This window comes from Alosa pseudoharengus, unplaced genomic scaffold (genome assembly GCF_046254945.1).
Source record: "Alosa pseudoharengus isolate Yale_2024_CS ecotype anadromous, Long Island Sound unplaced genomic scaffold, YU_APseudo_1.1 YU_APseudo_1.1_scf_3, whole genome shotgun sequence".
Lineage (NCBI taxonomy): Eukaryota > Metazoa > Chordata > Actinopteri > Clupeiformes > Clupeidae > Alosa > Alosa pseudoharengus.
In genome coordinates this window covers 24,167,972-24,240,060 of record NW_027468718.1, presented here as the reverse complement: position 1 = coordinate 24,240,060, position 72,089 = coordinate 24,167,972, and the positions used below count along the sequence as shown (strand labels likewise).

Genomic DNA, 72,089 nt, shown 5'->3' with positions numbered 1-72,089 from the left:
CGGCTTACAACAGCCTCATTATCCCCCTCGCCTCACATCAAATCCTAGCAGCAGTTTGTCACGGGCAGACTCCTCTCCTCACCGCCAGCAGGCATCAGACCAACACTCCTGCAATACTACTGTACATAATTGCCATATGGACAGCATTTTGAGCCAGACTGAAGTCTAAAAAGCCCGTCAGGCAGATTCCCCAGATAACTAAATGAATATTTTATCTCATTTCCATCTAATTTGCACCAAATTATTATAAAGAACTGAAAATTGTAATTAATTTATAGAACAGATCAAACACAGGTTCATACTTTGATTTTTGGGGGGTTTGTTATTTTGATAACTCTTTGTGTCTGTTTCCCGTATCTCCCCCCCCCCCCCCCCCCCCAATCTCCCTGTGCTTACCACATGCAGTAGCATGCCCAAAATAACCCCATACAGTAGCACATCATTACCTGTCACTGTATGTGCAGCACAAAGCTTGTCTGTGTCACTCACTGTCTGTGTGTTCCCACTGAGAAATCTCTTTACCTGCCACCCTGCTAGTTAATTAATTTCACACTGTTTAATTAAATCCAGAGGCAGGGGAGACTCATTGGTACCAAGGGACGTGATATCTAGGTCTTATCTGCTCAGAGATTACTTTGAGGCAAGTGTTAGTCTCTCTCTCTCTCTCTCTCTCTCTCTTTCTCTCTCTCTCTCTATCTCTTGTTTAAAGATGACATGAATATCACACCATTTGCTATTCAAGATTATGTTTGCTTGAGAGAAGGATTTTTTAGGCAATTGGGATTGCTGTTTCCCACATGAAAATGAGAGAAAACACACGTGAAGATTCTTGAGAAATACATGCATTGCTTTGGTGGAGGAAAATAATGCTGGTAAGATAGCAGTTTCAACACAGAAGAAATAAAAACAACCATTTGGCAGACTTATCATTTTTTCGTCCTTATGAAAAAAAAATACTAAAGGGTAACATTCAGTGACAGTTTTGCAGCCAAAATGTTTAAGACCTCAAAGGCATTTTGCAACAGAATAATCTGATTAAATCTCAGCCCAGACATGATCCCAAGACCAATCACCTCTGCTAGATTGAGGCCAAGTAGGCTTCAAGCTCAGTCATGCACTTCAGTTCAACTTAAAGAAGAAATTATTCCCGCTCATGCACTACAGTTCAACCTAAAAAAGAAAAATCAGAAATATTTTTTTTATTTTGCCCATATCATTTGCATTCACGCATCAACTAATGTGACATGGATAGAAACCTGGACAGCCACAGTGGGTATGTGAAGTAAAACACAGACATTGGTACAGAACCTATATGGCCATTTTACACTATTTACACATACACTATTAAATTGGTTGAAAAACAACTTGCTTGAATGCTTAATTTACTGAGATAGCTTTTCATATCCAGCTTGTGAAAAAAAAAAGTCACATGTCAATGTCAAACATATCACATTCATAAGCACACAGCTGCATTTCTCAATAGACTTGAACCAGGGTTGTGCTGATGTGGAGTTACCTGTGGCTTACAGGTCACTCACTGAATGAGTAAATGAAAGGATGAGTGAAAGGAAGAATGAATACATGGATGAGGGTACAAATGACTGCATATTTTGAAAGTAACCATAACAACCCTAGAATTTTCTGTGACATTTTTTTATCTATTTAAGTTAAATCTTATTTTCTGTCATAATACAAATTAACCACATACATAAAACTCACCAAGGCCAATCAAACACACATCAGGTTCAGTGTAAAAAAAACAGCAGCTGTACGCACAACAATAAATGAAAAGAACCTCTGAAAAACACTCGGTGAAAAGTTGGACAGATTGATCAGAGCTGCTGCAAAAGAGGCTCAGGCAAAATACCACGATTTTGAAACCTTCCAATCTATGCAGGGCCTTGTCCTGTGACAGGCCTATCAGGTGTTCAAGTATTCCCCCTTCCCTCCTCCTCCCCCGCCTCCTTCTGACCTCATTCTGTCATCCCACTTCTCCTGCTTTTCCCACTCTCAAGTCTTCCATAAAGTGTCCCAATGCACAACACATGTAACAATGCATTATAAATAGGCCGTCATCAATCAGTCATTCAGCGCTGAGGAGAAATCCACTGACGTCTTCCAATTTAATACATTTCCCTTTGTGGTGTTGACTGGTGGTGCACACACATAAAGTGAGCACTCTCTCCCAGCTCGTCTCGGTATTTGGGGGAAAGCGAGCTGTGTCCTAATCATTTTCTCTCATTTGCACAGTTCTGACATCAATATGACAAAGGAACAAGTTTTTTTTTTTTTGAGAGAGAGAGAGAGAGAGAGAGAGAGAGAGAAACATGAAGTTTCTTGTTTGTACACAGGCTTGTGACTGCTATCCTGCTAGCAATCTTCCACACACCTGGCAAATCTGTTTGATATGATGAATAGCTGTGTCTGTTTGAACAACCCCACAGGCCCTCTCAGATGTTGAATTCAGAGTCGAGCAATCCGTTAACATGCACATGATTCAGACAGTGCCACCCAGGCATAGGTCCATAATATACATTTGTAAGTAGTACATGACGTAAGGCTCAGATCAAGTCAGTGCCTGAGGTAAGAGCACCACGCACCTGCATGGTTCATGCCAAGACCAGATGTTCTGCTGACGAGATCCGACAATGCTTGAAGCTTTGCCATAAAATCACTGCTACTTTATTCACACCTGTCAGTGATGACACGTCTGGAGGATTCACTCTGCCATCACCACTTGTTGACAAGAAAGTATGGAAACAGATAACCCTAAAACAAAATAACATAGTCTCTGGACATGGAGCACAGAAAGAGAACTGTTCTTGATGGCCCTACATTACACCCACTGAAAGAAACTCGTTTTTAGCTTTCATAATAATTATAATTGTGTTCTTTTCCCAAAATCTATCAAAAGAGAGAAGTTGTGGAAGAGCAGCACTGTAATATTCTGCACTGCATGTGGAGGTAGGCTAAAAGTAAATAGCCAATAACCCAGAAGAAATCCCCCAGCACACACACATAAAAAAACCTTTTTGCTGTTCTATAGGAGCAGTGACATATAAATGTATGATGACTCATCAAACATTACCACATAAGATTACCCCTGGAAGACAAGATTACCCCTGGTCGACCTATGCATATTTCAACAGATCCACTACTTGTTGAGACGTTAAAAGCAGTGTTACAGAGGGCATTACACACTGTGGGACTCATCAAAGTCAGTGGAAAAAAATTCTTCATTTTTGGTCTATTATACTGTAAAATCAACATAAGCTATATTTTGTGTATTGCTATACAGATGTGCAAATGTGCTGTGATATGTCAAATAAAATTACAATAAAACAAAGACTAGACCCATTGTCTCACTTGATGTTTAAATATCACTTTTATTTGAGTTTTTTTTTAATTCATGATATATGTCATTCAAGGACACAACATAATGTTACGGTTGCACGTCAAATAAAAGTCAGACAGGGTGCACGGAGTAGTACTGAGAAGCGACACATAAATGCAACATGAAAGCATCTGCATCAGACATCATTCCTCATGAAAGCTTCATGCAGCTGTCATGTTCTGATTGTGTACGCTTTACATACTTCATAAACACTGTCACATCCCAATTTTCAAAGTCAACACACAAAAAGAATTTCAAGCGTGACATAAATATTTAACAAATCTGTCAAAATACGAATGAAAACTTCAACGTAATTTGATTTTACATTCAAATACAAAATGTGTAAAAAAAAACAACAACAACAACAAAAAACACTAAATTGCAGTGACAGTAACATGTTCAAATGAGGCAGCAACATCTTTCATGTGTCAGGACTTGCTTTGCTCTGGGGCTTGTCCGTTGACCTTCGTCTTCTCCAAGGTCTGCTTCTCATCTGGTGTTACAGTCTGGGAAGATGTGTTCCAACAAAAGAGACAGGCCTGTAGAAAGACAAGGTCATGAAGTCTTTGTGCCTATACATAGCTAACACAAAGTGCAACAATGTTCTACATTTAAGTGAAAGCCTGTATTACAATAGCAAGTCCCATCTTTCACTGAATCCCATATAACTGGATCTCATCCTATGTGTTGTCAGCCAGTTTGCACCTGAATATTGTCATCCCAAAGAAGACAACACTTGTGAGTGCGTAGTTCTTCAAGGTCAATGAGGCAGAATGGGATCTGGCTGGGGATCAAACAGCATTCTATAATACCACCTCTCTCTCTCTCTCTCTCTCTCTACAAAGAGCGTTGTGTTGCTTGGACAGTAATAACTAATACGAGTACATCAAAGCACAAAGATTATAAACACGTTCAGTGTTACCTTGAAATGTGCCTTGAATCTCTTGCTCACAACGTACAAAGCAATTGGGTTCATGCAAGAATTTGCAGAGGCCATGTTGATGCCAATGTAATCCAGGACAAGGAAGGCACTATTAAAAAAAAGAAAGAAAAAAACTGAAAAAAATATAATATTAAATGCATACTAGAGAAGTATCTGCTCAGAAATAAATATATTTTAAACACTTCCTTACCTCAATAAATCACATCGATGGGGATCCTTTTGATTATAAATAGTTAGTTTCAAGATTCTGCTGAGATGTAATGGCAGCCAACAAACCGCAAATACCAGCACCAAACTGAAAACAGTCTTGGCCACCTCTCTTCTCTGTAAGAGACCAGTAGATGTTTGAAATGCATCATGTGGCTTCTTACAGTTGGAGGCTGAGTATATCTAGGTAGAAAAAAAGCACCTCTCCTACCTGTTTGATATGGTCATTAAAACCAATCTGTGTCCTACTTTTCTTCAGCATCTCACAGGTCATGAGAGTATAAAACAGTGCAGTGCAAGCCAGCGGCATACAGAAATAGATTCCAAAGAGCCACCAATCCTTTGCGCTCTTATAAAACTAGAGGAAGGGGAAAAACATCATGTGTGCACACACTGTATAATTGACTTTGTGGAAATGGTGGAAGATGGGCACACTCAGTAGAACTCTTGACACAGACACTTTGAAATTGGGGCAGGGTTGCAGTGGGCTTCCAGCAATTGCACTCGGCTCGAATTTATATCATGGCAGCAGTCCTATATCGACTTTGTTCATGGCTATAAAAATTTTTCCACCCGGGTGTGTTGGAGCAGTTTAAAAAAAGGCAATGTTGCCAGGTTGGTTTCTGAAGACAAGCCAAGTCGTAAAATCACACACTGTTCGGTACATTGATGGACAGGGAAGCATAGCAAAAACACAAGTCCCCAGTATAATAACTGAAACTCATTTTACTTAAATAAGCAGAAGGGACACATTTTAAGGGCAAATTGTTTACAGACAATTGTTGCCATCACTGGTGTGTTTAATGGCTTCCGACTATACATTGTATGAATAGCACAATACCTGCATGAACTGAGATGACTGTATTGGATGAAGGAGGCATATCCGAAGATGCTTCCCTTTATAGTCCATTGCCATCATATTAAATCCCACGGCCTCAGGCACAGCAAGAAATGTGGATATGATCCATATTAAAATCAGTTTCACTGCTGTCCACTTCGGAACACCAAGGCCTTTGATATGATTTCGAGAGGCCACAACACGGTATCTGACAGTAAAAATGTGCATTGATTACTACTTTTTACAGAGATTCATGTAAGATGATGGTTAGTGCTGTTGATGCATAATAAAAACGGCAATATGTTATCAAGGAGACAATTTGTTAGAGTAAAACAAAACATATTTCAATTGAGATTTTACTAATGGCATACAGTATACTAAAACAGAGGTTTCTCCACAGAAAGCGGATATTCCATACCTGTCTATGCTCAGTGCGCATAAACTCAAGACTGTTATTCCAACAGATGTTTTTTGAATGAAAGGCACTAATTTACAAATTGCCACATCAAATGGCCAATCCTCAGCCAGAAGCTGAAAGAAGGAAAATAATAGTTTGCTACCTGCATTATTATAAAACAATGCATTCCTGTTTTGGGTAGGCTATACTGTAATGCATACACAATACATGGAATCTGACCACACAAGACAAATAACAGGTGATTTAACAATTAGCTAATAATTATTATTTAACATTTGTACTTACCTTGTAAGCATTGACAGGTATGGCAATCACAATATGTATGAGATCTCCCAGAGCAAGACTGGCGATTAGAATGTTAGGTCCACTTCTCATGCCCTTGTTCTTATAAATAATTCTGAGGAGTGCCAGATTGCCTGTCATTCCGGTGATGAAAACAAAACAAGACACCAGCGTGTTGATGTATTTGAACACCACTTTGATCCTTGTTGGCCCTGAGCACATTGGATGAGGATGGGGGCGCTGCCCAGGGGCCTTCAGAGTGAAGTTTGGTGTGCTCAATGTGTTATTCACTTCCTCTTTCTGATACGTCCGAGAGATTGTTTCATTGATGTCGGTGAAAGTCTCTTGATATGTGGTCTTGTCTACAGTTTCAGCTGAAATGACTTGGACGAGCAGGAAAAAGATGAAAACATTTGTTCTCTCCATGATGTGTTGGAGCTATTGATTAAAAAAATTATTGGATTTATCTAGAGACAAATGTCAAAGGAGAAAGAAAGAACAGAAAAGTTTAAATCTTGAAATAATATCAAAGGCTACTATGTCCTAAAACACAAACAATACAAATCCAACATGATAATAAGTGACTTACTGTACTCACCAAACAACTCTTGAGATACTAAAAATCACTCCTGTATGGCTAAATTCCTCATAACCATATTCTTTGTTGTTGATACAAATCTGACGCTACACACAAAGGTGGTGTGAAACCTTTATAGGGAAAGAAAGGTAGTGCTGAGTCATAAAGCTGTCATCTCTTCTACCCCATCCTGTCGGGTTTAATACACACTGCAGGGGCGACGGGGCAGGCAGCATACTATATCAAATGTTCTGCCCTGTTACTCAAGCATATGTCGTAGCCATTATGGAATGGACAACTTATGGTCTTATGCATATTTCACAAATAGCCTATTACATTCAGTTCAAATCCTTGCAAATTAAATATGATGAGGACGGGCCTCTTCACATTGGAACAACAGAGCCACTGTTTGTTTCCTATTTAGTCACAGTGTGTACGAACACCGTGTTTCAGAGTGGATAGATAGCAACGGGACCATGAGGATTAACTCGCTGAACTTGACAAATCAAGTGTAGTTGATTACAGGGTGTATAGCCTACTCCATTAGCACTTGCGATGCCTGTTATCACAAATGTGTTTAGTTGCCTGTCAGAGAATGTTCTAATTCTAGCGTTTTATTTCCAAAACTATGCTCTATTTTAATTGCACAACGGGGGTAGCCTACGTAATAATGCATATTTGTAAGCCATCCAGTTGTTGCCAAGTACTTTCTCCAAACATCGCATCAGTGTAAAATCTGTAGAAAAAGTAACCAGTCAATCCCGTGGAAAAAGTAACCAGTCAATGCCTAAGATGCGACTTCAAAGCGCAATAGCCTAGTTGCCGAATTAAGTGAATTGATGCTGAAGTAGTAAAAATGTTCAATTTGAACGCTGTACCTTGCGTTTAATCTTAATGTAGGCTACGTTTAGACCAGTGTCTTAGACCAAATGAGCAAACCTACTGGGTCTCCGGGGGTGGAAAGTGGATCTGAACTCTCCACCACTCTGTCCTCGACACGGGGAGGGCAACACGAGTCATCCCCTCAGATGACAGCTGATAGTGAGCAAATGCCAAAAAGAGACCGTCCGTGTGACACAGCAGGTACAATTTGTCATGGCAAAATTTGTCAAGGCTTAATATTCAAGAAACTAATTAAAACGTCCTCTTCCGCAAACATTTGAAAGTGTTTAAAGCTGGACAAAACCTTTACACGTCTATCTAAAATGTATTTGATTCAGTTGTCTTGGAAAGTTATGTAGGTTAAAACAACTGCTATTTAGATTTCTATTTTGTCATGAAGAAGATTGTTATAGTTCAAATCTTTGTATTTTGTCCATTTAAATACTCGCACATGCAAATCAACAATGTCTTTTGTGACTTACAGGTGAAACAACAACCAGTTTAACAAAGACACCAGCATCTGATCAGCATATGACGGGGTAAGACAATGTTTGCATAGCTTTGGAAATACATATATTGGACAAAACAGAACAATAAACCTCTGTCAGACCTCAGCCACACGTATCTCCTGCTCAAACTCCTTAGAGCGCCAGGCCACAACTGCTCTGACTCACCTGAGGTAATAGAGGTCCAGACAGTGGATGGCAGAGTCATCACCGTTGCCAACACTGTGACTCAAACAGACTGGGACTGGGTGGTACACAGGCAGCAAAAAGACAGCTCCTCAGGTAGTCTTACATACAAACACATCAGACATGAATCTACAGTAGCTCCAGGCCATATAGACCTCAGTCTGTCAGCCCTTACTGATTACCCTTAATCTCTCTGCAGTGCATATGGTGGTTGAGGACCTTGTGGAAACACCAGCTGAAGAGTTAACAGCTGACCTTGGAGGACTAGTTATTGCTCCAGACATTGAGGTGTTATGATGGTTGTGCTGCAAATTAGATATTGAGTCCACATTGTAAGCAAATATGTTTGTGTGTGCTCCGACATTGAGAAGTTTCCTAAACCAGCTGCTTCCTTCCTCACTGACAGAATGTGGAGGAAAAGGAAAGGGAGCAGGAGAATGATCTGTATGGAATACCTGATGTGGGGCCACCCTCACTCCTGGCCTACAGACCTGAGTCCAAACAGCCTCCAGTCCTCTACAAGGTACAGGTCAGAACTCAAGTGACTCTAGTCTCTTGTCAACTTAGATCAATCTAGATAGGAACAGAATGTAAAGACATTGTTGCTGTTCTCTCAGAGCCCTGCTGTATTGCGTCTGAAACAGCCTGCGATGAACACAGAGAGCATTCTGTGTGACTACTGCCACCAGACAAGCAAGCCCTTCATCAGTCGAGCGCAATTAGAGAACGCTCCTGAATCAGAACTGGTGAGCACATTCACATGAAATGCCAAGAAAAGTGTGCACATTTAAAGTGTAGCTAGCCGCTAGCGCCACAGTAATATACTGTATATGCCAACATAATAATACACAGTATACCAAAGATGACCACAAATATGAACAAACTGAATACATTTATCTGAGTGTTTGTTCTCTTACGGTGTGTCCAGCGTTTCTGCTGTGAGAAAGCCCAGTCAGTGAGGATGCTGATCCTGGAGGAGGAGAGGGCTCTGGCTGATTTGGAAGTGGATAAGAAAATTGATGTTCGCCCTCATGCACCATTCATGAGTAAACACCAGAAAAGGGCTGCCAAAGAACGAGCAGAGCAAAGGTCTGGTGAAGACTTAGTTTATGTGACAAATCAGTTATTGAAAACAAAAACAGGCACCCCATTTTCATCGGCAATCTCTTTAACTGTTGGTCTCGCCCCCACCCACTATCTCTTTCTCTTCTTGCACATTTTAGGTTGAAAGAATTTGAGTTCCAAAGAGTGCAAACTCTTGGCAATCAGAAATCTGTTTTCTCAGGTCAGTTCAGGTATTAGTTGAATTATTACTCATTTAGGTACACTAGTAGTTATTATTTGATGCCCTGTGGCCATATTGTCATATTTTTTGTGCCTGTGGCTGAAGGTTACATTACATTTAGCAGACACTTCTTGACCAAAGTGACTTACATACAGTATGTCATATATATAACAAGGGATTGCATTGTCCCCAGAGCAACTTGGGGTTAAGTGCCTTGCTCAAGGGCACAATGGTGGAAGCTGGGAATTGAACCGACAACTTTCAGGCTACTGCACGCTAGCCCAGCTCCTTAACCACTACACTACCACCGCCCACAGGTGGCCAGCAGATCAAAACAATCTCCTACAGACGGTCTAATGGAGACTGGACCATCCGTGAGGAGCCTGAGGTTCACCAGGTTGATCCAGAGACGGGTGACTTTTTCAGAGTGCAGGGAGTCACACCTGTGACATACACAGTATGCTTCATCACTGTTTTTCATGTGTGGGATTTATGTCTGCAAAGATAGTTCTGCCAACATATAGGCTAAATAATGAATGTCTTTTTCTTGCATTTAACAGCAGAAGAAAGTGCTTGTGAGGTCCTATCCAGATGCTGGCCCTTTCCTTACTGTATTCCCAGATGGAACTGGCAATGTCTTGTATCCTTTACACATGAAGCAAAGCAATAGCTCATGTTACATTTGAACCACCCATAAATGAAGCAGAAGGCACATTTAGTCTTGTCCTTAACACATCTAGTTACCCCTCTGGTTGCATTGCTATCTCAATTTCTTCTGTCGGGGGAGGTGATTTTACATATACAGTCTTGGAGGACAATCCATCCCAACCTAATATACAGGCCATCTTCACATCCAGAGGCCACTCAACATGCTACCATCCAAATGGACTCATTTGGTATACATCTGAATCTGTTTGTGCTATTCCTGTTTCTTTTAGTTTCCTGTTTGCATAGTTAACTGTAGGCCTACTGCTACAAGTAAAATGCACTTGATATATGATGTGGTGCTGATGACAGGAGTGAGCTGAATCATGTGTTCTGGCCTCTCTTCTGAAGGGTGAATCTGACCCAGCTTGAGGGGATCCAGTGCAGTGAGACTGGTGCTTTGAGACAGCGCTGGAGCTGGCATGACCTTGAGCCACACATTCATCCTCTCCCATTCCAGCCTCTCTATCTCTCCCTCAATCCCTTTATCAGCCTCCGCATACTAACACAGGAGCGCATATACCTCACCTTTAGCCACTGCACATGCCGGGTGCGCTTCAATGTGGGTGCCAAGCTCAAGGTGAGTTATATGCTATCTTGATACTATCCACAGAGTATTTACAGTTGGGAAGGAAATGCAGTTTAGTTGCAATATATAAATATGCAGTTTCCTGTTTGAACAGCTTACGTACCCAGAAGGCCTAGTACTGCCAGGACCAGACACCCTGCAGAAGCATCTCCAAATTAAATGTCTGGAGATTTACACTCTCTTGGACAGAATCCAGACACACATCGCCTATCAGCACATGCCCAGTCACCAGAACATAAAGCCCCTCTATGGACTCATCGCCCAAATGGAGAGACTAAAAAGACAGGTGGACCGGCAGACTCCACGAAGGAAGTTAAAAACGCCAGTGCCCCCGAAATAAGCATAATCCTATTGATGATTATATATTCATACGTTGTAATAAATACATTTGAATACATCTTAAAAAAAACAGTAAAAAAAAAATCAAGAACATCTCAATACTCTCATTGTTCTGTGTTCAAACATATCGAATATTCCTGACAAAACAATGCGTAAAATACACATAATAGCATTAATCATGGGATTATTCTATAGTCTACGGACTCTAAAATATGTTTAATTCTCATCAATCCATGTATAAGTATAAGTATAGTATAAGTATGTATATATACTCTTTTGATCCCGTGAGGGAAATTTGGTCTCTGCATTTATCCCAATCTGTGATTTAGTGAAACACTCAGCACACAGTGAAATGTGTGCCAGTATAAGGCCAGACACCAATACACCCCTATGGGACTATTTTCCCCCTTTACGTCTATCAAAATAAAACTTTATACAATGAAAGTATCCATGAAAAGTAAACTTTTTGTATTACAAGTTTCTTTGAAAATGAATTTGAATATGCAAATGAGCTATACACTAATCGAATATAGGCTACCCAAAATATACCCGCATAGGCTTAATTTTTTCCTCTACTCCTACCACAATTGACATTCCCCCACAGATAACATCAGAAGAAAGTCAGAATAGCCATCTTAGTCATTACAAACTCACAGTTGCCTGATTTATCAGATGAATATGACCCAGAGGGGAAGAAGCAAAGAACAAACCAGGAACTGAGGGGGTGCCAGAACCAAGAGCCACAGAGAAGGGGTCCAGGATCCAGGCTGGATTTTCTTTAAAGAAAAACATTTAAAAAACTCTTTAAAAAGAAAAAAAAAAAAAAAAAAACTGAAAACTCCCCTGTTGTTGCTACCTTGTCGTGGTGGGGAGGCTAAAGGATAAAGATTGGGCCTATGTATTAGTCATAGATATGAATGGTGTTTCTGCCTATGCAAATTAAGACATATTCAATAAGTGTGGAGCCATGTGCATATTCAAATTCATTTAAAAAGAAACTTGTGATACAAAAACAGTTACTTTTCATATATACTTTTACTAAGTAAAGTGTTATTGTGGTAAGAGTAAAGGAAAAATTAAGTCTATTTGGGTGTATTTTGGGCATATTCGATTAGTGTATAGCTCATTTGCATATTAAAATTAGTTTTCAAAGAAACTTGTAATACATTTGTTTTACTTTTCATGGGTATTTTCATTGTGTAAAGTTTAATTTTGATAGGAGTAAATGAAAAAATAGCCCTATTGGGGGTGCATTGTTGCCTGGGCTTCTTGGCACACATCTCGGATTGATGAGAATTTAACATATTTCCTCAACTAGGATTTCTTAGGACTTTTAGTGTGTTGTTCTGGACACCTCATAGAAATGATCTAAGCTGCAAAAAGATCTTTCTGTCCAACGCTACTTTGCCTGGACTATGATAGATCATTGTTACATACCATGGGAACGTGTCATTTCGAATTCTTGAACAGATGCATTTCTGTTGTTATGCGTGACGTTTAGCTAACACGCTGAACATGACATTGGAGGCAAACTTGGTTGTTCGGCGTAAAACAGTGTAAGCTTATGTCTAGCGCGAATAAGTTTAACTGAACAAATGAGTAACAAATCGGGAAGCGAGAATGACAAACCGTCAGGGACCAGTCCGAGGAGAGTGGAGAATCCATCGCTTGAACTCACCGTTGCAAACGTGCAGAGACTGGAAAAGGAGTTGAAGGGACTGGACAGGTTGTATGGTTCAAGTCAGTCCATCGAGGGGTACGTGAAAACAACAGAATATTTTGGTTGGACACCGCAAATAAGCAGGAAAGGTAGGAATATGGTGGGGGTGACATTTTTTCCATTGTAAAGAATTTATATTATTATTATTGATATTATTATTATTATTAGTAGTAGTAGTAGCCTAGTAATAGGCCTAACAGCAGTGATAGTGGTACAAGTAGCCTAGTAGTAGTAGACTTAGCCTAGTGTTGGTGTTGGTGGTAGGCCTAATAATGTTTGTTGTATTGTTGTTGTTCCTAATTAGTTTTGATGAGCCTTCTGTAGTCAGTAAACCAGAAGTGTGCCATGTGGCCTCTGATGCCAGCTGTCTGTAAATCTGGTCTCTGATCAGAAGTCAGCTCCTCGCTGCGTATGAGAGTTTACTTGGTTTGACTATTCGACTGCATCAAATTATCATTCAGAGTCTGCTTATTTTCAGCTACTCGTGAGGGACACAGAAGCCTCTCAAGAAATTCCTCGTGAGTTGAATTATTTAGCCATTGTAGAATGAAAAGTGAATCCTGCAGGTATAACTGCATCATTGTGTGAACAAAGTCAAGGCAGTGCATGGACTTAGTCAAATGGACATATTTATTAGGCCTACTGTGACAAATGGACATACCTATTACTGTAGGCCGACTGTGACACACACACACACACACACACACACACACACACACACACACACCCCAACACACAACCTGTGGCATGCCATAGCCTACTTGGTGTGTTCTGTTATCAGATTAGGTTAGCTGGTTGTAGATGTGTTTAGTGATGTTATGGCACCTGAAGAAACAAAGCATGCAATAACATGTAAGAAATGTAGCCTATATATTGTGTAGTTTTTCCATTTAAAGTACTTCATTGCCTACTACTTTGAGGAAAACAAATGTTTTTTGTCCAAACTCTCAACTATCAAACTTCACAGCCCTTGCACCTCTCCCGAATGTGTAGACATCCTTGGACTGGATGGAACAGTCATCACTAGAATAAGCAGATCAACTCAGACTGAATGGAACTGGGTCTCACAGAAGCACAAGAATAGTCGTAAATATGTTCAGTATCTTCAAAAAGCGTCCAAAGACTCTTACCCTGTATCTAACTAATTCATTGTTACAGTCACAGTTTGTACATGTTTTTGGTTGTTATTATTCTGTAAACATTCTATTAGTCTATTATCGGTACTAATATTGGTATTTTTTATATAGGTTATATTACATTATTTTAAGCTAAGTATTAATTGTAATTTTAATGTAGTATTTATTGATGTCATTGTATGTCGCTTTGTAGAACTGTATCTGTTAAACATAACCATGAACATGAACACAAATAACTGGTTTGTGTGATCTACATTTACAGTTTTTCTCGATCGTTTTGATGCTTGTGTAAACTCTGACATCACATTCTCAAAACAGTTAACACCCGTGTCTGAACAAAAGCACTCTGGCCAAAATGACACATTTTGCTTGCAAAAAGCTTTTACTCTCTCAAAACACTTAAAACATGCAGCAAAAACAAATCTTGCCTTCAAACAACACATCCTGTCATCAAGTCACTGTGTGATTTCAATCAATCATTACACACTGGACAACAAAATGCAAAATCTAGTTCTCAAAATGAGCATTTTTGCTATGTCTGTTCCATTTCTTTCACATTTTTCTGGTATCAGAAACAACTGTGAAAAGACAAAATGTACTGAATAAAAAATATTTTATTCATTCCTCCCAAGATGCAACCGTCATTGACATGTGAGACCTTCAGTAAACACCTAGGCAAGACAAATTTTGAACTAATTGAACTACAACTTGTAATTTTTCATAGACCTACAGTAAACACCTTTTGTACTGTAAATGTGCATTAGATCCATACTTGCAAATAGCAACACAGAACACACATGGCATCTCTTATGGATAATGAATGATTGCTGATTGAAGAATTGTGCAAAGGAGTTTTACACAGGTGTATCAGAGACTCAGACTTATGCAAGGAATCTATACCACCTGTGAAAAGATGTTTTCCTTTTGTTTAGCAGTGGAAAACCAATAGAGTTTGGGGTTTTTGAATGACATCTGTTAACTGTTTTGCAAAAGGGTGTGAGAAATGTGTGAACCCAATGAAAATGTGTGAACACATTATCAAGAGATGACTTCTGCTGTGCAAAGAAAGTGTTCATGAAGTGGATCCCAGTTTCCTTTAGCAGGTCAAAGCAATCGAGAAAAACTGTAATTGTAGGGGCCTACTGTTGTCATTCTATGGACTTACATAATGTGAAAACAACACTGCAATGTGTGTTACTTTTACCCAGTGTGCAGTCAGACTGAAGAATATGTGGTGAATCATGAAAAGAAACCTGTCGAGGACCATAAAGGCCCTGACTCTGAGGTAGAAGCCCTGAAGAGAGTGTAACATGAATCCTTCTACTGGACAGTGGTGTCATATTGCCATTTCTCCTTCGTTTCTGAATTTCATGCATGTTTTAAAAATGTATGCATCGGGCTATTCAGTAGAAATACATTGCACCGTGACTTTAAAATTATCAGATTTCAGGACAGCATAGTTATATATTAATATTTTATAAATGTTAACCCACATTCACACAAAACTCCATGGCTATTCATTGTTCTTAATGAATAAGTAAGTGTTTTTTATCTGGCTGTCACAAAAAAGGAGATGGCTGAGATGGAAATCATGGACGATAATGAGGAGACTGTAACAAAGAGCCGAGATTCACAAGTCCCTCCTCAAGTGGAGCATTTGACAGGGGAGTTTGACAAGGTTAGGATTTATTCAAGCTCATGATAGTTGCAACAATAAGTTAAGTTTGACACATACTTCAAATGCTCTGTGCATAAATGGCTTTCACAGATCACAGTCCTGACATCCAGTTCAGATTCATCTGTGAAGTTACCCGAGTGTGAGTTGGCATCTCTTCTGTGTGAGTACTGCCGACGAGGGAAGAAACCCCCAGTGACTCGCGAGCAGCTGGAGAAAATGACCGACCCAGAGGAGGTGGGTCCCAACCATGTCTAGCTTTCATGTCTTACATTTGAATTCCCTTTTGTCCCAGTCAACCTAATTCCGCTGTCAGTTGTTTTGTTGTGAGGTTGCTTGGAGGATGGCCGATCTCGAGGAGCGGGAGGAGGAAGAGACTGAAAAGGCTTCTAAATCTGTACAGGAGAACAGAAAGATCAATGATGTCGACCCTTGTCCCCTTTTGACCGAAAGCAAAGAGAGGCTAGCGCACATGTTAAGTGATGTCATAAGAGGTCGCTTCTCAGGAGGGGATAGCATGCATCTTATATTTCACATTTATGAAGGGCTGTCTTCCACTTACATACAATGTGCTCACCATCATTCTGTGTCTTTCAGGCTGAGAGAATGGGTGTCTATAAGATCCCAAGACTCACACTACCCCTCTGGGTTTTACACCAGAGAACGTTCATGTAAATATGATATACATAAATATCCTTAAATATTCTTTTTGGGGGATATTAGTTTTAATAGTAAAATAGCTGGCTCCTAATGAAATGTAAATTATTTCTATTAAAGTTTCACATTAATGGATGCTCTCAAGAACACTTCAAATATTTGACTGAAATCAGCATATCTGTATATCAGCACTGATGTCATTGATTTTGAATGTAGCAGGAGATAAAATGGTTCCAAAGAATACCATCTGCTATCGACTTTCAAATGACTTATGGAACATCCAAGAGGAGTCTCAACTTCCGGAAATGGAAATCATTACCCCTCCTGAGACATTGAACCTTCCAGATAGGGAACCAGGGGTCAAGGTGTCTAACTACTTCCCTTTTCATGATTTGCTAATCTGATTTGGATCAGCAGTTTACTGTAAAAGTCCTTTCCAAATGCTTTGTTGCTTCACATCATTTTATTTGTCATTTACAGAGGACAAACATTCTTGTAAGATACTACAGGAATGGCAAAACATTTGTCCTTATATTTCCAGACGGAACAGGACATGTTTTGTATCCTTTTCATTCACTTTTTTGGTTTGACTTTGAAACTTGGAAATGTATGAAGCAAATGTTTTTTACCTTAATGACTCATTAGCTATCCATCAGGTCGGATTGCAGTCCTTATATCTTCAGTCCATCCTGGTCATTTTATTTATATCATACTGGAGGACGCTCCACTCTTGCCGCGGATTCAGGCCATTTTCACATCCAGGGGCCAGGCCACGTGCTATCACCCCAATGGTCTTGTTTGGTACGTTGCTGATGTGTTTTTTAAAACCACTTCTATATGTCAGTACGTTGGGAAAGCTCTCCTGCTAAAGATCTAATCCCACCTGATCTATCTACTTAACGTGCTGTTTGATTATCTTTGTTCTAAGGGTCAATCTGACCCGTGTGGGAGGTACCTGGTGCAGTGAGAGTGGGGTGCTGAAGAGATGCTGGAGCTGGCTGGACCTCAGTACTCATGTCCACGCCCCGCCCTTCCAGCCCATCAACATGATGCTGAGCCCCCGCATCAGCATCCGCATCTGCACCCAGGACAACATCTACCTCACCTTCACCGCTGGCAAGAATAGTGTGCGCTTCAACATGGGGACCAAACTCAAGGTTAGCTTGTACGACTTCGTAAGATGAAAATATCACGTCAGCTCCTGCCTAAAAAAAAATAACATATCTTCAGCAGTAGGGCTGCACAATGAATCATTTTGAATCAAAATTGCAATTTGCACTAATGGAATAAGCTAATCACAAAGGCTGCAATTAATTGCAGTCAAAAAAATGTGCAGCTTGCAACTCTCAGATCAGAAGTGGACCAGATTAAAGTGAAATCTGGAATATTGGAATAACTTTATATAACAAAAACAAGCAGCCCTATTCAGGAGGTAGCCTGTCGACAGTATTGTTTGTTTTTTTTAGCTGAACCTCCATAATTCTACTTCACTAGGTGGGAAACTCAAAGGGCCTCATGTGGCCAGGCCCTGACATCCTTGAGTCTTATCTCCACAAGAGAAATGTGCAGATCTCCAGCCTGCTGCAGAAGCTCCAGGGCAGCATGTCCTTTAAGCGGCCCGAGCCTGGCCAGGTCAGCTTCCAGTACAGCCTCCGTGCCCAGGGGGAGAGAAGAAAGAAGCAGGCAAAGAACCAAAAGGCATCCAAGCCCAAATTACCTCATATCCTAACAAAAATGGCACAATTGATTGCATAGAGACAAATGGATTCATTTAAGAAATAAAAGCAGAAATACAATGCAAGGTATTAATGTTGTTCATTAAAAGTCCATTAGAACCTTGGCTCTGTTATTTCCAAGTCGATTTTGTGCATTGTATAAGTGAGCAGTGATGTTTTAATCTGTTTTATACAGTATGATCTTGGAGGTTTCTTTATATACCCTGCTGTGTGTGAGCAGTGACAGAAATAATGGGGAAAATGCCTTTTGGAAATGTTAAATAAATCTGTTACTTTATTGAAAGTTAAGTACAACAATCAGTACCATGGTGGTATCTTGAGAGAATGATTCTGTAACATCTTGCCAGTGCAAAGTAAGCCCCCTTCATGCCTTATAGTAGAATAAAGTTTCATATACAAAAAGAAAATGGTACAAAACATAAGATTTTCCCCAATTTACATATTTTGCCTGAATACACATTACTGACAGGGAGGGCTGGTGGAATTACATGAACGTTGAAGCTGACTTCCTAGAAAACAGGGAACACGTCCTCCTGAGAACTGGATGGAGGAGGTTTTGTGAAATAGTGGGAACAAGAGACAAAAACTCTGTCAGCAAGTTTTACAAAAAAAAGGTTTCGGCTTGTAGCTGAGGTGTTTGTCAGGAAGATGGAATGGATCTCGAAGGAGTGCAATGATATTTTTCATAGTCTTCGAAATTCACACACTCTGCTTCAGCTGCAAATTTAATTCCCATATTCGAAACTTCAATTTCTTAAAAGTGCTTAATGCTTCACCATTGTGATAGGGATGATAGATATAAACTTCTTACTTCATGTTGATTTATACCATGGTTGTGTAGTATTGCTCTAAAGTATCTTAATGTTATCTTAATGTATATATGTATTTTGAAAGCTTTATCTGCTAGTGGGGACACACACACATATACATATATATGTATAGTCACAGCATATCTGATTTGCCATATTTGTCCATTGAAGTCCATGAGTTAGTCCATGAATGTTCTCCCTTTGCCAGGATTTCCAGGAGAGGTACTATAAGTCCCTCTGAAAGTGTTCTATTTAAAGACACTTCTAAAGCCTGACTGTTCATGGCATGCTAACAAAACAACTGACTGATGGCTTAATGGGCACTTGGAGGCCAGGCCTTCCTAATTGCAGGTGGCTCTCCCCTTAGAAAAGCTATCTTTATGCCATGCCTTTCTGTCTTTACTCCATTACAGACAAAGCAAGTCCCCTGCACACTGGAAACCTGTACAGTTCTCTATACTAGTCCTTATAAAGGAGACAGCTCGTGCCAGAAAAGCTCCTGCAAATTGGGCTACCAAGGCCCAAAGCAAGACCTCCAGCTTTATCGTAAAGATACAGTATGTCAAACATATAGTCTGAGCGCTCTGAGCACTGTAACCCACACCACACCACACCACAGACGTATCCCAAGACCAATACAAGCCCAACATACACTCAGTTCCTTATTAAAACTGCACTAGATTGTTATAAAATACAAGTCATTCCAGAACATATACATATATATATTAAAACAAATATCTGATTTCCAGGCAGAAGCACTGTTAGGGAATTGTATGTGTCATCTCTTGCATCATCTTTGGCAAGCCGAGCTCCGTAACGCCAACTCGTTTCCCCAGACTCTCCCCTCACCATTGGCTCCCTGCAGCCTCCTTGGCTATGCTTCCTGCCAGCTTGGCTACGCTTGGCTCGGCGCTCCGCTGCTGCCGCCGTCATCGTCGCCACCACCACTGCTTGTGCTCCACGCTGCTGGGGGGGCCGCCGGGGGGGGGGTGGGGGTCTGAGGAGGGGGGTGCGCTGGAGTGGAGTGGTGTGGCAAAAAAGAAATCTGCCATCGCAGCGCTGCCTCATGGGAACTCCACTCGGCCAGGCTCGTCGGGCCGGCCGCACCTGGGCACTACTTATTTACAGAGAGCAGCAGGTTGATCTGGAAGGACCCAAACACATGGTGCGAGAGATGAGACTTCATTTGCAATTCCACTGCTCCTACTTCCCCTATCGCCGTAATCCCTATGTGTGCAGCCATCTGGCCGGGCCGTGTGCGCGATGCTGCCTGCCATCACGTGCCCGTGGCCAGGGGACCTTACCTGCTCCATGGAGGGGCAGGCGATGATCTGGAGGTCCTCTCCACTGTACTCTTCCTGCAACAAGGCATGCAGTCTCTGGAACACCTGCTGAATGTTATTCTATATGGACAAAAAGCAAAGAGACATTCAGAGAGCCTGGAAGATGGCAGCGTATACAGAAGAGCATCCACACATCCTCCCCTTTTATAGAGAGCTGCCAAAAGTCTTGTATAGAAGAGAATCAATTTCTGTCTCGCATAACAAAAAAGAAAGTTGGGAGGGAACGCAAATGGGAAGTGGCACCAGGCAGTCCGTTCACAGTGTGAAAGCAGGCACTTCAACCCCGACTAGCCCCGACACGGCAAATGGGTAGTGACACGGACTGGGGAGGACGAGGATGTAACAGTTGTGCCCACCCACCCTGACAGGCTTGAAGAGGATGAACTCCGTGTCTCTGTTGGCCAAGTACAAAGACATGCTCTGCAGCGTGCCGGGCAGCTTGCTCTTTATCACCCGGTACATATCCATCACCAGGTCGTGGATCTTGGCTGTTTGACAAGAGAAACACAAAAATTCAGAGGCACTCACACATTAAACCCCGGTATGCCCGCATAAGCTGTCTGATGCTACTTTTTTTTTGTGTCATAGTGGGGCGGAGGGCGGTGTTGGAGCGGATCTGAGCCTGTCTCCTTGCGGCGTGAGGCTGATGGGAGCTGACTCACCCGGCTGAGCCCAGGACTGCTGGGATAGGTTGTACGTGGGCCCTCCCTGGACAGCCATTGTTTTCAGAGCCGACACCTGGAAAAGCACAGTGACAAGCCTGTAGTAGCCTCAGGGAGAGGAAACCTCACGTCACATTCGGTCAGGTGCCCTGTTTAATGTGTGTAGCGCTTGATTTATCAGAGTGACCAATCACATAAAAACTACCCTGCTCACATAAAACACAAAACGTGACAGTACTGCAACACACATGAGCGGTGACTGCTCCTTGCGGTTTAATCAGACTGACTTACCAAAAACTAAACACATATTTTATTTATGAAATACTGCTCAACAGTGTGACTAGTGCTTTCCTGCAGCAGCTACTGCTCTCAGTATGCCGTGCTATGCAGGAGACAGTGTCCCTATTGAGAGGCCCTGGAAAGCGTGGCTGGGGAGTGTGTGTGAGCGGTAAACAGCGTCTCGGCTGCAGCCCAGCCCTGGATGTGGCGGCGCTCCAGACTCACCTTGGTGAGGAACTCCTCCAGATTCCCCACAAAGATGCCAGTCTGCTGCTGAATGAACTGCTCGCAGCTGGACTTGAGGTGCCGGTCCACGTCTTTCTTCGAGTCGATGTAGTGCTCCTTTATTTCGGGGGTACCCTGAGGAGACAACGCCGCATGTGTGACAGCAGGCATAGCGAGAGGCAATCAAGCACAGCATGCATAATAAATCGTCCTGGGTGCACTGCTGGCTAAATTATTAAGCTTTTCCTGCCTCCTCAACCCCAAAACAGGAAAAGATACACAAGGAAAAAAAAAAAAAAAAAAAAAGAGAAATAATTTACCTCCAACAGAAATTCCAGGATGGCATTGTGACTGTTGAATCTGAAAAACTTGGGGACAGCCCTGGGGTTCAGGATTTTGAATGCAGCATCTAACAAAAGAAGACAGTCTCACACACACACAAACACACAGGCACAATTCCCAAGCCAGTGCAGGACTAGACTGCCCTCTAGTGTCGGCTATAAAGCCGTCTCAACTGCATGTGTGGAAAGCCAAAAAAAAGTGTGAGGGGCAAACCTCTGGTCTTCTTTAGGTCAAGTGAAATCTCTTTGATGGCAAAGTCGGTGTGGAAGGGGGCTATCTGCTCACGCATGATGAGCAGGTGTTTAATCAAGAACAGCTGTCCGTCTATCTGCGTCTGCAGGGGGAGAAAGGAGCAGTCAGGTGTGGGTGCCAACTCACCTCCACACTCACCCGCACCACCTCACCACAGCTGTACCACCACAGACAACACACTCAAATCTCCATTCTAACCCTGAGTGCTGGTGTAACTGTAGCAGCCAGTCCCTGACTCATAGAGACGGATCTGGGCACACAGAATATACAAAGGTGCACTGCACTGTGGCTAAAGTCACCTCAGGGCTCTGAGGGGAAACACATGCTAGCACACTCTCAGCAGCAGCTCCCTCTCACTGTCTGTCTGTCTGTCTGTCTGTCTGTGCTGCGTGTCTGTGCTGTGGCAGGCAGGGCAGGGGGGGGGGGAGGGGTGAAGGATTTGTTAGACAGCCTCGCGCAGGGGCCTCCCTTTGATCCTGGAAAGCCATCCTGACATCTGGTTTGAAATTCATCACAATCCCCCTCCTGACGTGCTGGATCCAAGAGCACAGTGTATTTCCATGCCAGGTTAAGCAGACAGGGGGAATAAAGCACAATGGAGAGCCAGCAGAAGCAGAGCTCAGCCTCGCTGCCGTAAGAAATCACCGTGACTAATTCATGGCTAGGACGACGGCTTCTATTCTCAGCCCATGAGGGGAGGGGGAAAAAAAAAAAACTGTGTTTAATCTGTGCAGAGAAAAAATATCACCACCTTATCATTTTAAAAAAGTAATATCTGTTGTGCCCATAACATACGAGATAAATTACTGCCACATCTTCTAATGTGGTGGGAAATCAACCTGACACATGCAATTTAGGAAAGAGTAAATACTGTGTGTGTATGTGTGCGTGTGTGTGTGCGCGTGTGTGTGCACGTGTGTGTGCGTGTGTGTGTGTGCGTGTGTAAGAGGGAACAATGTATCCCTGAAAAGCAGTGTCCACCTTGTTCTTGAGGATGACATCGGAGGCTTTGAGGAGAGACTGGATGCAGGCTGATAAGGCTTCTTGAGATAAGCCCTGAAAGACCGCTCTCTGCACAAACACACACAAAAAAGAAATGGTGTCCTTCAAAGGGGCATTAAGACCTTGTGATAGAGACCATTACTCCGGAAAAGCTGAAACTCATCTGCAGTTGCCATGCACATAGATAGATGTTCCGGTGATTATTAAAAGAACGAGGACTGTCTGATCTGTGCACAAGCATAGCATCTGAACAGCACAAGTCAAAGCCCTTAGTCCCCAACACAGACACTTTTCCCATAATAAGCCACGAGACAATGTGTTGTGAAATAAAGACTAAATCCCCAATTTAGCTGGGGCAGCTACTTACATCTATGCAGCGGTAGAGCTTGGACAGGCAGACCAGAGTGCGCCGGACAGTGGGGTACCACATACCATGCAGATCCGCCGGCGAGATGGACGTCTGCAGCCGCGAGCCCTCTCCTCCACCTGTTAGGGGCAGCAACATCAAGGAAACACACGCATGAGGGCCGGGACTGAGCGAGGGCAGAGAGGAAAGACTGTAGCGGGAGAAGGGGCCAGTCCGGCAGAGAGCCAGCAGAACTCTCCATCGTCCTGGCATCCTCCTGCCTTTTGTCATTGTGACACACACACACACACACTAACCAGAGCTAATGGCCCTCTTGGCCTCGGGATCTTCGAGCTGCACGTCGGAGAACGAGGGTTCGGCCGACTGCGAGCGCAGCTGCTCCTCCTTCAGGCTCTGGGCGATTTTCTGAAACACCAACAACAACAACAAAATGGTAACGCAAATAAACAGCCGATTAAACGGAAAATAAACAAGCGATGAAATGAGAGCAAACAGCAGCGCACCTCCATCATCTCCAGCTTCTCGGGGTAGGCCAGGTCCCCGGGGGCGGGGTTGTAGCCGATAATGTCGGACTGGATGTAGATGTGGGTGCGGTAGACCAGCCGCTCCTGCACGTCCTCCAGCATCTGCTTCACTACCGCTTCAAAGGCCCCCAGCTGCCCCACTGTCCAGGGGACACAGCACAGCACACACAGTTCAGCCTGGCCTGCCAGTGGCCGCACACACACACACACACACACACTTGTGTGTGTTCTTGCAGTCACGCACACTCAAAACGCAGCAGGGATAGGCCCAGCGGTGGTCTCACACACACACAGTCACAACACAGCATGAGATGTAGCTCAGTCAGCCAGTGGCCACTCTCTCTCTCACACACACACACACACACACACACACACACACACACACACACACACACACACACACACACACACACACACACACACACACACACACACACACACACACACACACACACACACACACACACACACACACACACACACACACACACACACACACACACGCAAATCAGCTTGGCCTGCCAGTGGTTTCACACACACAAACTCAGAATAAGGTCAGCTTGCCAGTGGTCAGAAGCACACACAATACACACACACAAACACACACACACACACACACACACACACACACACACACACACACACACACACACACACACAAAGCAGTTTCACGCAAGCATATGCACACACGCACGCGCACGCGCACACACACACACACACACACACACACACACACACACACACACACACAATAAACAGTTTCACGCAAGCATATGCACCGCACCATGGTCAGTTCAGGGCAAGAGATTATAAAAAGACTGACAGGAGAACGGCATGGCAACTAGGTCATCACAACTGGGTCACACTCAGTGTTACATTGTGCATGATGTCTTGACATTTGACAAAACCAACAGTCAGACATTTTCTGATTACAGAGAGAAACATCTGTGTCCATATTTAGGTATCCTGTTGACATCCTGTTCATGGCATGTGCGAGTGTGTGTGTGAGGGTGTGTGTTAGGGCTGTCACTTTTGTGAAAAAATCCCGTTCTATTTGACACATAAGTGTTCATTGAATCGATTGTAATTAGGGGTGAACGATTTTGGAAAAAAATCGAATTGCGATTTTTCTCACCAATATTGCGATTGCGATGCGATATGCGATTATTTTTAAGCTCTTTATCTTCTGTCTTATTCAACAAAGACAAGCAATATATTATTCTATAGTATGACTAACACAAAATTAGATAAGTTAAACATAAACTGTTCATTCCTGGAACCCAGGCCTATGTTATGATGGCATTAGGTCATTGAATAAGATTGATGAATGAAATATTTTTTATTTAACTACTTTAATCACATTAGTAGACCTATATTTGTTGAACTTCCAGCCTTGTAAACATTTAATGATTCTGATTCGTTTCTATTTCATGTAGATATGACCTTCTTTCGTTAGTTAACAAATAGGTCTACATGTAGTGGCACTGACACGGCTTCTCCTTGTCCTGTGCTCTCCATACACGCACGCACGCACGCACGCACGCACGCACGAGACAAAACTCTTTAAACAGGCAAAGTTATCAGCAGTTAGCAGCATGTATGTAGCCTAGAGCCTTAGCTGGTAAGCTAATGTTAGAACAGCTGGGATAACATTATGCATCAATTTATTTACCTGTGAGATGAAATGTTTGTGCCGCCAACCCCCTTGGATATCGCAAATGCCCCCACTGTCACTGTACTCCAGTAAACAAAGTCCCCAGTGCACAGGTGCACTGTGCAGCCTAAACAGTCGTGGAGTTTTAATCGTCAGCTGGACAAGTGAACGAAGTTACCAGCCAGAGTAGCAGAACAGGGGAATTATAAACTAGAACCAGGGACATGGTAGGTTCGAGCAAAAGGTAATGAAGAGGTTTATTTTTAACCAAAGTAGCTCTACTGATCAGACCTTTCTTGACACTGTTAGCTGGTCCTCTTGTTTACGTTTTTTGCTTCTTCAGTGGTCGGTGAGAAGAGTCGGTGGCACGTCGGCAAGCGCAATGCGTTTTGGTGACGTCACATATTACAAATCGCAGCCTTTGCGGTTTGAAAATCGTGTTTCATCATATCGCGATATTATCGCAAATGCAATAAATCGTTCAGCCCTAATTGTAATATCGATTTTCTTTGTCTAAAGACGTTTCCATTTTCAACGCCAAATATAGGCCAATCCACGGACAACTAACAGGCATTAGGAGGAACGTAAAGAGGGCGCACAAGCCAGCAATATTTCTGATTATTGGCGTAAAGTTTTGTGCACAATGACAAACAGTAGTGCAACATTCTCGAAAAACAATAAGCAGAGTGGACTGCCATAATATCAGTGAAAAACATTACTGCAGGCTTCAACGTGGCTGTTTACGATTAAAAATGTCAAACAAATTTCGCCTACGTAGGAACTAACGACTGCACAGTTTGCATACCGCTTTGTCCTTCTCCATAGTTTGATCTACCCAAAACCCGAAGTGCTTCCATATCGAACTCCTCAAGTTAGGGCTTATCACTCGTCTCTCTCATGTCGCACAGGTTGATCGCGTTGTCCTCCATTTTTTGGGCAAAACACCATCAGCACAGCAGCCGATTGAAACAGCTGTTTCCGGTGCGTAAAATTGGTGGGAATTTTCTTTTTAGCTTTCGCAATGCCTACTGCACTTTCGGAATTCTTTATTTTCTTTTTCTGCTTGTTTGTGGGTTTTGTGGGCTTGTTTGTATCTTTTTTATTTGTTTAATTCGTTGAAAATGAAGTGTACATATTTGGTTAAAATCGATTCCCTATTTTAGTTTTCGAAACTTGTGTTGGTTGGTCCAATCGATTTTCGAACGTAAAGTGACAGCCTGAGTGTGTGTGTGTGTGTGTCTGTGTGTGCTAGTACAGTGTGTTACCATTGTTGTGGACATGGTCCTCCAGCATTTCGTTCTTGAGGATGCTACAGAGCTCGGAGAGCGTCTCCAGGTGGATGACGTGGATGATAAGCGGCCGCAACACATCATATAGGGAGAGGCACAGCTTCTCCAGCAGCTCACTGTGAGAACACAGCACAACAAGCAACCAGCCATCAGCACTGAGCAACAAGACCAAGACGCTCCCATGGGGGCTGGTTTACTAGATAGCACAACGAATTCTGAACGGAACCGGTTCAAGAACACATTCTCTATCGGCCGAAAAACGCCTAGTGTGGCCAACTCATCACACCTGTATATCAGGTAGTGATTAGACACTCATCTAATGAGCATAATCATGAACTGCTCACTCAGTGAAAAATGTCAACGGTTGACAGACTAGTGGAAAAGACACTGTTTGACTTACTCTAATTTTGACGTAGGTTTGGAGAAAAACTCGTTATAAAGCTGGTGTTCATCCTGACAAACGTGAACCATAAAGGCACAGCCACTGCGCACCTGGAGGAAGAACACCAACATCACCACAATATTGGTCAAAATGTTGTATTATGAGGAATAAAATCAATGATACATGATAACGTGTGAGAGCTCTGTAGTCTGAAGGGTGATACCAGGGCACAGTGGTCCTTGTTGTTCTGGCTGGTTAGGTCAGTGATGGTGGAGGCGATGCAGGGACTCAGCAAGAGTTCTCTTTGGTCCAGGTAACACTGGTGGATTTCATCCAGCAACTGGTGGTATCTGTGCAGGGCAAGGTACATTACAGTCTTCTCATGGAGCTCAAGAGACACGAGAGAATCACTACAGTAGCACTTGTTCAATTTAATTTAATTCAGCTTACTCTGGAATCTTCTCTGACCGCTTTTCTACTTGTTCTATTAATGTCTGAAAAAACAAGAAAAACAAGTAAACATTCTGTGTGGAGAATGCAAAACATTTGCTATGTTCACCAGATTATGCACACTTGTTTTGTCTAATCTGCCCACATAAATGTAAACAGATTCTGAACAAGAACATAAACATTACCCTGACTTTTGGAGCGGCAGCTCTGAACTTCACATAGTACAGTGTAAAAGCATTATCTGCATTGGCTGTTCCCAATGGATCCTAAGAAGAGAGAGAGGATTATTAACTGAAACATACAAAGCACCACAGCACTTCAGAACGGTTCCTCAGGTGGCATAGTTATACTTCTCAGAGATAATATTAGCATCCATACCCTTTTTGTGAGCTGACTAGTAAGGTTCTGCATGGTGTTCACAGTATGGGTCTTCATGAGGTGCATAGCTCTTGAGAGACATTGTTTGAACTTGGTGAGATACACAGGATAGTCCTTGAAATTTGGCTGAATCGTAAACAAAGAGAAGAATGAATATTACATTAGTGCATGCTCAATCTCTAACATTCATCCAACCCTGAAGCCAAACTCTCTGCCAGTAGGCTGAAGCAAACATAAAAAGCCACTCTTACATATCCAGAAATGGGAAAAAAGACAGTCCACATATATACTTACATGCGAAGAGACATATTCGATGCAGTCGTCCAGCTTAGAAAGCACTGGAATAAATTCTTCACTGTTCACTGAGAGGGTAGGGGAATTTAATTTCTGAGGAGATAAAGAGAGTTGGTGACAATTTGCAGAGTGTGCTGGCACACTGAAAAAAAGGACCCAAAATAGTAACTGAATCCTACCGTATTTATGTTTTCCAACTCATTGAAATAGGACAGCTTTTGCTGAATGCTCTCTGCCAAGTCCACAAGTTCAGACTGAGAAACAAGACAAATTAGGATTTAATTGGCAGAATGCTGAAAAAGCAAGAACTGGTCTCACTGTCTGTTTAAGTCACCAATGAAATCCAGCACACATTCTCAGTAACCTGCTCTCTAACCTGCTCTTTCAGTAGCTGCTCACAGGCCTCGTGCAAAGTGCCTGTTTTGGTGGACACAAACAGATACTGCTTCTGTAGCGAGTCCAAGTGCTGCAGTGCTTCATTCACATCATTCAAAATGGAGTCACAGTGTTCCTGATAGCCATTCAGACTGTCTCGTGTTTTTCTGCCAGAGGGAATAAAAAATAAGACACTTTGTGAATATTTTTATGGGAGAGACCTGCTCTACAAAGCCAAAACCCAGATATCATTCCCTGAGTTTAAGCACTAACTTAGATAGTGTAAAGTGCAGATCAACGGCCTTGTGCTTACTCATTCATGTTAAGTAAACGTCTGGGCTTTACACATTTTGCAAAACATTATAGAAGCATACAGTAGAATGACCAATCATGCAAGAATGTCATGCTGACAAGAGACTTCCCCAAACCTGTATTTAGCTCCTTCATCCTGATCCATTTGAACTTGTAACTTGGAGAACCAAGAGAAAAACTGTAGAGCAGATAAGAGATACAACGTTGTTGTCATTAGACAAGGACACTCAACACATCAAAAAATGTAAGTGAGTCAGTGGAATGATGGGGGTACATGTAAATGAGCGGCTAACCTGTTGCGCTGTCTCTATTCTCTCATTTTCGAGGTCCAGCGCTTGGAAGCCCTTCAGCAGCACATCCTCCGTAGATGCTGGCACTGTTGTTGTAAAGGTGGTACGCAAAGAGCGTGAGGTCAGGCTGCAGAGGTCCTCGATAGGCAACTACATGAAACGAACAAGGGATCAAAATGTGACATACATAGTATGCACTGGCAACTGGCAACATAACTTCAGACATAAACACTCTTGTTCCTTAAAGCTAAATTGAAACGTAAGTCTGTTAGACAGCTAATACACAACTGAACTTGACTAGCTTGTTGACAGATTTATCAGCTAACGTTATCCTCTCACCTCATTCTATACTATCAAATAGCAACCCATTACTCGAACCACGAATCAATTTCATGCTTGATTTCGCTAATTAACGACATGGAACATAAGGACATGCGCGGAATTGGGAGTTTATATTCTTACAAATGGCTAGTCAGCTAGCGACGTGGCAAGTCGATTAGGCTACTACAGCAACTTTGTTAGCTTGCTAGCTCGCTAGCTAGCTAGCGCTAACCGGGTAGACATAACATAGCAATGAAAGAGCAGAGCTAGTAAGTCAGTTAGCCAGCCAGCTGGCAAGCTACTTTACTCATTGAAAATCACTGTAGCTGGATGCAGTCGAAAGCACCCTCTGTTTGTATGACAATAGTGCAGATGGGTGTATGCAACCTTTCTATGAAAACTTAACATGATATGTCAACTGTCCTATAATTTATGACAGACCATCAACTCACAAGAGAAAAGGTAACGTTATTAAAGTATGCAGCAGGATAACTAGTGCTAGCAATGTAACGTTAGCAAGTTAGCATGCACTCACCTCAGATGGAATGGGAAGTGTTTCAGCTGCAGTACGAATTTCCAAAATCGAGTCTGTTTGTTTTTCTGTTAACGGCGCCATGGGATCAGTCCGTCGGTCCCACAATGACAATTTTTCACGGGTTTCTTTGTCAGTTAAATCTAGGAGAGACTGTTCCATGGATGCCATCGTCTCTATCAACATTTAACGTCATCACACACACCAGTTCCTGTTCCTGAAGTTCCCCGTGATATGTTGTCGTCATAGACAGTAAAGGGTTGTCGTACACTCCTCTACCTCAGTACGTACTTTTGTGGTATTTATCGTGGCTGGCCGTTAGGGGTTACCCTTGTTCCATGCTCTTCCATCCAAGTAGGCCTGTGATTTTTCGGATGATGACTTACCAGTCTTTTACCAAACGTACTTTTTCGTTGTGAGCCTTTCTTTCTTTCATGTCCGGAAGGAAGTCTTTGGAAAGCTTACTTTAAATTCCAGCACCTCAACCATCACATAATGCTGTGTTTTTTGTCTTTTGATCAGATTGATACAAATTCAGCAACTGTATGGGATTACTAAATTAGTTGATTTGATAAGTGTAAATGGCAGTCACCTTAGTCTAGGCTACAGGAGGCTGTAGATTCCTACAACATTTGTTTCTCACAAATTAGTGTCTGGAGTGAGTTCGTGATGAGATGTCTTCAGGATGGAGGCTTGCATACAAATCTCCAAAAGTGGTCCACAGACCATCAGTGGAGGGATGCCCTCCCTTGGGGTTATTGCTGCTATATGTTTTGACATTTTGCAATAGACTGACTGGCACCCCTTTTCTACGCTTCTGTGAGTGACTGTTTTTGCCCTGAGAAGACTCTGACAAAGGATGTTTTTCTGTTTTCTAAAGCTCTATTTTGTTGTGGGAAGGCTACCGGTAGGGTAGGTGCAGGAGTGTCAAAAAAGCAAAGATGTGGACATGCTGCTGGCCATCTTTTCATTCAACAGGGAATGTTGTTTTATTTTGGGAGAAATGGTGTGTTGTCAACACAATAGGCTATTCCGTGTTTTTAAAAGTCAACATTTGTTTGTGTCTTTCTTTCTTTGATTCTTTCTTTTCCCATTTAGACTAACATGCTATAAGGTCAGATTTTTACACCGTGTTGATCAAGAATGGAATGGCTGTGAGGCAAACTAGGTCTCACGGAAAGACATTCAATATAACTGTCCTCAGGGCCAAAAATGATGATCTGCTCTGAACCGTGGGGCTGTTGGCCTAACAAATGGGAACAGAGCTCAATTGATTTTTTGGAGTCATATCCCTGGGCTAGGTTATATATAGGCTACCATAGAAGCTCATATTTAGCAGTAAGTGTGGTGTATGTCACTTTTATTCACTATCTTAAACAATCCTTTAATTTAGCTGAATATATTTTGTGCATGCAGACCACTAGCCACAGAACAGTGCTGAGAAATAAAATATGTTTTTACAAATAACATAGAAAGTTCAGGCAGTACATTATTACTCTATGCTATTTTGCTGTCACTGTCAGCCTGCAATTAACCAGCAAACATTAATTGGGACTGAATAGTTGATTAGTTTATCAAATGTTTTTTCTTGTTTTTAGAATGATTGATTTTTAGGTATTTATTTCAGACACACAAGCACACTTGCACTTTAGTGTTATTATTACTCATGTGCATGGAGCTGCATATTTTTGTGAAATGGAAGCTTGTGTCAAGAGTAGCTTAGATGATGTTCAAACTGAGAGGTGACATTATTCTGTCAAATAAACAAACACATTATCCTATATTGAATTTAAAATAATAATAATAATAATAATAATAATAATAAGTCAGTGCCCATGCAGACAGATCTGTGTGACATCATGCCACAAGGGGAATCTGTGTGCTCTAGTGCACCGTCATGATCTATGTCTAAGGGGCAAGTGAAGGCGAGGTCAGCGTGAGGTCAGCCATGTTTGGGCTCACACTGTTGAAAGAGACCGAGGAGTCCCCCAGCTATGACACAAAAGCACAAAAAACGGAGATGTCACAAAGAATCTTGTCAGTCTCCTGTATAGGTGTATGCTGTCTGAGTGTCCTACTGAATCCCAGTTTGACATACTTTTTTTAACTCTTTACTAACAAATATATTCTTTGTGTATGTATTTGTGTATTTATTACACACATACTCCGCCCTATAGAAGAAATATTAAGAACTGTTATCAGAAGTCCAAAAACAAAGTAGACTATAACTCATACTTGAAAGCGAAATTTTAATAGTGCAATATTTTTGATTTCAAGAATTAGCTGCAATAAGTGACATGTGTGGAAAGCCTAATACGGTCATATTTTTCTGTCATCTCTTTTACTAACACAGTTTAACATAATCTGTTATCAGGATTTTAAAATGAATGTGAACTGTTCCAATATAAAACTACCAAATGACAAACTGTGACTTTCAAGCTGAGTTAAAAAAATTATTATCACCTGAGTCCAAAATGAATAAAGAGAGTTCATTTGACACTTCATTTTTTACATACAGAAGCTGCTGTTGCAATAGTCATGACTTTAGTGATAGTTTTGTAGAGATGAAGACGTGTGCCACAACTGTAGAAGTAGCCCATAAACACAGGACCATGGATAAACAAACAGACAAAATCATGTGAATGTGAGAGACAAATAAAAGCATCTCATTAGTGATTTCACATTAGCTGACTTGAATAGAGCTATGCAAAATGCCTTCCTTGGGGCTGAAATAAGCTAAGCATAAACACAGAAGATGTGCAAAGCAAAAAGCAAAACAAAACAATTTCTAAGTGTAATTGCTTGTTTTTCCATTTAAATAAATAATATTCTCTACAGAAACTAATGAACCATAGGAGTATGATTTAGGAATGATTGAAATAAAGGCTTTGTTTATTTTCATCATCTACTTTGTACAGCTGGAGGGCCATCAGTCTTTTCTGTGGTGAGTGAAGCACACAGTCTTTTTGTGCAAGAGCATTCAGTGAGTTGGGTGCTGGAGACTTCTGGATCTTTTCTTAGTCCTGAGAATCTGTCGTCTCCAGGTGGTCGGGAATGGGCAGCCCCGTGAGAACAGTCAAACACTTGTTCCACACGTTGAAGACGGGACACACCGGCTGAATGAAGGAGATGTCGTAGGTGTAGAGGTGGTGGGAGCCCACGGCGTCGTAGAAGGACAAGTAGCCGGCGTCGTAGTCCAGCAGCACGCCCAGACGGCGCAGGTGTGGGGACGGCTCGATGGGCATCTCTTTACTGTTGTGTCGCACTACCCAGGCGTTGTTGCAGCGGCACAGCACCCACGTGGCAGAGTTCTTGCCAATCCACTCGTGCTTAGGGGCAGACTTGTATGCAATGCCCACAGCAAACCTGGGGAAAGAATTGAATTTAAATATGATGAAATAACTCATGACAAATAAATATGACACATCATGGAAAACATTAATAGCTACATTAAGATTTATTCCATTCTATTCTATTCTATTTTGCAGGATTGCAACAAATTTCCCTCCTGTTAAATTCGTGGTCAAATGTGACCGATTGACAATTCTTTTCCCTCAAAAAAAATGAATGGGTGAGCAAATTGTCAGTGTATAAAATTGAGCCCAGGCACAAACCAATTGATCAGATGGACTGTATGTGTGCTTCTGTACATTAAAACACACACACAAACACACCCTCACTCCCCCTCTTTGCTTCTATGCCAGCCCCCACTGGAACCACTCCCCAATAGAATCTTCCCCTATTCTAAATTGCATGAGCTCAGGTCAATGAGGCCTGCAGGCCATAAATAGCAAATGAAAGTTCAAAACTGGAAATATCCAATAGGGTATAAGTTGGTACAAAGGTCCATCACAACATCAGATGATAATAAATGTCTTACTATGGATTTATAATAAGTTATAATGCTGTGGTCATTTTTGACCGGGAACACAAAACTAGTAAACATAAAACGAACACAACAGGAGGACTAACTGGGTCACAAAAAATGCCCCCTTGACTAGATAACGCTCCTACCATGTGCTCCCTCCAATCAGAGCCTCCCAGTAGTGGCGGCCACTGTCAATGTAGACATTTCCTGTGACTCCGTAGCTTCCCTGGCTGCTGAACCGGTCTTGACTGTGGCTCTTCTTTGACGACGTCTCGTCCCTCTCCACCGTCAGGCTGTCATGGGACACCTTCAGCTTCTTGTGGGCAGACTTTGGGTCCAGTTTGAAGGGCTGGCCTGTGGAGGTGGACATCAGTGTCAAACCTTCACTATATCACTGTCTGCTGTGTCAGTCTGAGCTGCATGTGTTTTTAGTGCAGTGTGCAGACTCACTGTTGGTCTTGAGTTTGCCCGGCTCGCTGCTGCGGTTTCCTGCCTGGTTAATGGCCTTAACGATGAAGATGTACCTGGTGCCGCTCTGCAGGCCATGCACTGTGTAGTGGTTCTGCTTTATATTGGGCACAATCATCCAGCTGTCTGCTGAATTACACAGACCTGCAAAACAGAGCAATCCAACAAAGATGTTTAAAAAAGACAGAGTACCTCTCGGTGTAGACTTTGTGTTTGAGAGATCAAGATTATCTCTCAATATTTTAAGATGAGAGATCATCAGAGTCTGATAAGCCCCAAGATTCTTATGAATCGTGACTATAAACACTTTATCAACAAACCCATTGACGGACTTTTAGATGAATGGGTGAATGATGTTTTAGATGACTGGGTAAATTATGTTTCTGCTCCCTTTAAAAGCGAGTTTGTGCTGCATATTACATCAGAGGGTACTTCGGGCATTTGCGCTGAAATGTGCTTGACCACATGAAAGAACATTCCAGTGGTCATCGCTGTGACAAAGCTGTTATTTGCTCCCAGTGTTTGTGACCCATAAGTTGAAACAGTGCAATCAATCCAGTGTGGCTATGAAGCAGAATAGGGCAGAAGCTCGATTAAGCATGTCGAGGAGAGGCCTTTTTAAGAGCCTGCATGCGCCCAGTGATCTTTTCAGTCTGCAGGAAGAGCCGGGGGCTGAGGACTGCCCTTTCATTAGTCCAGGCATCATAACCCAGTCTGGGTCACAATATACGCCTCGGCCTCAGTCACATGTAAAGCAGACATTCATCATGCTCTACTCAGGACATTTCATTACTGTATTATAACTGGCCTGTATATCATTTTTTGGATATTAGATATTTGTTTTAGTTTAGTCGTTTCTTGAGATAATTCTCTTTAACATACAAAATTAAAAGATGTTTTAAAATACTGTACAATCAATTTTATGATGTTTTATATGATGCAATTTAATGTTAACAACAAGTATATAAGCAGTGCAACATGAACCCAGGTATGAATCATGGTTTACTTACTGACAACATTGGATTGTCCAGTAAAGATGGCATACTGCAGTTCATAGGAAACAACACTGAACTCATCGTCAGATGTCCAGTGGACAGTGATTGTGTCATGAGATGCCGTGCATAATTCCTCTCGGATTACAGGGGGATTGGGGGCTGGAACATGAAATAAAGAGAAACACTGATTTATTGTCATCTATAAAACAGACGGCATGTGCACGAAGCTGAAGTACACAGATGCTACCAGATGAAAAAGGCTTGCATACTATTGCACATTAAAACTAGGTTTCCAAAAAAACACTCCAGGCTCTCTCAGTTGAGATAAATATGACTGTGACTGCACACGCTGTGTGATGCAGTTAGTTGGCTGTCCCTTGAGTGAAGCAAGCTCCCACAACATAAAATGTAATACCCTGCAGACACAGCCTTATAGCAGCTGAAAACTACTGAAAACTTTCTGTTTTGAAACATTACTCTAAAACTTAAAAAACTGGAATGTAATCAGAGTAATTTTATTATGTGTTAGTTAGAGTCACCGGGGATAAAACACAGAAGCATCTTAATGCATCACGCGTGTGAGTTTTCATTTACTAAGGTGTAAATGTGCATATCTAGTCCCTCAACAAAGACAAATACCACATATTGTTATTTCATGGACAGTAAACTGACCTGTGAGATAATCCAAATTTTCCAGCATTTTCTTCTCCCGGGTGAAGTCTAATGTGAATGTGTCAAATGTGTCTTTCAGATTTATTTCTGGTATCAGGATTTGAGATGATGCTGTAGCCATAGAGACTCTGAAATATAAAAAGAGTGATATTTAAAGGTTACCCCAAATATTATGGTTATGAAAGATAGTGTAGCCCACAGTAGAGTCATTAGTGATCACGCAGGTAGAAAGGCTCCTCCTGGGTGCTCTTACCTCTCTGAGATGTTTTTGGCGGTCTGCAGGAAGCGAGCATGGTCTGTCTCCTTCAGGGTGTGATCAGCCTGAGTGATGAGAGAGGAGGATCTCTCTATGCACTGCTTGCAATTCGCTATCTGCTGTGCAAGTTTCCTCAGACGAACAACCTGAAATGAGGGGAAAACACAAGTTTCAATTATTATTAATTTCAATTCAGTTGTACCTATTGTAACGTCGGCGCAAAAAGACAGTGTTCGCGTTCTCCCGCGCAGGGGATCCTGGGATACGAGAGCGAACATTTGGGGGGTTTATGTCGTTATTCTCCTTAGTTTTGTGTGTAATGTTAGCGTCTTTATTGTAACATGTTTCCCTTTTAGTTCTCCCTCGTGTGTGATCCTTTTTGTGTGGGAGGCTGCGTCCTCCCCTGTTTGTGTAGTGTGTGTGCGTGCTTGACCTGCCCTGTTTGCATTGTGTTCTGTGTCTTGGACTATCTGTGTCCCGGCTCTCGTTCCTAGTGAATAAACCTTTTGATTGGACAACTGTGTGGATCGCTATCAAATCGTTACACTATTTATAGGCCAATAATGGTCTCAAGGTGCTTTACAGAGCCCAAAACCTGAGCCCTCTAGTGAAGCATTTAGGTGATGGGAGCACGGAAGAACTCCCTTTTAACAGACAGAAATCCGGAGCAGAACCAAGCTCATAAGAGTGGTCTATCTGCCTGAAGCTGGTCTACCTCAGTAAACTCAATACAGTTCATTCTTCCTTCAGGTTATTACAATAATATGTGACCTGTATATTAGTCTAATCAAACATACAAGCTTTTTGATATTCCTACTGTGTGGTTGGTGATGGTAAATGCAGAGTTACAGCGATGCCAGTCATGCCACCAGGGCCAAAAAGCACACAACATTTATTCAGCTGTTTTGATGACGCCTTGATGGACAGGACATGCTTGAGCTGGTCCAACAGGGAAGAGAGGCTCATGAAATTCTTTCCCTCCGACTCCACGTTTTTAATTCTCATTTCCATTCCAGCGCTCCCCATGGTAACCGCGCTCTTGTTCCATCAGGGCAAACGGCAGCCCTTTGACTCTGCCACGAGGTGAGGAAGGAAGCGGCGCTCCTCTGGGAGGGCTTCAGGAAACCACCCTGATCCCCCAGCAGCATGAGACGCCGCTCAGCATGCCAGCTGGGCCCCCCGGAGACCCGCTTAATGACTTTCTTGGGGGAGAGAGGAAACAAAACTACTTACAGTGCGCTGATAAAAAAAGACGCACGTAGCCTACCACCACATCGCAAGGCACTAATAGGAGAACTGTGTTTTTGGAGTGCTGTGAGCATGCGGTGTGTCTCTGCTCAAACATGAATACACTGCTTATGCGTGAACACGAGGCTTCAGTTCCAAGTAAACAAAATCAACATAGTCGACCAGCCCGTTCCGACTTTTCGTTTGGCCCATGGGATGAGAACACGCGAACTGACTGTAAAATCTCCTTCGTGTTGTGTCAACATCTCCTGCACTCTGCCACTGGGGGAGGCCAAGGTTGATTAGCCTGGGGAGCGAGCAAGGCGGGGGAAGCGAGTCGGAACATGCCCGCGCGCGGCCCTGCGGCAGCCTGGCCCATCTGCTCGCCCTGATAAGCGTCAAAACGAGACAAAAAGGCCACTTGAATAATCAGGGAAATCATGTGCACTGTTAGGCCATGCACAGAAACCCACTGGAGCTTCTGGGTTGTATCAAAACATCAACATCAACCGTCAGACATGCTGGACCATAGAATGTGTTGATGACTGAAACCGTGATTGAGATCAGGTGCTGAAATAGGCCCATCAGTAGCTCAAAAGTGCATCCTGTACAGTAAAAGGCCATATTGCTTCTTCCCCTCTTCCTTCTTGTTTATTCTTCTAGCTTTATGATGGCTTATTTGTGTGAGTAAAATGAGTGTAGTGTGGTAAGGTACAGTACCTTCCCTTCCTTAATTTTGGAGCCGATGATCTGTCTCCTTTGTTGTATGATATCAATCAGGACATCACATTCCTCAAGAAGCTTGTTCTCTTGTCGAGCCGCATTTACCTGGAATTGATTGAGAGAGATTGATCATTTTTAGGATTCAATCAAGCATGTTGTGACCTGAGGGCAGTGGTCATTTGAGGACACATTTTTGCATTTGAGACCATTATACATGAGAGACTTTTGTGTGAATATCTATTGACATATCAGCATCTCCTTGGTGTGATTCTGACTCGTCACTGAACCCGCATTAAAAAATCATGCAACTATGTTGTTTCACTGGAACGAGGCACACATCTCTCCAACTGACAGAGCAGGACACAGGCAGGTGAAACCCAACAGAGCATGCAGCCATCCCTCCACTTCACACCACTCCTGCACGCTCATTAAGAGAACCAGGCCATCACGAACCACTGCTTAGATCAGTTAATATGCTGTGAAGTCCGCTCATGCATGTGCAGTACATGTGAGCCTGGGACAGATGCAAATGTAACAAAGCTCTACTATAATTCTTTAAATATCCTAATCTGCTTTACCACCACCGCACACATTACAGTGTGTTTGCTGCATGCATTTATTTTAGCCTCAAATCAGAATGATAAACTACACATGCATGATATTGGAACAAAAGTGGAATCCTAATTTCAACAAAAAAACACAATGGAAAAGTAGTCAATAAAGCAGCGGCAGATTAACTGAGAATGAACGTATAGGCTATATAGCATATGGTGAGCCCAGCCTGAGGACAACATTACCTCTACATGTTGACAGGTCTGGATCAACTTGCCCATGAGACTCTCCAGCTCATTATTCCTCTTGATCAGGTTGCTAAGATTAGAATCCAGAGTTTGCTGAAAAAAATCAAACAGTAAAATATATGCGTAAGAATTTGCATGTAATTTTAAATACTCCTATACGCCAACATGCAACAAATGTTTTCAAATAAACCCTAAAAAATAAAAGCCCTACGCTCATATCTGATCACCCAGCATGGAGCAGTCCTGCAGACTGAATGAGCCTGTCAGATTGGTTTTATGATCAGTCTGCAACACCAGGACAACCCCCCACTGCCAAAGTCCCCATCATCCCGTCTGAGAGCTCCAGCCCAGGCAGGCGAAGACTAGAGCATCTGCCACTGATTTAGGAAACTGGAGCATGTAAACACCCACCAATACATCCATTAAACATGGACAACACTGCACTCTCTAACCAGAGGAGTCTGGATGTACAGAGGAACTCATGTATGTTCATACGCAATGTTTCTTGAGTATGTTGGTTGATGTTTGCTAATAATGAGACATTAGAGTCTCTGTGCAGATTACTTGCACGAGCCTCATGGGTAAGTGCTGACCACTGAGACATATGGAGGGGGAGAGAGGATGTTTTGAGGGTTGGAGTATGTTACTAGTTCATATGTGTAATCCTGGATGAGCTTAATATTGTGATTATGAGAAAGAGTTTTATAGGACTCCTACAGGAACAGGCTATAAACATACACGGTACTGCTATTGTTTAAATTACAACATTCCAGTGATGCTACACACTGTGGTAGCCTTCTAACATATTGTGGCATTTCTAATAGAGAAATCTACATTTTTATCATTAATAACCTTTTTTTGCGGGTCTCACTGAACTGTTTCAAAGTGGCACATAGGATATGCTATGCACTCCCAATGTGCAGTAAAACATATTATGCTGCTATTAATGTCCGAGAAAAATGAACATGCAAAACTTCACTGTTCACTGCCTCTACATTTTGAAGTATACATGAATATTCCATTTGTGAATTCCAATGGTATACACAGCATCTTAAAATATACATACAGTGTATTATAACGTGTCAACACTGGAACAACTTTTGATTCATATGACTGCACTCAGCAGAGCATGCTCTAATGTCTGCTGCAGAGCTCAAGTGTGGTTGACGGAATGAGCAGGGGAGAGTAGCCACAGTCCACACACAGTGGATTAAGTCACAGGGTTTTAGGAAACAGGGCAAAAAGCCCTTTCAGGTCAGGACTTCTCATCCTGCAATTTCATAAGGGCCCTGAGTCACGCCTCACGGCGCTCAGAAATAGCGCTGAAGTTTTTATCATAGCCGCCCTCTCAGCCAATCATTTATTCATGCCAAAGCAAAGGTGATGAAAGCCAGATAGTGTGGAAGCAGCGGGAGGAGAACCTCTCTTACTGGATGTGTGAGAGGAGAGGAGAAAAGAAGAGAGGAGAAAAGAAGAGTAGAGAAGAGAAGAGAGTCCACCTTCACACTGAGACCTTCTGATTCAGTGCAACTTTTTAGGCCTTGCTTTAGAAAGGACTATTTTAATAATAAGTGTTATTATTTAATTTACCAGGGAGACAATAGATTGAGATTTCTACAACATACTAAGTGTTGAATTAATTTGGACATTTTTTGACATTTACATTGAATTTTGATATTTCTCTGAGAATGTAATAGATATGGATGCGAGTCAGATTATGTTATGGGGTGGTAAAGAGAGCTCACATGTACTGCATATTGGCAGTTTGATAGCCATGGTCAATTACGTCAGATACATTTTTTAAATGAAATGAAATATTCCCATCATCACAAACACTTTACGTGGTAGTAATGCTATTGTGTGTTTTGTCATGACAAAACAAAAACAAGCAAAGAAAGGTACACAAACAAGAACAAAAGAAAACCTAAAGAAAATGTCAGAAATCAGCACTACGCAAAGCAGTATAGTGTCTGTAAAGAAATCAGCACTACGCAAAGCAGTATAGTGCCTACTGCAAAGAAATCTGCACTACCCAAAGCAGTATAGTGTCTACTGCAAAGAAATCTGCACTACGCAAAGTGTCTACTGCAAAGAAATCTGCACTACCCAAAGCAGTATAGTGTCTACTGCAAAGAAATCCGCACTACGCAAAGCAGTATAGTGTCTGTAAAGAAACCAGCACTACGCAAAGCAGTATGGTGTCTACTGTAAAGAAAGTGTCATTTTAACTTTGGTAGAGATGTTATAAACAACATTGATAGAATAATACACATTGATTAAATAGAAACTAATCCAGAACTCAGTCTTCAACATAGTCATCAAACACTATTATTTCACTGATGCGCTATGTATCAGGAGAGAGATGAGGCAAAAGGTTTTGGATGGTGCAGGAATGTGTCAATGTGCTTGGAATGGACAGGACATGATGTTTGTAGGGAAACTATCAGGTCTTCTGTCAGGAAGGAAAAGAGGCTCAGCACAGCAAAGGTGTGGAACCACAAGGATTTTCCACCTAGAGGAAGCTGCCATTCTTTCCCTCCCATCATTTTTAATCACTTTCCATTTTTTAGTCATTTGCAGCCCCACGGCCCTCTAGGGGAGCACACAGATAGAGAGCTGTGACTGTACAGAACAATAATAAAGAAGAGGAAACTCAGGAGCAGGTAGGTGGATACCTCCAGTGACTAATGGTATGCTCTGCCAGTGCATGGCAGTCTGTTACACAAAATCACATCTAATAATATACATTAATTTAACAGAATTCCTCATCATTCCTTAAATGCTTGTTTGGTGAAATAAAAAGGCCCAAATTCCCCTTTCATCACATTATGCGATGCAAGTGCGACTTTTGAATACGTCAGGCTTTGGCTGTGATAAGCTGAAAGGGATGTTAGAAAATCGGCCTGTGTTAAAACGCTGCAAGTACACAAGCTCTTGCTGCATTGCTAACTATGTCTGGGATGCAACCAAATAGGGTTATGACGCTGTCTCTTGGCAGGACAGCGCAGCAGCATTGGACTCCTCTGTGAGTGGTTCAGAGCAGCGGATGTTGTAGATAAAATAATATAAATAAAATTGGACATGTTAAGTGCAGCTACTTTTGCAGTGCTTGCTGCATTAATATTGCAAAATAATTTGTATCCTCATGTCAGAAATATTTTTGGCCCTTCTAAAAATGCAACATTTTGCATTATTAATACATTTTAAAGCTATTTGTTTATTTCCTGAATTGAAAAAGTTCCCAAGAAACAAGAACAGATTAACTCCATCTGTTTTCATTTTGAATATTCATGTGATTACTGTACTTGTGACATCAATCCTAAAAAAAGTCTCACACTGTACTTGTAACATTTACAGATATTAAAGCTAAAGGTTTCTGCGGAAGCTGGTAGATTACATTCTTGCATGTCAGCATAGAGAGAAAATAAGAAATTGAGTTTAATTACATGAGTATAATTGCTGTGTCATACTGCACACCGTGTTCTCAAACGCTGCGCGTCGGGGTCCAGTTCGCCCTGTCGGGACTTATTTTCCCAATAATGACCGGCGTTCTATACATTATCCCTTACACATCTTAAACTAGTGTGATGGGAGGGAATTCTGAATGTAAAAAAAAGGTGTGAAACCACATGACAAGAGAACAGACCAATCAAAGTATCTGTCTTTCACCCAATCATTGGGCTGAGCAAAATTTTCACAGACAAAACAGACACAGACCAGACAACTGTCACACTCTTTCTGTTACCTTAAAAAACTGTCTGTTGGGAAAATAGATAGATCTAATACAGACGTAACACAGATATAAAATAATAATGTGATAGTTAAAGATTCATCTCTTAAGTGCAGTGTATCTTCAAAGTGGATTACAATTACATAAATACATTTATATTTGATGATCATGACTTATGAATGACTATCCATTTCCGTAGTTCAGTGCAGGATAATGATGATATTCAAATGCCAGGTGTATCCCGTGGGGATCCCGTAAGATGGGGGAGGTAGGGGGTTTATGCCATAAAGATCACCTGGTCGGCTTCCTCCTGTTCTCTCTCCTCACTCGGAGAGCGGGCAGCCTCTCTCTGCACCATGACAGCGTGATCAGACAAAGGAGAAACGGTTAAGTCTAATGTCCGTCTCACCTGACACAAAACAGCTTGTTTGCACTGCTGTGGCTTTAGGGGAGAAGGTGGGTTGTTGTGGACTTGCTCAGGATGCATTCATCAGGTGAGCAGACAGGCAGACACAGTGCACAGTAGTGCAGGTACCAACGTGGAGGAGTCACTGTTTCGTTGCAGGGGTCCATGCATATGGTATAAAGTGGTGAGGGCAGAAAGGTCAATGAACCAGCAGGTTGTGATGTCCTATATACAGTAGGTCCACATAGAGACAGTTATCCACACAAATACACAGCAGAATTTGTACGGGTGCCTCTGTGAAATTCATGGACCAAGTTCATGTAAGCATTTTGCCTACCACCCATTCTGAGAAAAAATAAAGTGCTACAGCCTAAATGACCTCAGATGCTCTCCACTTTATACTGACAATTAATTGACTGTAGGATAAGATGTATGTTTTTGACACATTTCAACCACATACACTACAGTACAAAGGGTTCATGCAAGACCACTCGTGTGTTATGAGGAGTAATTGCCACAGGAGGGGAAATTGAACATCACAGCTGTTCAAATCTACTTAAGCATAGACCATTAAACAGATATTTAGGAGTCTTTAACGAAGCCCACAGTCTGTTGGCAAAATATTGACCTACTGAGTCCAGCATTTTGGCTCGCACAGTTTCTCTTTTAGAGCTGTGTAGGGGACTGTCCGGTCATGTTTTATAGCTGGGCTGACTGACAGCATTTCTAAGTCGTTACGAAGCATGCGATAAAGGCTCTACTTAACCCAAGATTTGTGTTGGTGATGTATTTTATTAGTATTAATTGTGTAGCAGAGATTGTGGAGAAACCCTTCACCAAACGCTCCGAGTCTGAGTGCTCTGCATAGTTAAAATGGGTTCAGACTGGAGCTTTGGTGAAAAGACACATTTACTGAGGATCTGAGTCAGGTCAGTTTGTATGGGCTGCTGCAATAACATTTAGCCTTATCTCCTAGATATACTGTAGGTCAAAATATAATATAATAATCAATGGGGGTAAATGTTAATGTCACATAAAGAAACATATCCAGAATATCAAATTACTTTTTTCTAAAAGACGTGCCTCCGTGTTTTGGCAACGGAGGAAGAGAAATGCTATAAAAGATGTATATCAATAAATGATTCATTCCACAATGTATTTTGAATCACACGACTAACTTGTTGACGGAAATATTACTCAGGGCAATACATACGCATATGTCATTTTATAGAGCAGATATTGTGTTCTTTGACAACTTACATGAATAGTGTTGCAGTGACATACAAGATCTGACTTCAAATCATGCAGCTTGATCCATTTACTATGACTTATTATTTCCATATTGCACAGATGGAATCAAAATATAGTTTTAAATATTGTTTCCATAATTTTTCTTTGTTGTGCACATATATACTGTATCATAGTAAGTAATCTACTTTTCACTTTTTAGAAATGTGTAAAAGGATCGGCTCCCCCAGCTCTCCTACACTCTTGATGCGGCTCCCATGCGTCCAGCCTGGCCTGGCCAGAGACTCTTACCTTGAGCTTGTCGTAGCGCTCGTTGAGCGCGGCCACTTGGTGGTCACGGTGGCGTCCCACCAGCTTGCAGAGCGAGCAGATGAGCTGCTCGTCGGTGACACAGTACATGTTGACCTTCTCGTCCTCGTGCTCCAGGCACATGAGGCCGCGCAGGTGCTGGTCAGGCAGCGGCTCAATGAGCCGGTGGCCAGTGAAGGGCTTCTTGTTGGGGTGCGTGGCCTTGAGGCACTCGTCGCAGTAGGACACCTCGCAGGTGACGCACGTCTTGACCGCGTCCTGCGGCGGGTCCTGCTCGCAGAACTGGCACTGCACGCGCTCGCCGGGCGAGGTCATGGCGGGGCCGTCGGTGGCGGAGGAAGAGGCGGCGCGCTCGCGGCGCGTCTCGCTCGGGGAGTTGGGCCCGCTCAGCGACGCCTTCTGGAAACGATCGATAATGTTCTGTAGGGTGACGTTCCGTTTGAGTCCCTCTAGGCCTCGCGGGCTGAGGGTGATGACATAACGACAGGTTGGACACTGGAAAGCGCTGATGGATTCCACGGACTCGTTGGTCATGCAGTGGGACACCAGGATGCGATGGGCGCAGTGGAAGCACAGGCTGTGGGCGCACGGCAGCAGCAGCGGATCCTCAAAGAGCTCCAGACAGATTGGGCAGGTCAGCTCCGACTCCAGTGTTTCCATCTTCAGGCGAAACAAAGCGGTGTCGTCAGCGAAATCCAGGGAAGCTGATCAGCTATCTGTGGGGATGACACACAGTTCAATTAGAGGGGATGAGGAGGGGGGGGGGTAGAGAGACAGAGGGAAACAAAGAGAGAGAGAGAGAGAGAGAGAGAGAGAGAGAGAATGAGAAAGAACAAGAAACACTGTGAGAGAGGTTGAAGCTGTAGGGGGTTGTCAACTTTCACAAGACACAATTTAATGAGCACACACAGTGTTGTACTGTATATGTGCACAAACAGAGGCTGGCGCAGATACACAAATGAAATAATACACCATGGCCACAGCGTTAATTACCGACGTTACGTATACAGTCTCAAGATCACTCTGAATATTATTAAATGACCTCAACTTTAAGAACAGTTAAGCCAAATTCAGCCTTTGAGATGCAGATTATCATGAATAGATTTGGTTCCAAATGAGAACATGCAAATACATCAACTTTGGAATGTCTTTTCATTTCATGGTGGCTGATATAATTAAGTCTGGGCTTATGCTCAATTTTCCTTCAACCAAAACAACCATGGGAGGGAACACAGCACTGTAAACAAACTCCAAGACCTCTCTGGTTTGTCCTTCTTTTGATTATGCAATGTGCGGACAGGGGCAAATAGCTTGTTCAAAACAATGCCCATACACAGGATTGTGTAGCATGAGTGTGCGGGCCTCCAGTGCCGTGGGGTGGCCTGGCCAGACAGCTCGGTCAAGCAGAAGGCTGGGCCACGCCGGCTCTCTGCTGGGTTTCCACGCAGCGCTGGACACTAAGCCTTTGTTACCGGCGAGTCAGACACTACACAGCTGCGACGGGGCAGTCTGTGCCTGCCTTATTTCACTGGGTGAACTCTACCTTCACTCATTAAGTGTGAAAGAAGTTAAAGCTCATTATCAGGCCAGAGAGGCAGAGACGGGCTTTGAAGTGGCAAAGATACAGCAATTATGCCAAGCAGTGGGCCAGGGATTGTTACTGAAATCCATTCAAAAGCCGGGCAGCTCTCTGTTTGCCATTGGAATACAAGAGACAATTGTTTCAGGCAGTCCCAGGAGTCCGACACAGACATTGCATTGGTCTGCTGGCATTTGGGACACTTTTTGTTGTAAGTCTGATAGTCATTTTTTTAAAATGTGTCTTGATAATGACTGACCGCTAATCAATTCCTTTCTGATTCAAAGTGTAACGTGTACTAAGTCATGAATGACTAACAAATGATAAATAAATGACAATGTATCGTCATAATGGAAATGTTTTTTTACGTTTGATAATGCAAAAGAGTTAAAATATTCATTACTTTGAGATGCAACAATTACTTTCACATTTTATACCATGTGGTTTACATGGTGTCTGATGTACGCGGTTTACATCATAGCCAGTTAAAGCATCAGTATTTGAGATGAGCCTGAATATTATCTGTATAAAATACGTCTGTGCAAAGTTTCTGGATGTGTATTACACATAATCTACATGACACCTACAAAGTGTCATTTGGAACTTGAAAACATCCTTCAGATCAATATCAGGTCAGAAACTGAATACATATCTCCAATGAATGATTTATCTGAAATAGCCTGAACAAAAAAAAACCTCACACAAGACCGAAAGTTCATCTTTAACATATCTGACTGAAGAAAATATAACACATGCGTTTGATATTAAACATGATATACTGTAAGTGTCTCCACGCATGTCAATGCAGTCGAGATAAGAGAAAACACAGAAGAGTGCATAATAGGAAACTGCCAGTGAGCAGTACCTTGCACACACACACACACACATTACTTTACCCACCGATGGATTTCGCCCCGCTTTGCGCTGCTTAGACATTTTGATGGCTGAAGAACTTCTGACCCCAAAAATGAAAGCGCATTTAGAGGAAAAGCACCCCTCTTTCAGGACAGGGGATCCAGATGGCATGATTGTCCATAACCCACTAATCCAGCGGCAACACCAGCTCACACTGAGCAGCACAGAGTAGAGAGGGAGGGAGAGAGAGGGAGGGAGCGTGGGAGGGAGAGAGATAGAGAGAGAGAGTGAGAGAGATAGAGAGAGAGGCAGCAAGCACAACAGGAAAAGCTGCCCGACAATTCCAGGAAAGCCAGCTCCACCTAGGAGAAGTGACCGGTGCAGGGAGCAGAGTGACCAGTGCAGGGAGCAGAGTGGGGAAAAAGGAGAGAAGAGCAGAGAGAGGACAGACACAAACACAGAGAGGTGAGAGAGAGAGAGAGGGAGAGGGAGAGGGAGAGAGAGAGAGGGAGAGGGAGAGAGAGAGAGAGAGAGGGAGAGAGGGAGTGAGAGAGGGAGAGGGAGAGAGGGAGTGAGAGAGAGGGAGAGGGAGCAAGAGTGACAGAAGGCGTGCAAGTAATCCTGAGAGAACGCTATTGTGAGAGATAGAGATAGAAAATGGTAGACAAAGAAATGTCAGCGATGACAGAACTGCACAAGGAGACAGAAATGATGAGAGAAATAGAGAGAGTTCTCTTGGAAAAACTCGCCAACTGTTCCACTGGTTTTTGCTGTCAGGTCAGAGTCCCATCTTCCTTGTGTCCTGAACCCTTTCTCTCTCTCTCTGTCTCTCTCTCTCTCTCTCTACACTTAAAGTTAAAGTGAAAGTCTCTCCTGTCCCACCATGCCGGCATGGGGGGCCGGACTTCACACAGCTTTGCCAGCGCAGATTAAGAAGGAGAAGAAGGGATGACACGCAGCAGGGTGTGCAGCATGAGACAGGAGTCTGTCTGTCTGTCAGGCAGCAGTAGCAGCAGTAGCGGCAGTAGCTCAGGGCTCAGTGCAGTGCAGCAGCATCTCTCTCTCTCCCCCCAGCCGCACACAGGGCAACGGCTTGACCTGGATGCGCGAGATTACATCACAATCTGCCACATCCATACCACAAACAACCACCACCACCACCACCTCTCACAGTCTCAACAGGATTTACGTAAGAGTAAGTGCTAAAAACTTCATTAAAATTTCACAGATCTGTGTGTTTGTATTTTTAATTCTCCCTCCATCTGATTATCTAACTTGAGACTCATTTGAATTGTCACCAAAATGGTCATCAAGTGATTTTTTAAGAGGGATTAAGCCTAAAATGGTGGGTGAAAAGCCTAAAAAAGCCTACAGAAGGGACATTTTCCTGCCCTTCCACCACCTCATCACAACATCCACATGTTTCAGATGAAGTCATGTTGCCAGCGTGGACACACCGCCCGCCCCTCCCCGCTGGAACATTCTCCTAAAAGTAGATCACTTCACACCCATCATCCCAGCTGAGACCAGCTCATTACATCTGAGGTCACATGTAATGAATGACTTCACGCGTTCCCCGTCCGCTGCTGCATTCTAACCTGACGGCGCTTGGGCAGGCCGGTCCATCTGGCCCCCATGTGCTGCCTCCTCAACCCCACCAGCACAGCTTTTACATGTGAACACTGATTGCTACTATAGCTCTCGGCAGCCCTCCTTGCCTGAGTGGTGGGAATAGCCCCCTTCTGACACACACACACACACACATCCACGCTGAGGGCATCAGAGACATGCCTTTGCGAATACTACACCAGTGGCGAGGGAACCCGCCTGAATGGCATGCGAGCGAGCGAGCGAGTGACTGAGTGAGTGAGAGTGAGTGGCATTCCTGGCCTGGCTCCTCAACAGGCTCCCTGCTGGGCTGGAATGCGGGTGTCAATGGAAGTCATGGAGGGCTGAATGGAGCTCCATCAGGGCCACTCACGGCTCTATGGCTCCTAATGGAGCTGGATGGCCCCCTGCTCATCTCCCCTCTACCCAGGCTCGCCCACTCACATGCGCTCGACTGGAGCACTGCATGCCTTCATATCGCTATGTGAACGCAGCATTGGATGGCCCACCAAGAGTTTATTGGCAAAGAATTGTTAGGATACTGCAAAAAATATATTTAAATATCTGTCGGGATAAATATATTGTGTGCTTCTTGGCTGAGGACATGTAAATAAAGTCTGCGTGGCTGCGCTCGGCCATCAGCCTATTATACAGTGCCAAAAAAAAAACAGTAACCTTAATTTAAATGGACGTTGCACAGGATGTCAATGCCAAATAATGTTGGCACCACTTATTGACTGGACACATGGCCATAGCCTTTCATGCCTCTCAAATGAAGCTTGCAGCTTGGCACAGAGTGGGGAAAATGAATGAACGATCGCTTGTGACTGTAGATCTGCATAGTGATTTAGAATAGGCTACAGTTCTTTGTATCATGTCATTTAAGGGCATGAAATGAGGTACCGTGCAAAACATGCTGAAATACCATGTGTGGTTTGTGCTGTGCAGATTTTGGATGCCACTCTGACATTGGATATGCACGACCAACAATGAAACAATAGTTTCATACAGACAAGACTTCCAGGTTTCCTGAGTTCAGGAGAACGTGCCAGGTTGTGTCACATGCCCTTCAGCACAGTCAGTAAACCAAGGACGCCTGGCCTGGACGCTTGACTAAGACGCTCAATCTCACTGGGCAATCCTGAAATCTTAGCAGTATCCTCCTCTCCTATGCTCTCCCTGTCTCTTTCACTCACTGAGCAGATCCATGCTGGTTATCTGTAATCCACTCTCAGCAGCATATCTGTGTCCAATCAACACTCTTTCATGCTCTTCACTAAACAACAGAGGAGCGGGCCTATTTTCCCCCTAATGTGATTGGCGACTCGGGCGCGATGATTAGACAGGGTCTAATCTCCTAAATCTTCACCCTGGACGTATCACAGTGATTATCAGCATGATTATCCTCATTTTGGCCTACATTCACCGGCTGCACTTCGTCTGTGCCACTCGGAGCATGTGGTTAGTAAGAGCTCCGGCCCGTGTTGGACAAACACTGAACAAACAAGCTTAAACAACAGGATAGAGGCAAAGCACTGCACACCATTAAAGTCATTTTGCAGTCATGCTAAATGCATGAGGCAGATTTGACCTTCAGTTTCCCTTCCTAGCATATCTAAGTGATCTGAATGCCTTCATTAAGATATCCATCTCTTCCCGACATGCAGATAAGCTCCTGACTGCCTAATGTGGTGATCCAGAGTGCAAATTAGCATAAAATGAATTTAACTGAGGGAACACATGAACTACAGTATTTACACTGAGTTAAAATGCTATGTGCTGTCAAATGAAGCCCACTATGGCAAAGCTGCTTTTTCTCAAGATGCTGTTTTCTTGGCCTACGTTTTGGGGTCTCTTGGCAGGAAAGCTGCCTGTTACCTGGAGGCCATGGAATGCTCAGTGCAAAGGCCAAAGATTCCTTGGCAGGGCCTAGTGTGCACAATCCTAAACAGGACACTTAGGCACATTCTTGTGCATCCATAGGTCAGCAGACTGCTGCCTGTTCTTATTAAAGAGAACATTCATAATATGCTAACAATTAAAGATCATTATAGAAATATATTTCCCCCTAAATCAATTATATGCCTTGAAATGGGTAGATATTAAAACAACATTGTGTCAAATTATTAAGGAAACTGGAACTGAAAAAAAAGGTTATTTGACTGTGTAACTTAGCAGAACAACGAGCATTTACACACAGAATCTTGTATCTATGTGGCACATTTTCTCTGCGAGATCAGACAGTGGAAATGGGACCCGGCGTGAAGCATTCTGCCAGGGGGCAGGCACACTCTCTGGGTCATCCTGGTCAGTAATCCGAACTCGCCCACTTCCTCCTGTGGTTTGGCAGGTGGTGTCTGCAGGAAAACACCGTTTTCTTTCCATAGCTGTGAACTTAAGCAGAAAATTCCTTCCAAAAGAGCCTGTCCTTCCTTCACTACCCTCCCATCAGAGGACTGCAGACCAGAGTGTCCCAGGGTCAGGTTGAAGAAAGGTCCATAGGAGGGGGAAAAGCTAAGTCCAGCCTTTGGTCAACAGTCTCTTTCTTAACCACAGTCCTGAACCTGCCACTTTTCATGGAATGTAATTATGGCCAAACGAATGGTTAAATACAGGTGCTCTCATGGAACACAAACACAACACTATTCCATGCAGAGTTATCTCTGTTGTGATATACTCCAAATGTGGAAAGATATAGAAAAATCACAAATAAGTAGCAAACATTAGAAGACAGCAGAGGAAAATTGTTGATATGTTCATGAAGCCAATTCATGTCTCAACATTGCCACCTTGCGGTGAATCTGTAAATTACTATAGGAACCAATAATGAAATGTCAGAATGTACTCACCTAAAATCCTTTCCATATATTCCCTTTATAGAATTTAAAGAAACAGGTTAGCTGGTCTATTGTCTGTTTGAAACTGAAAGCCAGTGGAAGTCAGGGAGGGCAAGCAGAGCTTTGGCCTCTCACTCAGCCCTGGTCTCTCTTCAGCTGCCACAGAGAAAGCTATAGTCTACCAGAATAACAACTTCAGGCGTTATAAACGCAACCACACCTTCATTCCACATACAACTCAGCCTTCACATTCCACATACAACTCAGCCTTCACATGTAGAGTCATGACCGGTTTCTGTTTATGTAAAACAACAGCCCAGAGCCACCCCAGCAGTTTGGTTTCCACGGTGACCCCCATTAGATCGTTTGGCCCTGAGGTGAGGAAAGGCATGCTGACCAGTGTGGGTCAGGGTCTCCACGCTCTGAAGTCCAGTTAATAGATGATCAATTATCTGCATTTTTCACACTTCCCTTTTGAGCCAAAGAAAATAAAGAGGCTTATCTTTTAAGATACAAATACACCAACTAATTAAATTGCCTGAGGGCATAAAAGCCACTTTCATGGTTATTAAACTATTCATTGAAATACGCTGGTGAAGAATCAGATATGCAGCATTTTTTACCGTCTTATCTCAGCTCAATATCTAACTCCACGGACTTGAGAAAGACAGCCGACTAAAGAGCTTACTGGATCCTATTTCACATGTTGATAAAAGTACACCATTGGTTCTGCGTACACACACACAGTTCTAATGTGAGCACACAGCAGTCCTGTGGGAGCGCACACACACATCTAACTTCTCAGCAGTTTGGAATGCCAAGCTCACAAGTCATACAATGCATGAACACACTCTCTTCACACATCATAAAGTGAGATGAATGTGTAGAAATCAAACAATTATAGAGCACACAGTTCATCAGTGTGGCTATATGCCACAGAACAGTCATTTGGCAACTTTCCATGTGGCATTTATATATTTTCATTTCAGTAAGTATATTATAACTTCTGAAGTCAAATTCAATTATGTAGATGAATGCAACCTACACATGTCATTTACTTCACTAAAGTCGGGTTAAAAAAGTCCAGCAAAATATTTTACCATTTGTAAAACCTGACAACCAATTACAGTACTTATGTCCTACTTTCTTTGCAGGTTACAAGGTTAAAATGGAGCAAACACACTCACATACACTCACTCACTCACACACACACACACACACACACACACACACACACACACACACACACATACACACACACACACACACTTGGCAGTGCCGCTGACTGAAGGACAATAAGTCTTTGTAACAGGTATGCATGTAAGACCAGTGATGTTCTCCTTACCTGCCACATGGTTAAATTCCCATTATCCATTAACAGAGCAGAAGAAGAATAAGCAAGCTGGAGGCAGAGTCCTGATACAAACGTCCACAGAGGAAGTCTGTGAGAAAAGTGAATGCTTGTGCTCTGACTTTATTTGTTTATCACTATCTGTATTGCTCCTTGTGGCAGTTTCTGAATCTGAAGCTTTCCAGCTCAGCCAATGGCAGAAGGCAGGAGGGGCACTGTCCAACCACCCGCTCTCTTTCTGTCTAATAGAATCTGTCACCCACGGCTGTGGGTGGGATTCAGCTCTCCTAGCCAATCAAACATCAGGGGTGGGATCTCCAGAAGGACTGGTATGTCTGATAGGAGTTGACAGAATTCAGGCTTTGCAGTTATGTGGTACTGATATAAAAAAAAGGGAACTGCAGTGAAAAATATGTTGAAAAAGAACAAAGTTCAACAAATAAAATAAGAAAAAAAAGTAACAATGCTGAATGAGAGAACAAGCAAAAATAAGTCTGTACTTACACACAATGACACAAAAGCAGGAGAAAGTCATTTCAGACTAGCATCAATCAGTCTCTGATATTCTGACATTCTGGGTTCCATCTACTTCTTGTCTGTGTAACTGTCAAATAAGCAGAGTGGCTGCCCTTGGTTGGTTGCTCTCTCTCTCTCTAAGGCGTAATCCATAACCCAAATGACGTTATCTGCTCTGTTCATCAGTTGTGTCTTCTCTCTGCCTCCACCAGATGCTTGTCTCGTGAGGCTGGCAGTGCACCTCGAAGGTGAAAGCACTGTTCTCTCTCAGTAGTGTCAGAAGTGAGTGAGATTTTTCCACATGATCAGTTGGCATTAACAGCGGTATTTTTTAGTGGAGATGTGTGTCTCATACTCTGTTTATGCAAACAGTATTTTGAGGGCTGTGAATTCTTCAGGCTTCACTTTGAGCAGTATTGTCTGTGTCAACCACATGGAGAAAAACATAACATTACTTTTGCGCTAAGCAAACTCTTAGTTATTTTGCAGAAACACAGTGGAATTTGTTTGTGGTGGAGGCCGTGGAGAGTAGGGAGAGCAGTCCTGGCTGCCTGGCATCAGCTCTCTCTGTTGCTTATTTCCATGCTGTGGTTGTGGGGAAGAATGCAGCCCTCTCCACCAGCGGCCACAAGACGGCTTTAGCAGGAACAATTCAGTGCCATCGCTTTTCATTCACTGGACTCAAAATTACAGGCTTGGCGCTCACTAAAACTAACTGACTCTGTCTGATCCATACAGGCCGGTCAGCTCACTACCAACGGTCATTACTTAGCTATTAATATTATATTGTTAAGTTGTAAAAGCTCTAAATAGGTTTCTCAAATACTCTAATCTAAGAGTTATCACATTTTTCCCGGGTGCGGCCAGCGAGCACCAGCCCAAGATTAATACGCTAATACCATTTCATTCCACAACAAAGTCCACTTCACAACAAACAAAGCCACAGCATGCGCCTGACAGACTGAGGCAGACCCTCAATCCCCATTTCAATAACGTGAATTATATGCCCAAACTTGGACCTGTAATGGGGATTATGCGGTCTTAACTCTGGTAAACCACTTCACTGTTTAATTGCCATCTCATCACTAAACACTAAAGAAGCTTCTGGGATTAGAGAAGTGTGACTGGCTTCCGTATTACCTTTTAACAAACCCTCTAGTGTCTTACTGTGGGTGGAATACATGGATGGAAGTCGAGATGAATAAATGTCATTTACTGAAAAAACAAATATATGAAAGATATGATTTTACAACTACTGTACATATGATATATGATTTTTGATCAGTGTCAGCATAGACCGGAGAAATCATTATCTGCTTCTTCATCCAATGCATATCATGACTTTACCAGTATTGTCACCAAAAACAGAGACCTGATTCAGTCAAGTGAACATGCAAATGAGAACACAGATACACTGACATTTTTCAGATTTGGGGAAAACCATTCTGAATCCTTGGTAGAATTGTCATGCAAATGATCTTGAAAATGTTAGAGGCAATAGCTCAGGAAAAACAGTCCCCATATCTAGTGTGAAGCATATAGCACAAGCCTGAGATGAAATACAGTATCTGCCAATGAGCAACGCCTCCCACGTATCCCAACAGCCCACAAATATTCCTCAGTCTCCTGCCTGGAAACAGACCACAATGCACCCGAGCGAAATACATTAGAGCTAATGACAGAGAAGCATGGCAGGGAGGATTGCCTTACCAGTCTGACATCCACCGTGTGAGTGACAGCTGAACACACAATGCTGGGGACTTGAAGGAAACTGCTGAGAGCACCAGTTTCCTCTCAGGAGCACTCTCTCTCTCTTTCTCCCTCACTCTTTCTCTCACTCTCTTCCACTATTCCTTTTTCTTCTTTCTCTCCCACTCTCTCCCCTCTCTCTGCAAGTCTCTCTCTGTCGGTCAGACTCCAAGACTAGACTCCTGCCTCCTTCTTCTGCCCCTATCTCTGATATTCTCCTCACAGTTTCGCAGACACACACCACTCTAATCCATTCTGGAGAGGAAGCTGAGGAGGAGGTGGTGGTGGCAGTGGTGGTGTATTTGTGTGTGTGTGTGTGTGTGTGTGTGTGTGTGTGTGTGTGGGGGGGGGGGGGAGTGTTGTTTGTCGTCCAAATGACTCCAGCAGCTCCAGCGACTTCTCAGGCTCTCCTCTCTGTCTTGTTTTGTTGGGCCGGATCATTAGCCGGTCCCCGGGGGAACAGGCTGAGGTAAATAATCCCCCCCCTCCAGCGGGGAGCTGTCACTCAGCCCTGCCGGACGGGACGGCCTTGGGACTGGCTGCCAAGGAGGCACCTCTGATTGGTAATTAGGGGACGGCGGCACAGGGGACGGCAGAGAGTTTTGTCACCGCGGGATGCAGATTGAGCTGACCAGCGCCGCGCGCACATAATGGGGTTTCATGGCAGCCCTTCATTTGCATGGCAGTCATGCCAGACATGGGCAGACTCGCACACACAATGGCAGTATTAGTGCTTTAATAAGTCAATCAAGGTTTCTGAATGAAGTCTCTCTCTCTCTCTCTCTCTCTCCACTGTCAGGGTCAGCTTAAGTTCTGCGACTCATCAGAGTTTCATTCACCTGTCAATTCGATTGACTAAACTATGTTATGCAACAGTCCAAATAAGTGGAGCGATTGTGTTCTTTTTTGTAATGTCAGTAATTTCAGTGCCTTGTGTTAAGATTTGCACACGTGGCCTCTTCGTTCTACATTGGAGTAGCACAGAGCTCCATGCATGATGTGACATGCTCTACAGTCCTATTTAGTCATTAACATTTCACATTATGTATTTGGCTTCAGAACAGTTAGTCCTGTATAAGTGCATTCAAAGTGTGTTAGTCACATACATAATGTTGTCTTTTTCCCTTTCTTCTCTGGCAGTAAGCAGTGGGAGAGATCTACACATATTTTACGTCTCCTGTTACCATGGCGGTGCGTAAGTGTTTCTCGCTGCATCTTGGCATTTGCGTCCAGCAGCACTCTAATCTTTTCAGAGCCAGGCTTCCAGCCTAGCAGATGAAAGGCTGCTTGTTTCCTACCCAGGCACAGAGCTGGCTCCATTCTGCAGCTCCCCCACACTCTCTTGTGTTTGGGAGAGGGCCCAATGGAAAGGCGCGGGAGACGGGGGACACTGAAAAGGAAGTTGTTTACTCGGACGCATTTTTTCACGAGGCAGTCGGACTGGTGAAGGGCCTGTCTGTTTGTAGTGACCTACACAAAGCCCTTAAGTTGACAGGTTGACATGGAGAGGCACACAGGTTGTCATGGGGGCACTTCTCAGAGATACTTATCCAACCCGGGGAGAGGGACTTGAGGCTGTCAACTCAGCTTAAGTGATGTCAGCCAGTGTCCTCTGGCTAAGTATGAATTATGTGTACAACAATGTGTACAAATTAGGTTCAGTACCTGTTTATATTCATGTGTCATTTTTGTAAGTGTATCATTGCTCATGTGACTAAGCACATCACTTGCCAGTACTGCATGTGGCCAATACTCATATGTACTCAGAAACACTCACTGATGTTTTGCAATACATGCTCTGCACTGCTGTGACTTTTCTGACCAAAACGTGTGGTCACAGTGCACAGCAGTGATGTAGGGGGAGGATCCAGTACACAATATTACTGGCACTATCCGCATTCATTCTGATGGAGCGCCCTTGAAGTGCATTAGCCATCGCAGTGAAATGGACCGGCACAGGGAGCTTCAGTGGAGCATCACCACACTGTTGACACAAGAGACCCAAGTGCTCCGTCTCCTAATTAGATGTGCCATTTCTAAGCACTGCTTATTTTTGGGATGATAGGTTTGACTGATAACAAGCAGTTACCATACTATCTGAAGGTCAACTCCAAAACCTTCATTTTGTCAGGGACTATGGCTGAGTGGAAACTTTGAATCTGGTGCATTTGACCTATTCCAAGAAGACATTTCTGGGTTGTGGTTAAGATGCTGTCTCCAATTCGCCCACATGAAATGCAGCTGGATTCTCAATTTTCAGTGACTCACAAGGCCTTTTAGAAAACAGTGGGGGGAAAACAACTGTTTGGAGGATACAGAAGCCACCTTGGCCGGAGAGCTGTTTATGGGTTAGGAACACAAGCTTTGGATTTCTCCATGTATGAAATATGTCCGAATGAATTGGATGGTGGAATACTGATGAATGGGCAGTGCTTCTAGTCCCACTGAGGATGACAAGGTGGCAATGATGATGATGCTTCACGTCCACTTTCCTCCAAAGACACTCAGAGCTCAACAGTGTCTCTCCACAGAGGCAGTGCTATGGCAGGTCAACAGCATCAGCCATGCACTTCTAAACACAAATCATACTTACAGTCATATAATACTCATCTCAATGACTTCATACAATGGCATGTGATACAATGGCATACAATGGCATATGATTATGCTTTATCTTCTGATTGTTTTTTAATAGCATTTATGCACACCACAGTATCTTTACTGGCTGCTTGATGCAGTGAAGAATGTGACTGTAATAGGTCCATCCTTATGTCCTTCCACACAAGCACACATGAGTCCAGTCAGTCTAGCTAAATGTATGTCATCCTACGGGCAAAGGGATGGAGGGATGGACCAAGCTGAAGAAATCTGACATCACTCTATGCAGACTCAACTGGAGCACCAGCCACTGAGACAAAGCTTTATACATTATTGATATGGCATGGTCACCAAATGAACTGCGCTTGCCCTACATAAAGACAGAATGTAAACAGTGCGTACTATCAAGTAATTGCGTAAATTAATATTCAAGCATTTTTAAGAAGGCCATGCATGGCCCGTGGCCATTCGTGAATGGGTACCTCTTGCCATGTGCCATAAACATCTTGCTGGATTACAACAGCATGAAAGCAATTAGAGATTTAAAATAGGATTAAAACAATTTACTTGATCATATTGCTATGTGGTGCATGATATTGTACACTTTTGTATTGTACGTATGCGGTCGTGTCCATGCTTATTATAACTGTGTCCTCATTAGGCTGGCATCTAATCAATCTACACTGGAATCATGTATGCACTGAATCAGCCATTGTCTAATAATGTTTTACACAAACACACTGGAAGTTAGTGTGTAAAGACCAAATTTAGAAGAGAAAAACACAGCAGGAAGGCAAAACACGCTCTGATCTCCCATGTCTGATGAGGTTACATTGGAAGTAGTGAGCTACATCAAGAGAATTAATGAGCAACATCTTGAGAAATAATCTTGTGATAACTCATCAAGATGTTTGTAAATGAAATAAACACATGCATAATTTTTCACAGCTAAACACCCCCAAATACAGCTCCATCTGTGTCCTTCCTGATGATGAATCTCATTACACTTCTAATGAACTAACTGGGTCATACATCATGCTGGCGGAGCGCAAAAGCACGGGGAAGAAGTACTCACTCTCTCTGCGCTCTGTTGTTGGCCCTCTGCAAATGGATGCAACTCTTGTACAGTATAGGAGGCAATGGGCGGTTGTCCCTTACACAAGCACATGTCCGAAACTCTGATTCCAAACAAAACCCAGTCACCTAGCCAGCGTGGTCCCTCCCCCTCCCCCTCCCCCGCCCCTGCCCCCGCCCCCGCCCCCCTGCCTCTGCCGCTATGTGCTCACTTTGGCGTGAAGCGTGCGGGGAAGCGCCTCTTCCTCTGGGCTATTTCATGGGCTCCGGCTCCAGTAATGGTGGGCGCCACTTTGGGCCCTGACACGCCCCGCTCCCCTCGCCCTGAAAAAAACAAAAGCCCAGCAAATTGGGGAACAAAGACAGAGGGAGCTGGAGGGGGGTGGGGGAGGTGGTGGTGGTGTGTGTGTGTGTGTGGGGGGGGGCCTCAGGGAGCCGATTGTGATGAGGCGGCCCAGATAACCAGGCTGCGTGGCCAGATGGGGTCAGTCGGAGGGGCTTCCCCGCACCGCTGGGCCCCATGTGTGGTGCAGAGGCTCCCGTCAGCGCTGGGCCTGGACCGGCTGGCTGGAGCAGGAGGAGAGGAGCAGGAGGAGAGGAGGAGCAGGAGGAGAGGAGGAGAGGAGGAGGAGGAGGAGAGGAGGAGGAGGAGAGAAAGAGCAGGAGGACAGGAGGAGCAGGAGGAGAGGAGGAGAGGAGGAGGAGGAGGAGAGGAGGAGGAGGAGGAGAGGAGGAGGAGGAGAGGAGGAGGAGGAGGAGGAGAGGAGGAAGAGAGGAGCAGGAGGAGAGGAGGAGGAGGAGGAGGAGGAGAGGAGGAGGAGGAGGAGAGGAGGAGGAGGAGGAGGAGAGGAGGAGGAGAGGAGCAGGAGGAGGAGGAGGAGAGGAGGAGGAGGAGGAGAGGAGGAGGAGAGGAGGAGGAGAGGAGCAGGAGGAGAGGAGGAGGAGGAGGAGGAGGAGAGGAGGAGGAGGAGGAGAGGAGGAGGAGAGGAGGAGGAGGAGAGCTGATGGGCTGCACCAAGACCAGGAGGCACGAGAGGAGAACGGGCGACTCCGCTCGGCTGCTGAGTGGCCGGACGGTACGGATTAATGGAAACGGGAATAATCACCGAGTGTGGACATCAGACCACCCATGGGGAGTATCAGGAGATTAATGTGCCATTTATATTCACAAATATTTGCCAAATGAGGAGATTTCTCTTACTTTCTAGTGAATTAGGTCAGGCACATGATTGGGATGCTTTCCACTGGAGTGGGAGTGGAGAGCTTTTCCAGCATACTATATCTGCTATACGGTGAACTCGCTATATTTGATCCATATCATCTCCACAAAATCTATACTTCCCTATAATTAGCTACAATAGCTTGCAGTAACGCCAGGTCACTCTCCAGAATGAGCTCCAGTGGGCGCTGACCTAGAACTGATTCCTTTGCTGTTGGAACACTGAGTGCCTAAGTCTGCCAACACGACCGGCCCTTAGGTTTCAGATGCCAGAACCCTCCCGTCCCATCTCCAGAGAAACAGCAAACAACTCTGATCGATACTGACTGGGCTGATCATGGAGCAAGAGCTCAAAGCAGAGAACAAAGAGACTGATACACGTATTACCCAAATGGACAGCGAAAGCTACAGGAGTATCACTAGAAAAAAAAAATCCAAAATGGCTGCATTTCAATGGAAAAAATCCAGTGTGAACATTTAGATGTTCTCCAACTTTTTGAGTAAATAGATCAACAAATAACGCAAACTAAACAATGTCTCTAGTCATTATATTGAAATATTACAGTTTTATAGCCACACTATTATTGTAATTGAAAACACACCCAGACACTTGGAATGAACAATTGTGTTGGTCCATCATAAATACTTTTACTGGCATTTCCAGTAGAGGATCAGACTTCAGACTTCAGAGTCAGTTTTTCATCCCCTGGGGCCTTGCATACTTGCTGCCTGGAAGTGGGGCTGCAAAGGAGCCTAAAGACTATATGGCTGGTAGGGATGAAGAGCACAGATGACAGGGGAATACTCTCCCTCTTGGCAGGAGATTCTATCCCACATTTGAAAGTGTTTGGGCAGTGGGGGATTCAAGGAGGATTATCAGGGACCTCCCTGACCTTCCCTGATGGTGGTCTTTTAAGGGCAAGTTATAGGACTCCCAGGACACCATCAGCATCACCATCATCTCAAATATACATACACATGTACACAGAAATCAGTTGCTCACAAAATATCAATTTTGATATGTTTTCAGTCAGTGTACGTATATGCAGCAACAAATTAAATGGGAGTTTACAAGCAAATGCGTAATTCAATATCCGACTAGAAAACATTACCAACTGTGTAAAACTGATCATCAAATTGAAAATACGATCTGCTTGGACTCAGGACTGACGACAAGGACTATCACACTAACAATTCAAAGAACGGTGGAATGACATCTAGAACATCAGATCATGCATTTTTTTGGTTCTTCCATAAATAACATCCAAGAAACGTCTGACTTAATGTTTGTGTCCAGAAAAATGAATCTGTCTTTTGTTGGTTAGTGGTAAATTCTTCACATGCTGCTGGTTGAGACATTTTAATTGCTTCCAGATTGTGATGGATTTATTGAAATCTGTGGGGACGTCACAATGCTAGATGTTAATGAAGCCTCAGCCTGTCAAAGAGCACACTGCAGATTTAGTGCAAAATGAAGTCCTGAGAGTGAACAGAATGATTTGACTTTCAATGAAAAGGAATGGTTTCACTTTACATCAAATGAACAGTATTAGTCTAGCATACTGCATACATGATAAACTGCCCTCAACCAACTCAGGATCTGTTTCTTACCTACTCACAATATATTACATACCAGATCTGCATGCCATCTCTATAAACAGTCACAGCAATATCCAGTATGAGCAGTATGTCTTGGCTATACTGCTCAGTCATACTGCAAATCAAGTATTACCAAGAAAACATAACCCATCAGAGATTCTGCCTAACGCACTCTCACACACAGTTAATATTCTTTTGCCACAAACAGAACCATGAGTCTTCTGGTATCGTGTTTGGAAAACACTATTTATCCATTCCTCAAGATTGAAGAGATGAAGTGATGTCAAGTAAGACCTAAAGCATGTATGAGCAATGGTTTCAGAGTCTTTCCATATCTGAGAGATTTTCTTGGAAAACAGGCTCTCTGTCATGAAGGCTTTCAAACCAAGGGCTCAAAGTGTCTCCATGCTCCATCCATCTGTATGGTGCAAGAACTGCGCTGATTCAAAAACACAGATGGTACAAAATACTGGCAGGGAAATCATACTGTCAGAACCTACAGTAGGCAGTGTACATCTGCAAGCACCAGCTCTGTGACAGGTGTGGGCTGTACTTACCACAGCACTTCCAATAGTTATCTTTACTAAAACACCTCATGCCTGTCCTCTTAAGATACCAGTGTTGTAATGAACCTGAAGCTAATCATGTTGAAACTGAATGTCTTATCATTGCCAGGGCATGCATTCGCTAGTCATAAAAATGCCTTTGCATTATTTATTATTATTTTCTGTGTTGCTTCAGAGACTAGTCTTTACAGGAGGTGGTAGGGGGTGTTGCCTAGTACTGTGCTTGCGCATAGTTTAGATATTGTATAATAAAGATGGTAACGCCTCAGTCTAATGTATATGGCTGTAAATATCCCTCTCTGGATTGAGTTCTTGTTTTGCCATTTCAATGGATATGAGTTGGGGTGTCTGGTAATCCAGGTAAACCAGGTAATCCCAAGGCTTGGATCAAATCCAGTTAACCCTTAGGGAGGAAGACATTCAAGCATTTAAAGCAACACCCTCTATCGGCTATAACCGCACTATGCAAGTTTGCCAGATTGGGTAGCGGATCTGTAGTTTGATGGAATGAGACATAAGAAACTACAAATTTTACTTGCTTCTGATGCCGCAATCTGTGGACATCGTTATTTGCAAAGCCGGTGCTGGATAATCAAATTACGTGCGTGCGACAGAGAGAAAGTGCTTTGGTGTTGCTTTAACTTTGCTACATCAGCACTCATCCCAAATCTAGATTACAGAAGTTTGATTTTTATTAGAGTCCAGCGGTCGGATTCAAAGAAGGTAGAAAAATGCAGGAGCTGATGTTTTATGGTCTAATGCACAACATCTCACTCCTTACATGGCAAGGTGTTTCCAGACCATATGATGAGACATCTTAGGAGGACCAGACAGAAAAACACTCATGGACTTCCCTTCACTCACAAGTCCCAACATGTATGACACCAATCAATCATCTCACTAAATGGAAGAGTTATGATAAACAGAGTGGAAGGCCCTGATGTTTTGCTTTCTCCAAACCATAGCGCTGTGTTTAATTTAACAGTGCATTAGCGAATTCACACTATACATGTCTAACGTTTGCTAAGCAGGCCTGTTAAGCAGTGAGGCAGGCAACAGCCCCTGCCTCTACCTTTTAGTAAGCTATTAATCGACTGTTTGCTCATGCAAGAAACAACTTGCCCAAAGCTGTTTGTGATTTATTCCTCTCAAGTGCACATCCTCCTCTCTCCTCTCCTTGAAAAGCTAAAGTCAGCTCCTCTGGCTGTACATCATTCATCTTGATATTTGCCACCCAGGCTGTGACCAGTAATTATTTTTCCAAGTGGAAATCCATAAAAAAAACCCCCATTAATTTCAGGGGCCTAAAACTATAATGAAATGCAATAACTACTTGGAGGCATTATGCATGGGTAGGCCCTGGTTTAAAAAATGAACGTAAAATGGATTTTCATACGCTATATCGGATGCTCTTTCATGTTTGTCAGCTCGCAGCAAGTATTTCCTGTAAACAAACTTAACTTACTTCACAAATCCACACCCTTATTTTGCTCAACAACTGTTAGCATCAATCCTATTCAACAACAACAACTGATGTTCCTTAAACCATTACTATTCCACCAACATACTTGCACATCAAGCAAAGTCTCTCCAGGAGTGGCAGTGTCTGTGAAACAAGTCCGACTAACAACACTATTGTCCAATCATCAGTTGAGAGTCACTTGACTGTCCATAAACTAACAGCACCAGTCTTACCTGCTCCCCCATGATTTCCCAGGGTGTGGAGTCTCTCAGAGGGACAGTGGCAGTCGAGTGTGTCACGGAGGGTGTCCGTCTGTCTGTGTGCCACGCTTGTGTGTGTGTGTGTGTGTGTGTGTGCGGAGCCTCTTCTCCTCGGTGGAGCTGCCGTGGTCGTGCAGCTGGCTTTGCCTGAGCTGGGTGTGTTCGTGCATACCTCTCTGACAAGCCCACGTGCACATCTGCCCTACAGGTTTCCAGAGAAGCGCCAGGAGTCTCAGGGATCTGCTTTAACCCTCTACATGCTGATAGGGCACCTGGTGCTCCTGGCAAACATTTGCCATTCAATCTCACATAGGTCAGCAGAAATGGAAGATTATTTAAGCGCAGCATTTTCTCTATAGGGGAAAGTACCTTCATGTTGCTGATTCAATTCTCTGTGAGTGTCATCAGTGTGGATTGCTCCAGTTTGTCTGTCAGCATCAAATGGAAAAGATGGGAGCAAGCATAAATGTTCAAATGCTCTTGTGGTCTTATCTCTCAGCATATCATTTCTCCTAGTTTCCATTAACTGTATAAGTCCACCATTGCCTAGAACATGGATGATGACCATGGTGCTTTGAAAAAAGAGCACAAACTCTAACTCTGCAATAGTCCTAAAGGTTCAGCATGCAATATTTTGGCCAACAGATTTACCATTAGGAAGTGGTGGTCAGCAAAGGAGTACTAAGATCTAGAGTGTGATTGATTACTCTCAGTGATCATGGTACTGTACTGTTGCAGTTTCAACCAGCTCTGTCTCGGTCTGACTTCAGCAGATGCTGCACTCTAGGGAATAAATCAGTGCCAAAGAATGGACAGGAATTTGCTCTCAATAGTGCACTGATACATCTGTCATTCAAGTGAAAAGAAGCTTGTGTGTCACACCAAACAATCTTTGTAAGCATTCAGAAACCATGTCTAAAGCAGTGTCTAGTGTGGACTAAACAGTGTTTGGATTGCAGATGTTGTCAAGCACACAGATGATGATTCACCATGACAAAGTTTCCTTTCTCCACGTGAACCGTTTGGGAAAGTATGGTGGGCATGAATCAGAGCAAGCAGAAGGAGCCTTGACCTAACCTAATGGAAATCCCCTTTACTTCATCTGCTGCAGTAAAATAAGATTACTACTATTATCTATCAAGGCACATCTTCTGCATAAGTACCACTTACCTTCACCTGAAATTACTGTGAGGCAGACCAGATGAGCGCAGAGTTTGGAAAAAATAATGTCTGAAACCGGTACACACAGCAACAGGATATTCTGGATTTAATTCAGAATCAGAATGATAATGCTCTTTATGGAGTTATACCTTGTAGCCATTAACCCTGACTTCATGTGATATTTTGTGTTAATTGGTCATCATTCTGGTTTAGTATTATAATGAGGAGTATACGATTATTTTGCTGATATCATTACAAGTAGCCCACAAAGCAGTGGAATCTGAACGTGTAAGAGCTTGTCCAAAATCCTCCTGAGGACATTAAAGTAAAACAAAAAGATTAGACATACGGAGAAATACAGAGGAAAGAGAAGGGAGCTGGTGAGAGCAATTTATTGTAATTGTAAGCAGTAACTTGTCAGTGTGAAAATGATAGTCTTTCGTTCTTTATGAATAATGTTAGGGTGAGAGGTTTAATCAAAATAATACACAATACAAAATATGTTGTTTTAGTTGGAGCAACTAGCAAATTATACAAATATACCTTTCATTGAATAAAATAATAATGTTGATAATTTAGCCATGATCTCACATATAACTCAATTGTTCCAAAGACCTGCCGAGCTAACAAACCTCAGTGATTGAACCAGGAATAGATTGCTTTCAGCATTTGGCTATTGACTTTTTCTCATGAAAACATCTGGATGACTTCCCCCCCAGCTTTGGCTCTGAGGGGAATGCAGCCCTTCCTGTTTCAAATGTTCAAAAATTTGCTTTTGAGTCAACTCTCAGACTGGCCTTGTGGGACCTGTTGGAAGAAAATGAAGAAAATTGCTTTCCCATTTTTTAGTCTTAAATGCACAATAGCCTGTACATTCCCTGATGGAGCATATTTTTTTCTCTGCTGTTCTATTCAGCTGCAATGGGCTCCACCGCCTACATCCATCAGAATTTAGATTCCTAATAAATCAGGCCATATTTTCATGGAGGATGGATGTAAATGACATATTTTTTATTATTCACTCAGATATTTAATACAACACAGCTTTTGGTGAACAGTTGCCTGCTGTCTGAGAAAGCATGTCTTGTGGTCCAGATTCAATGTGAGCTGTAAAGGAAATGAGACCATGTTCACCAACTGAAGACATGGGAGAGAGAGGGAGAGAGAGAGAGAGAGAGAGAGAGAGTTTCTGATCAAGATATGTACTCGTGGTTTTGATATGCAGGCAGTAATCATACTGTGTGCCTAAGCAGAAATATGAGCATGGCATCAGGAAAAATAACATCAGTCCATTTGACTATAGTGCCAAAATCATTGGTATAACTGTAAGTATAAGTATAAGTATATATACTCTTTTGATCCTGTGAGGGAAATTTGGTTTCTGCATTTATCCCAATCCGTGAATTAGTGAAACACACTCAGCACACAGTGAACACACAGTGAGGTGAAGCACACACTAATCCTGGCACAGTGAGCTGCCTGCTACAACAGCGGCACTCGGGAAGCAGTGAGGGGTTAGGTGCCTTGCTCAAGGGCACTTCAGCCGTTCCTACTGGTCGGGGGTTCGATGTCCGAAGCGCTAACCAGTAGGCCACGGCTGCCCACTTATCTGCTAACTTAACTGATGGTCCAACCAGAAATATTACAATATCCGAAGTCCTCTTTAAACCATCCACACGCAGTGTGCCTGTCACAACACACAGTAAGTACTGAAAAGCCAAACCCATTGTTTAAAAAGTTTGCCACAATCATAGTCTTGAAATTCAAACAGCAGAAACGATTGTTCTGATGCAATATCAGACCCAGAATTATTTCCCAGAAATGTCTGTATTTACTCATGAAAAAAATCCCATCTTGAGAGGCTTCTGGAGCTTTGTCGGAGGCGCAGCCTGAGCCCAACTGGGCCTAAAGGTCACTGGGAGCAGATGGGCAGGGAGGGATGAGGCTGCTGGTGGCAGTGCTAATGAGATTGCAGCCGGATGGGGCTTAGGGTGGGGGGCACTGGCAGGTGGGACTTGGTGGAGGGCGGGGGGTGGGGGGGGGGGGCTGACAGAACAGCGCAGCAGGCAACCTCCAAATACGCTCTAACACGCTCATCTACAGACACTTCCTGTTCTAGTATTTCACACAACATGCATTTCATCCAATGCATTTGCACAGACATACACATTTTGTGTGAATTCAATTGCTGATCAATATGTTTTCATTGTATGTGTAATACAGTACAACCAGTAAACACAAAAAGTCCCCATGATCATTGTATTATGATACATTATTATTATTATTATTATTATTATTGTATAAGAATTTGTGAGTCACTCATTACGATCACAGTACTTCATTATGAATATGTGATGCATTGTGATGTGATTAAAAAATTGTCAACAAAACACATTAATCTGAGTGTGGACTGTAGAAACAAATGATTTCTTAGAGGCTTACTGCTCCAGTGATCATTAAAAAAAATCTGGGTGATTAATAGGCAAGAAGATTTACTCATAATGTATAATCTGATTTGATACAGAACTTCAGAACATCATGATATTGGAATTGAATTGACTGGATTTCCCCCACCTCTAACATGCCCACACATAAGAGAGAGAAACAAGATACATTGCAACCAAACACTAAATTAAAAAAAATCTATAGCTGGCTCTGAAGCCAAATGCTCTAAGTTGTTATACAATTCCTTACCTATCAAAGGGGTGGCTTTAATCTGAAGTCAACTTTCAGATTTCAGTTCTGTAAGAGGATTCTGAATAGCAGAGGCTTTGTAGGCTTAATGCAATCAGAACAAATCCTTTAATCTCAAACAAACTTTTCTTTAACATAAAGTTCATAACCTTCATGGCCTGAGATTGGTCTGTTTCTAAAACAGGTTTCACCATGTGATGAGGGTCATGGAGGGTTTGGCCACCAGACACAATAAGGACACAGAGGAGCATCCTCTTCCTGGTGCCATTAAATGATTCAATTATTAGCTTCATTTCAGTTGATGGGCCCTATTTTAATGGTCTGAAACGGAAGTGTCTTCGCGCAAAACGCAAGTGACTTTGTGGGCGGATCTTGGGCGCTGATGCTATATTACCGGCGGGATATTGACTGTTGCGCCCGACACAAATCTAAAATGGGGTGGTCAGAAGTAGCTACATTAATCATGGGTGTGGTTTGGGCATAACATGCAATAAACCAATCAGAGCATCATCTCACATTCCCTTTAACAACAGGCACGCTTGTTCCATAGCTGATTGCTATTATGGTGGCGTATTTGCCAGGCGCAGCCAGGAGCGTTCACAGCGCTATAATCACTGTTCAGTTTGGAACAGTTAGCTATTGATTTTTCATCTTGACAAAATGTAATACAGAATTGTCACAAAGACATACTTTCCGATGTTTTGGGATCATTCTCACTGAATCACGAGGTTATGAATGCATGGTGATATATTTGAAATGTACAATGTAATCTAACATTACCTCTCTATAGACAATGCATATCTTCCGTCAGTTAATCTCTTCTCTCCCGTGCTGCCGCTGGGGCATTTGGGTTAAATGGCATCGGCATGCAGTTCAACATCACGTCTCCTTAAGTCCTTTAACATTTCCTAATTTATGTCATCAACACATCAGTGATTCGTGAAAATGTGTACGCTAGATTTATGCCTATTTTTTCACATGGACACCACACTGATTTCCCTCGAGTGGTAATATTTTTCTTTGAAATTATGTATGTTTTACAGAAATGGGAACTACATTGTATAGATGAGAGGAGCTAAGTGTGCGTTGCGCAGCACAGGCGGCCAAGCAAGGGCTTCGTTTAAGTTGACCTAACTTTCAACTCTGCACAGTATCCCATTAACTGCGTGACAGTAGACTATTTACAATATTTTCTGTAAAGCAGAGTTTGTAAACACATTATCATCAACTTAATTCACGCACAACATTTATTTGAGCAGGAGAGAGAATAACAATGAATGGATGCAGCAACTACAGAAATTGTACAGAAATTGTAACCATACTTGCTGCTTTCTTGTACTATCTGTTGCTGGTTAACAGCACATGAAAAGCTGATTTAAGCTAATTCACTAACTCAAGACTTCAAGGCCATCATGGATATAAAACGTTTTTTGAAAATAACGAAAGGATGGAGGGAACATAGCGAAGCTTGGAGTTATTTCAGATGGGCTACAACAAGGTAGGCAAAATTATGGTGCTTAAAACCTTACACAACGGTAAATTGGAACAAAACTAAAAGTAACTTTAGCCTTTATAGGGCTGTAGCCTATAAAGTTGTCCAGATTAATAGGTCGTAATTAGGCGTTGTTGTAAAGATATTGCATGTAGATGTTGTACTTTATAGGCTACTAAATATTTAGGTCACCAATGCACGAACAAAACCGGGAAATGGACAAATATTATCAAGGCTTTGAATGTTTCCGTCTGTGCACGGGGGTGTCTGTAGATTGGTGTGCAACGCATTCATTCATGCAGGCCTGTGGTCATGCATGCGCCCTTAAAATAGCATCTGCATTTTCGCCACAGACTTTAGACCAGGGAGTTCCTGGTCTGTGGCGGAATTGTTTTCTGAAACTGCAAAATATCAACAGTGAACGTTTGCGCCGGAACACGCCCCGTCTTTTCGCTGAACCGCCCCCGTGGGCGCAATCGAATTCCCTAATTTACAGGCATGTACCTGTGGAGGGAAAATTCCAATATGCGCTGACTGCAAAATAGGAAAGACAAACGCGCGAGTATACAAAGTCAATTGCGCCGGGACGGAAGATAGAGCCCGATAGGTGTTCTAAGGAACAACACAACAACACAATGGACATAACCCAGTCATCTCACATATTTGATTTAATTTGCAGCAGATGTCATTTGCAGTGTCAGCCGCTGCTCTCCTCCTCCCGTGACACCTAGAGACTGGGCGGACTCTCCTGCTGCAGACTGGCTGCTGATTTCTGAGAGCTCGCTGAAGTTGTGTTCTCATCATACCTCCATGGTTCTCATCAACACCCTGCTGATCACAATGGGCCAGGTTTCACTATGACGTCAATGATTTGAGTGTTGCACCCTATGATGCAATCATAGCTATTGTTTTTTAAAATCTGAGATTAAGATTCCTGTGAAAGTAAGCAACTAAGTAAGCAATCCAATACGCAAGAAAAAAGGAAAGAAAGAAAGAAAGAAAGAAAGGAAAGAAAGAAAGAAAGAAAGAAAGAAAGAAAGAAAGAAAGGTATAAAGAAAAAAGAATAAAGAAAAATGACCTCGTCTTCATAGATAGACTTTGGTTCAAATTACTAACATCTTCAAGAGATTCCTCACAAAGGCTGCCATCGTGTCTCAAGCCTGCATCTGCACCAACATTAGACATGTTGACAAGCTGGATGGAGAGGCCTGTTCTGAGGTTCCCCTGGTGATTTACTGCTGCATAAATGGTGAAAGTGGAATGCCCTATAAAAAGCCAACATCCTGCCCAGGCGGTCCGCGCTGCGCTCCAGTCTGCTCTGGTCAGGTCAGGGTTCCGTAGGCCTCTGGTCAGGGTCTGCGCTCCGGGGTCGGCGGCTGGAGATGCATAGTGGAGGACCACAGCTCCAAGGCCAGATATGCCCCACAAAGTTTAACCGCATTTTTCAGTGCTGAGCAAATTCTCTGGCTGTCAAAGGGGCGCAGCAGAATGTGGAGACTGCAGCAGGCCGATGTATTTCAACAGTGGTCTCTCCAGAGAGTGGCGACACCAAACCACTGAATGCTTCACAAATGGACCGGCTCGGCAGCAGAGAACATGGCTTTGTTTTTTGTTGTTTGCTGCTCGAATGAGTCTTTCTCAAAATTGAAATGGCACTTTCTCAACTGCAGTTCTGTTCAAATGAAACATTTATCCCACAGAGTCCAAACAGAGGGACATACACACACACACACAGACACAGACACACACACACTTTTAACATCAGTCTCTGCTTTAGGCATCTGCCATGAGAATCAGAATGTGTTGTATTGTTTGTGAGCCATGTTCATCCTCTTCTGTGGTGTGGGAAACGAGAGCTTAAAAATACTTCATGGCGTCAGACTTGCTTTATTGAGTGAATACTTTGACTTTTGTGGTTGGAGAGATTCATGTCAGAATGTTCTGGAGCAGAGCTAACTTTTCCGCCGTAGAGTCTTACTGACTAGATCCATAAATCGCCAACACCCAGCTAAGCAGTGCCAAAACCTGAAGAGGCCAAGTGGATGCAGTGGCAAAATAACATTGCCCCCTAGTGGCTGATTTGTAGAACTACCACACTGGTACACCACCTCACCCTTCTCTCTATACTTACAGTAACTTGTTGAGTGACAGTTACTGATTATGATAGACTGTTAGTGACTCACTATGTGAAGAGACCATACATCAAAAGCAGACTTACCCTTAACCACTGATTCCATTCAGTTGTTACCACATGCCAAGCTTGAGGCAGAGCTGTAGAGGCCAACAAGGGGGTGAGGTCAGTGATGTGCAACCTGCTGAGGAGAACTGAATGAAAACCTCGTCCTGAATGTTCCCTGACCCCCCGCTGGCACGCCTGCAGAGTCTACGGGAAGATTGGAAAAATCTCTCAGCGAGGGGGGGGGTAAAGCTGCCCCGCCTCCACTAGCCCCCCCCCCCACCCGCCCTGCCCCAAGCGAAAGCCCCAGAGCACACTTCCTGGTACCGGCCGCGAAAGGTCCTGATGAGGGCAGCTGACCCGCGGGTGGCAGTTCACCGCTGTGTTGAAATCTGCCAGAATTAGGCCTTTATGGAGTCTGAGGAGCTGCCAA

The 72,089-nt window shown here is 43.1% G+C and overlaps 3 protein-coding genes across 7 annotated transcripts; all 3 read right to left on the bottom strand.

Moving 5' to 3' along the window:
• Positions 1-3,822: 3,822 nt before the first annotated feature.
• ednrbb (endothelin receptor type Bb) lies at positions 3,823-6,304 on the bottom strand. The gene is made up of 7 exons (XM_076262796.1): positions 6,086-6,304; positions 5,801-5,913; positions 5,386-5,590; positions 4,756-4,902; positions 4,528-4,661; positions 4,317-4,425; positions 3,823-3,933 (listed from the first exon to the last, which is right to left on the bottom strand). The coding sequence occupies exons 1-7, from the start codon at positions 6,302-6,304 to the stop codon at positions 3,823-3,825; spliced, it is 1,038 nt and encodes a 345-aa protein (XP_076118911.1).
• A 12,027-nt stretch (positions 6,305-18,331) lies between these two features.
• On the bottom strand, positions 18,332-30,362 carry cog3 (component of oligomeric golgi complex 3). The gene is made up of 23 exons (XM_076263664.1): positions 30,161-30,362; positions 29,308-29,454; positions 29,131-29,192; positions 28,704-28,869; positions 28,507-28,581; positions 28,328-28,420; positions 28,034-28,159; positions 27,841-27,921; positions 27,656-27,699; positions 27,429-27,555; positions 27,224-27,315; positions 26,800-26,939; positions 23,860-24,020; positions 23,653-23,761; positions 23,357-23,475; positions 22,969-23,058; positions 21,949-22,069; positions 21,714-21,802; positions 21,394-21,528; positions 20,890-20,965; positions 20,588-20,715; positions 20,189-20,287; positions 18,332-20,028 (listed from the first exon to the last, which is right to left on the bottom strand). Exons 1-23 carry the CDS (start codon positions 30,341-30,343, stop codon positions 19,999-20,001), a joined length of 2,493 nt encoding a protein of 830 aa, XP_076119779.1. The 5' UTR covers positions 30,344-30,362; the 3' UTR covers positions 18,332-19,998.
• Positions 30,363-32,386: 2,024 nt separating this feature from the next.
• On the bottom strand, positions 32,387-64,242 carry mid1 (midline 1). 5 transcript variants are annotated; one of them, XM_076263661.1, is made up of 10 exons: positions 64,106-64,242; positions 44,842-45,575; positions 39,164-39,259; positions 38,364-38,471; positions 36,414-36,562; positions 36,161-36,288; positions 35,504-35,647; positions 34,476-34,637; positions 34,172-34,379; positions 32,387-33,523 (listed from the first exon to the last, which is right to left on the bottom strand). In XM_076263661.1, the coding sequence occupies exons 2-10, from the start codon at positions 45,517-45,519 to the stop codon at positions 33,175-33,177; spliced, it is 2,022 nt and encodes a 673-aa protein (XP_076119776.1). In that variant the 5' UTR covers positions 45,520-45,575; positions 64,106-64,242; the 3' UTR covers positions 32,387-33,174. The 5 variants fall into 5 exon arrangements, with proteins under 5 accessions (XP_076119776.1, XP_076119778.1, XP_076119774.1 ...); XM_076263663.1 differs by lacking the exon at positions 64,106-64,242 and adding an exon at positions 55,316-55,400; XM_076263659.1 differs by lacking the exon at positions 64,106-64,242 and adding an exon at positions 53,084-53,224.
• Between the last annotated feature and the right edge of the window lie 7,847 nt (positions 64,243-72,089).

Coding starts and splice junctions, on each gene's coding strand:
- ednrbb (XM_076262796.1), bottom strand. CDS start 6,304: ATGTGCTCAGGGCCAACAAGGATCAAAGTGGTGTTCAAATACATCAAC. Junction 4,903..5,385: donor AGTCATCTCAGTTCATGCAG/GTATTGTGCTAT, acceptor CCCTTCCTCTAG/TTTTATAAGAGCGCAAAGGA. Junction 4,426..4,527: donor CATCGATGTGATTTATTGAG/GTAAGGAAGTGT, acceptor TTTTTTTAATAG/TGCCTTCCTTGTCCTGGATT.
- cog3 (XM_076263664.1), bottom strand. CDS start 30,343: ATGTTGATAGAGACGATGGCATCCATGGAACAGTCTCTCCTAGATTTA. Junction 24,021..26,799: donor GGACCATGTCCACAACAATG/GTAACACACTGT, acceptor TCCCCTGGACAG/TGGGGCAGCTGGGGGCCTTT. Junction 21,803..21,948: donor TGACCTAAAGAAGACCAGAG/GTTTGCCCCTCA, acceptor TTCTTTTGTTAG/ATGCTGCATTCAAAATCCTG.
- mid1 (XM_076263661.1), bottom strand. CDS start 45,519: ATGGAAACACTGGAGTCGGAGCTGACCTGCCCAATCTGTCTGGAGCTC. Junction 36,289..36,413: donor GCCAAAAACATCTCAGAGAG/GTAAGAGCACCC, acceptor TTTATATTTCAG/AGTCTCTATGGCTACAGCAT. Junction 34,380..34,475: donor GGGCAAACTCAAGACCAACA/GTGAGTCTGCAC, acceptor CCACCTCCACAG/GCCAGCCCTTCAAACTGGAC.